Source organism: the organism of the source record quoted next, unplaced genomic scaffold (assembly GCF_019419815.1).
Source record: "Pyrus x bretschneideri cultivar Hongxiangsu unplaced genomic scaffold, Pyrus_bretschneideri_v1 Contig2, whole genome shotgun sequence".
In the NCBI taxonomy this organism is placed as follows: domain Eukaryota; kingdom Viridiplantae; phylum Streptophyta; class Magnoliopsida; order Rosales; family Rosaceae; genus Pyrus; species Pyrus x bretschneideri.
The window spans coordinates 8,226,271-8,285,664 of record NW_025999501.1 but is presented as its reverse complement, the minus strand read 5'-3'; the positions used below and the strand labels follow the sequence as shown (position 1 = coordinate 8,285,664).

The 59,394-nt window shown below is 37.0% G+C and overlaps 6 protein-coding genes across 6 annotated transcripts; 3 read left to right on the top strand and 3 right to left on the bottom strand.

Annotated features, from left to right (window-relative positions):
* Positions 1-437: 437 nt before the first annotated feature.
* Positions 438-17,781, bottom strand: LOC125476899 (separase-like). Its single transcript, XM_048583518.1, is given in 29 exon segments — positions 438-1,292; positions 1,465-1,552; positions 1,747-2,022; positions 2,689-3,097; positions 3,372-3,612; positions 3,711-3,940; positions 4,019-4,074; positions 4,506-4,703; positions 5,945-6,047; positions 7,089-7,326; positions 8,152-8,976; positions 9,099-9,222; positions 9,322-9,350; positions 9,353-9,428; positions 9,430-9,582; positions 9,743-9,832; positions 9,912-10,280; positions 10,393-10,539; positions 10,681-10,791; positions 10,913-11,134; positions 11,264-11,380; positions 11,542-11,835; positions 13,747-13,872; positions 14,016-14,124; positions 14,280-14,734; positions 14,839-14,973; positions 16,482-16,586; positions 16,672-16,849; positions 17,054-17,781. Coding segments are annotated over 29 exon segments (6,657 nt in total). The 5' UTR covers positions 17,695-17,781; the 3' UTR covers positions 438-780.
* Positions 17,782-20,099: 2,318 nt separating this feature from the next.
* LOC125476773 (mRNA turnover protein 4 homolog) lies at positions 20,100-23,574 on the top strand. Its single transcript, XM_048583283.1, has 8 exons — positions 20,100-20,257; positions 20,783-20,948; positions 21,780-21,870; positions 21,955-22,006; positions 22,606-22,673; positions 22,833-22,923; positions 23,009-23,085; positions 23,252-23,574. The coding sequence occupies exons 1-8, from the start codon at positions 20,230-20,232 to the stop codon at positions 23,366-23,368; spliced, it is 690 nt and encodes a 229-aa protein (XP_048439240.1). The 5' UTR covers positions 20,100-20,229; the 3' UTR covers positions 23,369-23,574.
* Positions 23,575-24,667: 1,093 nt separating this feature from the next.
* On the bottom strand, positions 24,668-28,948 carry LOC125476772 (partner of Y14 and mago-like). The gene is made up of 4 exons (XM_048583282.1): positions 28,519-28,948; positions 28,167-28,289; positions 25,427-25,657; positions 24,668-24,959 (listed from the first exon to the last, which is right to left on the bottom strand). Exons 1-4 carry the CDS (start codon positions 28,723-28,725, stop codon positions 24,813-24,815), a joined length of 708 nt encoding a protein of 235 aa, XP_048439239.1. The 5' UTR covers positions 28,726-28,948; the 3' UTR covers positions 24,668-24,812.
* Positions 28,949-33,036: 4,088 nt separating this feature from the next.
* LOC125476771 (probable dolichyl pyrophosphate Man9GlcNAc2 alpha-1,3-glucosyltransferase) lies at positions 33,037-36,786 on the top strand. The gene is made up of 5 exons (XM_048583281.1): positions 33,037-33,860; positions 33,979-34,086; positions 34,830-34,991; positions 35,654-35,906; positions 35,994-36,786. Exons 1-5 carry the CDS (start codon positions 33,258-33,260, stop codon positions 36,431-36,433), a joined length of 1,566 nt encoding a protein of 521 aa, XP_048439238.1. The 5' UTR covers positions 33,037-33,257; the 3' UTR covers positions 36,434-36,786.
* A 572-nt stretch (positions 36,787-37,358) lies between these two features.
* On the bottom strand, positions 37,359-42,778 carry LOC125476817 (transmembrane protein 87A-like). The gene is made up of 6 exons (XM_048583375.1): positions 42,739-42,778; positions 41,528-41,963; positions 39,792-40,728; positions 39,579-39,674; positions 38,386-38,522; positions 37,359-37,916 (listed from the first exon to the last, which is right to left on the bottom strand). Exons 1-6 carry the CDS (start codon positions 42,776-42,778, stop codon positions 37,754-37,756), a joined length of 1,809 nt encoding a protein of 602 aa, XP_048439332.1. The 3' UTR covers positions 37,359-37,753.
* Positions 42,779-56,962: 14,184 nt separating this feature from the next.
* LOC125476649 (basic blue protein-like) lies at positions 56,963-58,769 on the top strand. The gene is made up of 2 exons (XM_048582967.1): positions 56,963-57,254; positions 58,403-58,769. The coding sequence occupies exons 1-2, from the start codon at positions 57,080-57,082 to the stop codon at positions 58,600-58,602; spliced, it is 375 nt and encodes a 124-aa protein (XP_048438924.1). The 5' UTR covers positions 56,963-57,079; the 3' UTR covers positions 58,603-58,769.
* The last annotated feature ends 625 nt before the right edge of the window (positions 58,770-59,394 follow it).

Genomic DNA, 59,394 nt, shown 5'->3' with positions numbered 1-59,394 from the left:
TTCAAGGGCCGACAAAAAATTGGTGTGCTGATGTCCCGATCTCAAATTCGACTTACATGAATGAAGAGAACGATTTAATATTAGTTTGAAAGCTAATTTAGACCTATTGTGTGACTTATAAGGCGAAATTATCTCCAGGGCCGACAAACTCGGACAAGTTTAAGTTTGATACTTGAGAGAGGATACACAGCAACTCTCTTCGACCTTAAAATCCAAGAACTAAAACGCAACTCAACTCAGTGGGACTGTCTTTTGGGTCTTCTAAAACCCAAATTCAGATTCTTCTTCTTCGTTGTGAGGTTGAGAAGTCGGAATCAGAGGACTGCAAACAAATAAACTCCGTTATCAAAATCACTACCCGTCCTTCAAATTATATGGAAGGTTTCTATTCAACAAAGTGGAAATAGGAAAATTTTTCTCAGCTAAAACAGAAGAAAGGAAAATCATGTACAGATTGTCATTTCTCTACCAGCGTTCTAATAGTTCAACAGCACGGCATATGCCGCTAAAAAAAACCATGTCCGAATTCCAGCATTTCTGAACTGTGCTATAAATGGCGCAACGAAAAAAGAGGCCAAAATACATGTAATCAAATGTAGGGAAAAGAAGGAAATTAGTTCGTATTGACATGTATACTAGACAACATGTTTGTTGATTCTTGTTAGAACGCACACCTTAAGTTTCCAGCCTATAATTGGTTGCTAAAATCGGAGACTCGAAACTTAAAGCCCACAGCATTGATGAACTTGGAGAGCATGCCATTTTCCACATGATATGGTGCTACAAATCTTTTCTCCTTATGCCTGTAGGAACACCATAACATACTGGTGATGCTCCAATTAAGAAAGGAAGACTGCAAGCTTCACGTGCTTGACTCGTGAATGATCCAATCTTCGGCCTATGATCACAAGAAAACGTCATTGGATCACTTTCACAAGCTTCAGGCAATTTCTTCCTCGAGACTTTCTTCTTGGCAATACCTTGACGGCCCCTAATGCTCAATGCCTCAAATTCTTCTGCTACTTTGCATTCGGCACAACCCTCAGAGGAACTCGATCTTTCTTTTAGCCAACCATCAAGCATGGCCTTTGCAAATCGGTTGATGTCCTTGTCTGTCACTTCCCATAAATTTCCAATAATGACAGGAGAACCAGCCAGCAGATAAGATAGTGCGGGACCGTGTGGAACATAACAACCATTCAGTGTCAGAGAACCGCTACTACATCCCATCAAAAGCGTAGCAGCACAATTTTCCAGACTCTGAATCTGATGCATGGGAATATAGTTCACCCCTGTACCACAAGACATACAGACACAAATGTTCGGTTTGATGTTTTAAAAACTTTTTATGCCAAATATAAAAAAACCAGAATGATAAAGTATACTTATAATCATACGTACCACTTCCATGGCTGATATATACAAACAACGTAAATAATAAAGTATAATTATAATCAAACGTACCACTTCCGTGGCCGATATATATAAAGAGGTCATGGCTTTTCAAGGCTTCTGCCAATTCTTCAGCAGGGGGTGCACATCCTGCCTTCCCCTGTGCAGGGTATTTAAATGAAAGGTTACTTACGGAAACATATAGATTTGTGTTTATATTGATATATAAAATATGCCACATCCTCATGAATCTAATTTCAGACAGTGGTGAGGAATGTTTCAGAATTCCCCAATTATAGAACACAGACGTCTGTGCGATAGTAGGAAAGAGAAAAACAGAAACCAGGATATTACCTCCAAATTTTGATCTCTGAACCACTTCTCAAATTCGATTTGTGTGATACCTAGATCACCACCTGGGTTCAGGAGATAAAATGCATCCAATGGATCAATCGAAGGGAATGAAGCCTCCTGACAGAAGGCATGCGATAAGCCCCCTGGTTTCTTAGTACTACATGCAACTTTATCTTGATGGTAATTCTTCTCCAGCGTTGCAAAGATGCTCCCAACAGAAGGCATGCGATAAGCCTCCTGGTTTCTTAGTATCGGTATATTCTCCCAAGGAAGCATCTGTTAATCATCATTTAATCAGCTTATTCAAATGATGATAGGTGTATTGAGAAAAAGAAAGGTATCAGGTGTTATACAGAAAAGTGTATGCTGCTAATTGCCTATTTAGCAAAAAGAAAACCAAGAAAGTTGTCTTGAATTTCATATACTGCCTTGTGCAAAAAAGAAAGCAGCAAAAAAACAAGCTAATTTGTCTTGAATTGACCTTGGATTACAAAAGCATGAATAATCAACCAAGAGCAGTTTCATGAGATGACACACTATATGCTCCACACATACAATGATCCAGCACAAACTTTCAAGAGACACAAAATAGCTTAGGGGCTAACCTTTGTAATCCTAGCATGACTAACAAGTTAACGACAATTGGACCAAAATGGTTGATGACCATCTAGAGTTATGTAGGAAATTGAGGGAAAGACTAGGATAATCATAATATATAATGAATTATATTGATCAAAATGGTTGACAACTCTTTTTATACTTCTGAGTAATTTCATGGTGTTCCGACACCCCCTTATTTCATTATAGAAAACTACAGAATTTGTTGGCCATCCATGCTTTGCTCAATTTAAAAGATAATATTCAGAGAAGAAAAACATTTGGCTCATAACTTTGCAAAAACCTCTCTAAATAAGTAGAAAACAGAGGAACCAAGCACAATACCTGCACCTCGAAGTCCAGCACTAGAATGATGGGCTCTCTATTTACAGTATCTAGCCCTTCAAGCTCATTCACTGCTCCCTGTATTAGTTGGAAAGCCAATTCAGATAGTTTCTGATAACCATTAGATTCATTAGGTGATGCCAACCAATTGTTTTCCTCGGAACATCCAGCTTTACCAATATAGCAACCTTTCTTGAAACAAAGCTGTGAAACATATGCACCTCCTCCTTCAAAGGCATATTTGGAACCCCCAAGAATGACTCTCAGAAGACTCTCATCTATGTCCATTTTGCACTTAGATTTCAAATCCCGTGCCAGCTTCTTATGTACCAAGTCCAGCTGCTTGCAGTTTGACGATTCTCCCAGAAGCACATATTTCCAAGGACCAAACCATAAATCTTCTAAGTTCCTGGTGCATGAAGACATAACACCATGAGCGCCAAGTGATACACAGTTCTCCAAATTGAAAACTGATGTCTAATGTTAAAACATTAAACAAGGTACAGAATTTCGTTTTCATAAAAATTCTACTGCCATTAACAGAATATATAGATTGAAAACCCAAATCTAAACTCATTATCTCAACAAAATCCAATAAAAATAAAATAGGTTGGTGGACATTCATGAGTCGCACAATTAAGCCCACGAAAGTTTGCATACAAAGAGAGGAAAGAGGAACCTACTTCAACAATTTACAGAGGCGACGATCAAGCTTATTTCTCCACATCCACCATAACGCCCTATTCTCTTTTGTATCTTCTTCTTCTTCGATTGAAGAAGACAAATAACTCTCCTCCAATATCATTCTAAATTCTGGAGCTACCCTGTCAACCACAGTGGAACCCCATGGGCAGCACCAACGCTTTCCAACCTTTCCTTCAGAAACACTAACAGAACCAGAACTTGTATCATCAGAGGAGTCTCCTGTGGAAATTTAACATAAACAAATTACTGCAAGTGTTAATCAGTGCAAGACATGCTATGAACTTCTGAATTCATGCCTACCAACATTAAAAATTTACCTTCTAATACTGAATCCACAGGTAGAAGCATAATGAAAGGTTGACTCTTCAAGTTCAAGCGTGATACAAGAATCCATGCATGAACACAAGTATGAAAGGACAACAGCTCCTGTAGGAAACTAGCATAAGGGCTTCCGAGCAAACTTATACAGATAATTGTATTGCAAGGAAGGCCGGCAAAAAACAGTGTTACAAATCCTTCAAGTTCTTGAATAGACTCAGGTGCAAGCCTGCATCAGATATGAACAAATCGTGTTAGAATGGTTCAATGACAGACACCTACAATTTTGTAACGTGACAAACACAACCTGAGTAAATTCCTTTTTTCTGATCCCAAACAAGTTGAGCCAGGAACATGTGAACCCTGAAAATAGGATTTTTAACAACATTAACTTATTAGTATGTGTTAAATAAAGGAATTAAACATTGGGTTTGCTATGCAACTACAACAATCTGGAATGCTAATTAGCTGAACACAATATGAAGATTAGAGAGCCTTAAAAGCAAATTCCAACATGCATTCACAGCAGTAGGGAGGTAATGTCCAAATGATGGTTTATTTCAATACTAAACAATCCAAGTGGTGACAAAACTTGTTCATAATTACCCAAGAACAGAACGATGAGTGTGCAACCAGAAAATATACCATTTGCATTTATCTTGGGAGCTAAGACATTCAAATAATTGATGTAAGCCCCCAAGTTTAAAATCTCTCATATAGATTCATTAGTATGTATGTAGCTTGATTATTGCTTAAATAGACTAAATAAACAGAATCAAAGTGTGTAAACATACCTCAGTGTTTACAAGGTGCTGAACATTACATATCCCAGATATATTTGTGAAAAATTGGCAACTAAGATGAGTGCCAAGTGAAGCTTGATGGAAATAAGAAGCCCAATGGTTTTCACGGAGAGTTTTAGAAGAAGACGACAAAGAAAAAAGATCACTTGAGGCAGAAAGCACAAATATAGCTGCAAGCAATCTGGAAACCTGTTTAGCACCAAAAGTCAATCATCTTGAATAATGACAACATTATAGAAACCAAATAAAAGCAAAACGACAAAAAATATAGGAAGACACTTGGATTTGTAATAGAAGAAACTCAAATCCATAACATCCAAATTAAATGCGGTTATTATTTAAGTTTTACACAGATAAGGAACTAAAACTCCTTACAAAATAAGTCTGCTACCCTTACAACGCCGTGATCATCCACCCATATTCAAATTTTAACAAAACAAAAGAACACTAGTGAACTTAAATGATGTAGCAGTGACAATAAAAAACAATCTGAGCTCCTGTCATGTTTACAGAATCCAATAAATACAATTGAACTTACTCATAAAGCCATAGGAAATATTTTAAATGAAGAAAAGCATACCACAAGATCCTCTTAAATCTATATATTCTGTTACAAACACAGTATAGTATAAACCTAGGACAGATCTATCTTTCAAAGGCTCCATAGCATTCCTCTAAAAACCGTCAACCAACTTTTTGAACTGCATGACTCAATGCAGTAATACAATCCCATCATAAAATTGACCTCCCTTTTAAAAAACATGGAACGCAATGGATTGCGAGTTCAAAATAATTCCTGTAGAAATTATGGTTAACAGGATGTTCCAGATTACTTTTTAGGCATTTGAGTCACCATCCACCATTTGTAATGAGACTACACGCAGGACCAGAGGTTTGAATTCAAAGCCAAAAACACTCAACTGACCAAAATGCAAAGAAGCCACAGTTCAGGCTAAAGTTACTTAAAGCACTAAATGTTACAGAAGCAGCCAAGAAATTGTTTTCCTTTTCAATACATAAACATCCCCAACTATGTTAGACTATGTAATCCAATTTGACAAGAGTTGACCCTGTAACATTAAAATAAAACCAGGGTTACTTTCCGCCCAGTACGACAATGTTGCAACATGCCTTTCAAAAGAAGCTAGCTTTACTTGAGCCTAAAAAAAATGATTTCATTTTTCTTTTGGAAAAAAAGGAGTCATGAAACAAAAGAGATATAGTAGTTCATAAAGACAAAGGCTCAGGATTTGCTCCTTACTATAATAGTGTGACGTATGCACTTGACATCAGAATAAAGTCCATTAACAACTCACAAACACATGGAGAATGATATATCAATGAAAACACTACAGCCAATGCAATGAAAGGACTATGAAAGAATATAAATAGAAAATCAAAATAAAAGAAAAAAGAAAGGTAGAGTTGACCTTCTGGAAAAGTACAGGAACATCGCGGCAGAGAACAAAAGCTAGCATCAACCAAGACACTAGTTTTGGTAGCTGAATATGAGGCAGATCAGAGCACATACTCCTGGTGAAAGAAAATCAAGAGAGAGAAAAACAATTAGCATTATTACAAATCTGAACAATGCACTCATGTTAACATTTGCATCTGTCATTAGGTATTTGCCTTGGAATTGAAATTTTTTCTTAGGTCTTTACATTGGCATCCATTGTCAGTTAAAGCCAATATTCAACGGTAAAGGCAAAAAAAAAAAAAATTTCAAAGCTAGCTTTTAGGACAGTTTTCCAGCGCTAAAGCATCATATAAGAAACAAACAATATGCTCACCACGATTGCTCTTTTTCTAAATTATCAATCATTTACAGATGTCACTGTAGCACAAAGTGAATTTAGACAAATGATACTAATTCTGGAAAACCTAAAATTCTTATTAGACGAACATATACACATGGCTTTGCTTCTAAAAGCATTTGGGCCAGTTAAGAGAAGCAACCAAACAAGTTTTGTTCTTCAATTAGCCAAAATTAGGATGCCATCCTTAGTCACCCTGATTCTTTAAATAAAATTTTATACCCTTTTAAAGCTACTGGGACAAATTTTCAGCTGGCAACTCGGGATTTTCTATTACTTTTTTAGAAAAAGGGCTTTTGTGTTCCAAAGATGCCTTTCTTCTCCTATTAAAACTAAAATGTGACTGTTTGGCTCCAAACATAAAGCAACTGATTATCATTCCAAATTATTAACTCCTTTTAAATTTTAGAGAGAGGGAGAGAAAAAAACTTGCATGAAATTCTCTCTCACTGTCTCTGAAAAGGTTTTCTTGCAGGTCAAGGGCACTTCCAGCAGATTTATTTTCTCTGAAAGTGACACAATTTCAATTTTTAAACTTTTTCGACATTGTTTGCTGCAATTGCATGTACCCATAAGAGCATGGGTAAACTTTATAAATCCATTGCAGCTTATCCCAAAAAGAAAAAAAAATTGAAGGCATTACTCATCTCTTTTATACTAAGAAGGAAGTGACCAGTGATACTCCTGATTCTAAATTAAGGCATTTTTACGCAATAAGCATGCATAGACATACATAAGAACTTACTATTAAGATTACCTGGTTTCCTTAGAACAGTAACTCTTCAAAGACAACCAACTTATGTTCAACAGTACTTCTGCCCGTTCAACACAGAACACATCCCCGGGGATCTCCTTTGCCATTAAATCAAGCAAGGAAGTCAATGGAACAGTTGAGGTAATAGGACAAAATGGGTTTCGGCTGACCAAGACTGATACAGTTTGCACTATAATTTCATGTGTCTCATGAATTTGACCACGAGTCTCCAAGCATTTTCCTGAAAATTGCTAAATTTAATCAATAAATATTTTACGGAAACAAAAAAGTTTTAAAGCAAAACACAAAACAAAGTTCCATGTCCATTGGATCTCATACTTTAGCCATAACTTGCAAAACAAAATGCAAGAACACAACTATGTATGGAAATCATGACACGTTTGGCAATTCAAAAGCAAGAAACTATAGTGCTAAGAAAATTGTTAATAATACTAATGATAGCATTAAAAATGATAGGACAATTTTATGCAGATGAATCCACCCTTAAAAGTCTCTGAACTTTAGTTTCTTCCATGGTGCTATGTCTGACCTCTCAAAATCAAAATTAATCACACATAAAAGTAAAATGGTACTGATCATTTCTCATTTCACAAAGATCAGCTACATAAACCACCACAACCACATGATAAAAAAGAGTCCTAAAACAAGGAAGAGGTTAGAGACAAAACTCAAAGCATCTTTCATAGTTCCAAAAAACGCACACAATAAGCATTGTCCATCCTTTTCCAATAAGCATGACCACCATCATCACCACCTCGGCCCACACTACTGGTGCTGACACCATGCTCAGCCTCATCAGCGCTGGCCTTACCAAAGGGCAACACACATGAGCTGGCATTGGTGTTGGGAAATGAGGCAAGAGCCATGACTTGAATCTCTATCAATTTTTTAAATAATTTTCCTTTAGGCTAAAATAGTAACAAAATTTTCATTAAAAGATGGGTGTAATGAGAAACTATTACAGTGCAAACAGAAGTTCATTCAATAGACAAACATGCATGCAGATATAGAAAGTAAGAGATTATAACGTAGAGCTGCCCCCTACCTAATCCTGTGAGAAGCCTGAGTGATAAACGCCTGCGGACAAACTCCCATTTTAAATGTACTAAGTCTGTCACTAACCCAGATTCCATAACTTCCATAGGAAGACATTGCCAACACCTCATTTGGTTGCAAATGCAAGTTACATTGCACCCAAAAGCAACCTCACAGCTTTTTAAATCCAAAAGAAATTCCCTCTTGCTAAAAGTATCAGGGCTATCACGCTCACTTTTTCCTTGCAGATGTTTTGAAGGACCAAGTTGGACGATGCCATTTCCACTTATGCTTTGGTTCTGAGAAGATTGATATCTAGACCGAGTTACCCTCAAATTGTGCTCAGGTACTGAAACCTGATTCTTCACGACCGGTTTTGGTGCATTTTTGGTCTTTTTACATTTTTTAGCATCCATCTTGCTTTTCAGGCCCTCCTTAGTGGGTTTTCTATTATCCCGCTGTTTTTCTTCAGAAACAGTATATATACTGCTAACACAATATCCAACGTCTTTAAAACTAGCTTTTCCAGGCATTGTCCATTCAACACACTCTTCTTCTGGACAACTAACAGAATTTTTCCACTCAGAAAGATTTAGTATGGCAATGGCTGATTTGTACAGGTTTTCAGCATGCGACAACTTATCTGACGATGTACTTCTTGTATTTTCAAAAATGCTTTGATATAAATCACCAAGATTCTGATTAACAGTTGCTTCCAGCAACAATCTGCATTTCATGCAAGAAAGATCTGTGCTGCAAGCCCCAAAATATTGCTTGGCACTTTGCAGTTCCTTTTCCGCCAAATCCCAAAGTTGCTGCTTGTGGTAAAGCTTTCCTAAAGACACTCAAATTTGAACAGTGAATTAGCAAGTTATTACAATCCGCTTCTTTTGAAACCAGGGGCGAAGGAAGAAATAATTGTGAGACAACGGACAAGAAATAAGAGAGTTGTTATACCCAAGACAGTAGAAAAAACAATTGTAAATAGTGGCAAGCTCTGTGAGCAGGAAAAAGCTTTTCCAAATTGTAAAAAACCTTCAGCCTCAGCTCCTTTACCAATTATTTCAAGGATAACCCCTACCTGCAGGTTATATGGGAGATCCAAATTCAAATCCAATGTTAGTAAAAGATAGGTCCAGACTTGAACTTTGACAAGATTGACAGAAAGAGGAAGAAAAACCTGAAGAGTGCTCTCAAGATAACATTGAGTGCATTCCATGGACTCAGATAATAGCTTTCCAGGTCACATGAACTAGTATCAAAAAGCCAAACTTCACTAACAACCTGATCTTTGCATATGCATATCATGAATGCTATATGTTAACTCCTGACAAATACCCCCTTCATTGTACTTTTTGGGCTGTCGCTCAGAAGAGAACATAAATTTCCCTCCAAATAGTTTAGCACGTAAGTTGTGAGCTTCTTTTGCATATGAGAGAGCCTACAGAATATTAAGAAATATGAATACAAAATCATCATGCAGGAATCCCCTTGATTAAACCATGAAAGCATCTCAACATCTACTAATTAACAGTGCAAAATACTTTGTTAGCATTTAACGAACCAAAATAAATCAAGTTAAATAAACTAATGCAGACTACCTCAATTAACCGTCCATTTGAAACAAGTCTTTCCGATAAATCATAGTAGAGATATCCAGCCATGTAAGCAGACCAAGTCGATACAGGAGCCTAGAAGAAGAGTACCAAAATGTATTTATTGTGTCATTAAGGCATAAGAGTTCATGATGGCAACTTGAGAGAAACTTACCTGTGATATAAGTCCAAAAGCAGCTTCCTTAACTTCATCAATTGTGATATCTGATCGAAACAAGCTTTGACGATTCCATGGGCCCCGAGAAAAGTTTGGAAACAGAAATGAGAAACTATGTTGGAACACTAATAGTAATGGTGTGGAATCCTTTAGAGAATCTATCCAAAAAGCATTAGACTTTGAAAGTTCACCACAATGATCTGATAAGTTCATAATGAATGTCTCATTTACAGGTGAGGCACAAAGGGCATGGCTAATCCTCCTACATTCCCAAAATCTGGCCACGCACTTCTCTAATGGGACATTCCTCCATTTAAATAATATAATCATAAGCTTATGTATATCATTATGAAAGTCCATGCAACCCTGAAGATAATGAAGAAACAAAAGCATTGTCATTGTTAAGAATAAAATCATGTCCTAAAGAAATAATATTTTCAGGTGGATCCTACAGCACCAACAACATCAGAGGACAAACCTTGACAGATAACAAATCAATGACATTGTAAAGTAGCAACATAGTATTTTCAGACAACATGGAGCACTTGTCAGCCGGAGAGCAATTATCAGGAGTAGAAATGCCCAACCATAGATTAATGGCAGCACTGATATCTTCAAGCACTTGCTGCTCATGAGTCATAACAAACACAAATAAAATAGTTGGAAATATTGTAAATTCAATGACACTTAAGCATATAGAAACAGCATATAAAGCTTTTTAGCAGTAATTACTCAATCTTAGTAAGTAACTTTCATGATTTAGCACCTTTGAGTTGGGTTCAGCTTCCTGGGTAGAAAGTGCACGTAAGCAATATGCCACAGCTAATTGATGGCAAGGAGAAATTTCATGGGTACAGGTTTCATCATACATCTCACTCTGATACAGTAGCTTATTGATGTCAGCCAGAAACCCAAAAATCAAAGGGTTACCCGCTAAAGGCGAGTCATTAAGATTCGGAAAAACAACAAAAAATAAACTAATATCTAAATTGACTTACAAGTAAACATATTGCATCCGATAAACACTGAATACAGTCCTTCAGACCTTCGCTTCCAGAAAGCCTTAATGCCCTTCCCTTTTTCAACAAAATTCTTGATTTTTGTAACCAACTATTTGGTGTGACATACACATCTTTCAGCAGGAAATCTATAATTTTCATTTGCATTTTCTGACAAAACTTAGGGTTCACAGCAGTCATTCCCTCATAAGCAAGAAGTTCCTGATATTTCAAGATAGAAATGCAGACGTGAGAAAAGTTAGTACAAGTGCAACCTAAAGTCTAGGGATATATATATATATATATATATATAATGAACTCCAACTGCAAAGAAATACAAAATGTTCCAACCTGTTCCAAAACGGTTTCGTTAATCTTCTTTGGGACTTTCTTATAAGACAATAACAAACTGTATAAGGTTGGAGCATCATCTTCAACATTCACATCCTTGTAACGCTTACATTCCATCTAGATATGGCATAATAAAAGTAAGATACCAGATACAGCATATTAAGTGAACACAATAGATAATTATAACATGATTAGAATGAGATTTTGTGTCGACATTTGATGATTAGATGATGTTAAGTAAACACAACACGAAAAGTAAAGGAAGTTCCAGATGATACCTTAACCCACTGCTTCACCACAGCCATAGGACCTGGCAGCCTCCCAAACAAGTTTGCAGCAATGGACCAATTTTCAAGGCTCTCTAATAAAGTTCTTTTCGCATCATAACTCTGCAATTCATTAAGAACGTCCAAAAGAAAAGCACTTCTCGTACAGCACTCATTATAGAAATCTAAAATGGCATCTTCTGACAGATCAACCTCGGACGCCTCTTGTTTGTGTACAAACATCTCACAAAGACGTATAACACGAGTCCATGATGCCTTACAACATAAGTTCAAGGCCTGTGATGCCTGCAGAGGTACTTTACAAAGTCAAGCAAAAGAAAGGCCTCAACAAGGAATTGTAAAGTACAAAAATGCTTTTGGTATAAGGTGGTTTTATCTTTTCATAGGAAACTACATTTCATTAAAAGAAAAGAGAAATTATAGTAGACGACATATACACTAAGCTTAAATAATTAAAAACCTGCCTCCACCAATAAACGATCCACATACAACTACAAAATCTAACAGCAATTCACAGAACAATCATACAGCTACATCCCCATCCAATAAGATTGAAAAAGAGTATCTATCCTGTACAAAGGGACTACATGACCAAAAAGAAACATCAGAAAACAACAGAAAATTTCCTTGAATTTGGTTAAATTAGGTCAGGAGTGAAACATATTTAAACATAGCAAGAGCCTGGATTGTCTATAAGGGTCATGGCTAACTTCTAAACATAAAAGGTTCAGTTAATAAGAAATAAAGCAGTGCCTTATCTGGAACTCTCTCCAGTTCAAATGAAAGTGCAGATGCAAATATTCATCTAGAAGCTTAAACTATAGCACAAAGCGATCCTATTCTTAAGGTCTACCGCATCTTGTATGGGTATTAAATCCATCTAGCATCGAACTTTCAAAAAGGGTATGGAGAAAAATTGCTCACTTTTCGTTATTACCTTGTCAACTGCTTTTGAGTTATACCAAAGTGGCTACACTATATCATCTCCTTTAAGAAGCACTCATTTTTTAAGTTATTCAGTCTGACTGTATAACATGCCAAACCGTCTGACAAGATATCGTTTTCCCTTTTTCAGCCACAATGTGTGTTATGTACCCCCACACACAAATATATACATGACATTGTTTTATTTGAGGGGCTTTTCATCCTTGCAAAAAATGAACTTTGGTTGGAGAACTAAAGATAAACGTTTTGGATCTATCAAACTACAATGAGGAGTGGGGACAACAAAGCGTCCCTCAAATGGTCATATTTGAGGGATATACATATGTGAAACACATTGGACAGGGAGCAGATTAATACATTGACAACAGAGCAAACATCTTTAGATACTTGAGGTAAAACATTTGCAATGACAATACTGCTATGGTGCTACCCAAATCGAGTAGTGTAATATATGTATCTAACTCTAAAGGATTATCATGGCTCTTTACACATAAACAACTACAGAGGTGCCCCTCACATATTCGATAGTATTTAAATATTAAGCCCATAGTTCCAGTATTTCTGCATATAGACAACATAAATAAATGTGTCAATTTCCAGATATATTCTTTATCTTGATACATGGTGTTTTTGGATAAAGAAATTGAGAGAAAAAAAATACAGAGAATTTTTTGCATTTGAACAATAAAATTTGGAGCGGAATGGAGACAAAAGATGAGAGGTTTGCAAAGAAAATGAAATTTGTGTTGTGCTTGATTTTTGAAAAAATATCCTGAATTGAACATTTCTTTCTGTCTTTCTTCTACCTATCCAAACAAGAATAAGAGAAAGTAAATACCCCCTCTTCCCTCTCGAATCTACTACCTATAAATTTTAATAACTAAACGCAATATATACGAAAAAAAATACCAAATCTATCTAATATGGACCTCAAACCAAGCCTCGGGAATCATCTTTGGAACTTAAAACAAAATAGTTCTGATGAAATGTAGATCAAACTAAATTACTAAAGCTAATTGTATAAAATGGTTGTTAAGAGAACAAGAAACTTCAAACAAGATATAGTTCAATGTTTAGAATGGATGCATGGCAAGAATTTATTCAAGCCATAAAAGCACTTACAGAGCCAAGTACAATAAAGATAACAAGTAGAATATAATAGAAACCAACATTACTTTAGACTGAAAATGATGCTTCTCATACTACACCATATGCCATCCAGTCATAAATATTCATTCTGTAAAAGAATACCTCTTTTAGCTCCTTGTTCCGGTACAAATGTACCCCGATATTGTACAGAGAGACATACAGATGCTTTAGACCATGAGGTTGAATCCAAACACTGGTGATGACATTTTCAAGTATTTGCACACTCTTCTGAAATAAGAAAAAGGCAAGCCAGTTACCTAGTTTGCGCAGATAAAGATTGTGCTGTACAAGAGTCATAAGAAATAAACATTTCACTAATGAGAAAACAAATAACTGGGACCATTTCAGCATTATATCACAAGAATGACAACCTGAATGTTCAGCTTTGTTATGATGGAGAGGGTAAAAGCAGCCACAGCAACATCAAGGGTGCTGTTTCCATCAAATCCATCTCTATCCACCTCATATGTACATCTGTACCTAGGCACAAGCATATTTCAGATAAATCTTGCAATCTTGTAAGACAGTAGTTAGGGAAAAGACTGAAGAAATTGTGGATTAAAAGACCAAGCAACTTCATTCACGTGTTCATAGTACTCAAAGAAACGAAACACTGAACCTTATCATTGACTCACATTTTAAGAGAAAGAAAAACGTCACAAAACTGATGGAATGCACCCTGGATATGGCACACTTCAGTAGAAACAGAAGCAGCTTCATTATTAGTAATAATCTGTTTCCTTCCTGAATTTACAAACTCTGTAAGCGGCTGGCATAAGAATTTCAATGCATTAAAATAAGACAGAAGATAGTTCTTTCTATCCTTCTGCATTTGAATCAATGAGTCCCCACTGTCCGAACTCAATTGCGAATTGGATAACAAAGAGTCATCATTGCAGCCAATTTGGAAATAACTTCTCAATGAACCAAGCAAACCGGACAAGCGATTCACTGTGTCCCCATCATCAAGCAAAACTCTAATTGCACCTTCAAAGGATTGAAAATGACCAACTTTTGACTTCATACTACGATCAACAAAGTGCAATCCAGTGGCATAAACCCTCAGAATTAACTGAAAAGGTGTTCCAGCCTGCACAAAAAGGTAGTATTTTAATTGCAACATACAAATGCAAAAACTGCCAATGAGTACCAGTTTAGTGAAATTTATATGAGCAAACTACATAAATAAGATACCTGATGGAAATCACCTGCTAACTTATTTAAATGAGATCCAATAATACCGCAAAGGTTTGTGTTTGTAGTTTGACATTTCTTGGCACAATAAGCAATAAGTTCAACTAACTCTTTTCCTGTATTTTCCACTTCAGCCTGCCAAAGTTTACAGAAATGCAATCATTCTGACTAATTCAAGTTATAAATCCGTAAGTAATTATCTCCAAACAGTTCATATGAAGATAGCACCACCTCCAAAAGTAAAGAAATTGTATATAAGGTTCAAGGCAACATTTGTTTATGAGGTACAATTCAAATAAATAAAAAGTTGCCATCAAGATGTAACTCAGTAACAAGGGAAAGTACTAAAAGTCCACGCATATGAATTGGTGATCAACTGTATGTTGCAGCGTAATTCTCATAAGAAAGACAATAAAAAGTACTTAGTCCAAAGAAAATTGATGAAAATGAACAATAAACAAGTGGAAAATCTAGCTTAAGTTCTCCTCCACACAAGAACTTTAGTTAGAGACCCTGTCATATAATTTCTTCACCAAAATTAAGGTCCAAAGATAGCACGTTGTGTTCATTTATTAAGGGATAGTAACAAATTAAAACATACATTGCATGTGAATTTTAGTATACTAAAAATATGAAATAATTCAGATTAAATACCACACAGACTAGTCCAAGGTTTTACAAGGGTGGTGCTATCCAACACTCCTTTTTACCTTTCCCACACTCCTCTCAATTCCCGGCCGTCAAATTGAATGAATTGAAGAGGATCAAAGGGCAGAAATTAACAGAGGGAGTGTGGAAAGTAAAAAAGGGTGTGTGGATGGCACCACCCCTTTACAAAGGACCTATATGCTACTAATTAGAATGATTTTTTAATTAGGATATTCTCATGTACATTCACTTCTACCAAAAATTTGATACTTGTTTATTTTATGATCAAATAACAATTTTTTAATAAATATTAACTAAACTGTTACATTATTTGCAGAAACAACAATTAATATAAAAATCAATTCAATTAGACATAACATTCTTTTCTCTATTTTTTTGTCAAAGAGTCATATAATATTTGTGGTCTTCAATAATCACTGTGATATTTTTCCCTTTTCATTTCCTTGGATAAAAGTGAAGCGGAAAACCTACCCTAAATTAATTATCTAACTATACCATTGTAATGCGATTGTTGAGCCAAAAGAATAATACAATTAAGAAAACAATTATGATATGTCTTAAAAAAGAAAACAAAGGGAATCAAATCGAAGGTCTAAATCATACCAAGTAGATACAACGAAAAAAAAAAAATGTAACAAATAAAAAATCTGCATGATCTGATGTCTAATTCCCAAGCCATCATACATTTTCAAACGGGCCAAAGTACTTTGAACCCAGAAGATATGGAAACCTTTCTTTAGCTTAGTTATTATATGGTATCCCAAAGTTCAAGAATACAAATAAAAGCATGTGATCATATTTCTGCCATTTAGTTGAAATAGAGGTCAAAATGTCTAATACAAACTGGCTCAGCCTTCAAACGAATATCTGGAAACTAAACATTGACATGGGCACTGACCATTTAGGAGCATAAACATCTTGGTCAAATCACATTCCTCAGTCCTAAAATACACATTTAAAACCATCTGCATTACCTTACATTCGTGGACAAGGGAGTCCAACAAGCAAAATAAGATGCGAGTGAGTGTGAATGTATCCTCTTGAAACAAGAATAAAGATGAACATATTGTACGGGCAAACTGCATGAACAAAAGAAAAAGACTGATTAGATAAGTGCATCAAATTTTTTATACAATCCGTACTATAGAATCAAACATAGGCTACCTTGAACATTGTGTCTTTCATTGGCGACTTAGCATACTCGGTCATGGTTACAATGCAGAACTTTTGCACAAGATCCCCATTGAAGACCGATAGCTCCCCAACTAAAAATTGAGTACACCTACTCAGATAGGCAACCAGATTCCTGTGCAACTTCTCACATGTGCTTGCATCTAATACCCTAAGACATTTCATATCAGGTACACCAATCAGTAAACTACTTATCATTGCTGTAAAATCACAAATAATGTTAAGTGCTCGAAATGCCAGTGAAACTGTGCCTGCTTCAGATAAGTTCAGGGTTCTGCTTTTCAACTTGAAACATTTAATTCAAAATACTAACAGCAATATTGTACGGAAAGCGAAAATCGGATGACTCACTCACCGGAACCACGGCATGACCTCCTCAGCCAAACAAAGCACCCGCTCAAACACCTCACTGTCCTTACTCTGACTCATGGCCGCACATTTCACAAGCGTCACCACAATTTCACCCACCAAAGACCCAAAATCTTTATCTCCGCCCCCCTTCTCCACATCCGGCACAAATCTCCGATCCGATTTCACCGATTTCTTCGACCCACATTCAATCGCCTTAAGGCTCTCCAAAACCCTAAATCCCTCACTTTCCGCATCCTTGTACCGCCCACATGCCACGAGGCAACTCACCATCCTCACCCTCGGGTAGTGAAACGAGCACGGCGAAGCGGACAACACAGAGGACACGGCGGCCAGGCAGTCGAGGCAGAGCCGATAAATATCGAAGAGTTCGAGGGAAAATCTGTCATCTAACTTTGAGGGGTCGGCAAGGCGTTTGGGGAGAAGGGATAGCGTGCGGTTGAGGAAGGGGAGGAATTTCTTGGCGAGCGAGCGGAGGAGGGTTTGGTGGTCTTGGGATTTGGTTGATTTTTTTGTTTTTTTGGGGTTCTGGAGTTCAGTGAAGGGCTGAAGGTAGGCGGCGACTAGGGGATGAAGGCCGGCGGAGTTGGAGGCTTCAAGTTTTGAAATGATGGCGGTCTCCTCCATGGTCGGTGGAGAAAGAGAGAGAGTGTGAAATGTCTGGCTTTTTCTGGGCTTAGGGCGCGCCAAGACATCCCCTTTCGAGCTTATTTAAAAAAAGAAAGGAAAATGGAGCTGTAATTCCCATTTTACTTTCGAGGCTTTTTTTCTTATTTGAACAATAACGGTTAAATCACGTCAACATTTTATATAAAATATTTTTACAGAGACAATAAGATAAAAAATAATGTATGAAGAGGGAAGGGAAATGAATGAAAATAAAAGGGAAGATAATCCTACATCTTTTATTTTTCCTAGTTTGGTGCACTTTACTACTTTTATTTTTCTTATTCTAACTTTTATACTTAAAATTTGATTCTTTTGCCATTTTGATACCTCTATTAGTACTGGTTTGGTATTAATGTGTTTTTTTCAAAAGTGGGTATCAAAAAAAAAATCTGAGTTTTTTTATGTTTGGTAAACATTCAACTTTAGCTTTTTTTACAGTTTTATGTGAAAAAAAACTGAGAGTTCAAAGCAACAAAAGCTAGCTTTGAAAAATCGACTTTTTTTTGCTTCCACAACTTATGCTCAAACCTAATTTGCAAGAGGCGCTGAGCCCTTTAATGAAACTTTCAAACACCCAAAATTACCTTAAACAATTAAATAATTACACATAATACTAATTGGAAAACGTCGTTGACTTCAATTGGAAGGTCGTCTTCGTCGATCCCGCCACAACGTCGTTCATTCCTAGCTTCAGCAGTCACTGTTATTGACCTTGGATTCCATACCCTAGGATGTTGTTTTTGCCTCTGTCCTTCCTCCCATCTCTTGTCCATTCTCTCTCACTCCCATGCCGACAAAATCATGCCAAGAAATACCACCATCTTTTCCGACGAGGACCAGATTTGGTTTTGGTATCGTAGATTTGCCCAAATTGCACCGATTATAAGTGACTAATCTTCATTTTTCTGCAAATTAGGAGAGCCCAGATTGCCCAGATGGACACCAAAACTCAATCATTCCAAATACCCAAAATTAAATAAAGGAACTACTTCGTATGATCAAATTCACACTATACAGTTTCAAATAGAAAAAATGATTAGTCTCGAAAGAAGAAAGAAATCATAATCTTGGAGCGTTGGCCCTACCCAATGTATATAATGAACTCCTCTAGCAACTAGACCATGTATGTACTGCAAATCAAATGACAGGTGAGAAAGATTGAGGAACGGAGCAGAAAATAAAAAAGAAGAAGACGGAGCAAAAAAAAAAAAAAAAAAAGAGAAAATTGGGGTTGTGAGGGAGACTTCTAGAGAGATGTTTTTGGTTTTTGAAAGTCTGGTTTAGTAGTGGGGGTAGTGAGAGAGACTTCTTGATGCAAATGGAGAAAATAAAGGGGGAAGACTTAAGAAAATTAAATTAATGGCACATCTAGTATTATACATTTTTTAGTCATTTCACACAGTCACAACTGTTTTACATAAAAGTTTACCAAACACTATAATATTACTTTTTTTCTTTTTCGAAAGCACTTTTACAAAAAAGTTTATAAAACACTATGCTACTTTATTTCACAGCTGCTTATTTTTACACCACATCAGAAGCAATCACAGCAATACCAAACCAGCATTTAGCCTAGTCGTTAACTTTTTTGTTAACTAATGACGTGACAAGATCTTTGCCTGCTAATTCTCAAGTATCATGAAATTTGCACTTTTTTACTTTAGTTTTTTTCGTCTCACTTTCATTATCTAAAGTTACGTTTTGATCTCAAATTCATATTTCCATTAGCCTGGCCGTTAAAACATGACGTGGCATTTGACAAGTGATGCATAAACTTAGTATTGTGGGTCCCGCAAGGTGTGGAAGGTGGTTAAAGGAGATTTTGAAATAAGTTCCCGCCAAAATAAAAATTTTCAAAAACTTAAAAATAGCATATTCTGTCAGCCTGCCACATGCACACAGAAACCTAATTTTCGCAAAAGTTTTTGACTTTTTTAATTTTTTTTTGTTTGTTACTTTGCAAAAAAAAAAAAACATTTTAATTTTGTCCATGTAGTGCCATAATGTCACGTTTTTGCACAATCATCGTTTAATCATCATAACATAAATCTATAAATTTGTTATGTGATCTAAAATTGAGGTTGAGGTAGTAAAATGTAGTTTACAAACTACTTTTCAAAGCATGGGCTGTTTTCGAGTTTTGAGAAATTTAAGCATTGGATTGGACACATAATTTCTCAACACCCAAAGAATAGAATCAAAGTTTATGACGCGAGACTTGTGGGCAGGATAGCTTAAAATGCTTATGTGAGTATTTATAGCCTCAGAATAAAAGGATAATCGTGGTATGCCATCGGTTGTCTCATTTTTAAGAAAGAATCAAAGTTTATGACCCATCCAAACCGGGCCTAACCGACCCGCCATCAACTGGCAACTTAAAACCCTAGAAACAAAGAACGATAAAACCCTTTTGCCGCTCGTTGGGGTTTCTGCAGTCGCAGGGGGCAAAAAGCAGAGAGCTAACCAGAAGCCGCTCACTTCCAATCCTTCGCTATGCCTAAGTCTAAGCGCGATCGACAAGGTCTGCCGTCTCACTCCTTTCTGTTTGGTTGCCGAGAAAACTTGCAGAAAACCAAGAAATTCCAATCCTTTTATTCGTTTTTAATATTAATACATATATAAATATATTTATGTTTCGAAATGTCAGCTGAAATCTCTAATTAGGTTGTTTATCATGAATTAAGAGATTGTTTTATTTTGTTTTACATATAATTGGTTTGGGTTTGAATTGTTGAATTCTTTTTCTAATTTTTTTAATATTATGTTTGTGTGGTTTAAATTGGAAGCTAAAATTAAATTGGTTTGAATTTTGTTTCATATTATTTTCATTTGTTAAGAGTTTTTAGTTTGATGGTAACAGAAATTTAACTTGTAAAAAATGAAAATTTTGATAATTATTGAAATTTGATGCATATGATGAAAGTTTTAATTTGTTATCTCGTACATCTCGCGAGCATTGAGCGATTGGTCTTATGAATTGGAGAGTGGTATGAAATATGAATAATGTTATGGTCCGTTTTGTGATTGATTGAATTTATGGTTGCAGTTACGTTATCCAAGACAAAGAAGAAGGGAAGGGAACATAAAGAAACAATAGTAAATACAATTCGGCAGGCAGCGGAAGATTACAGTTCTGCTTATGTGTTCTCTTTTGAGAACATGCGGAATCACAAATTCAAGGAGTTCAGAGATCAGCTCAAATCAAACAGCAGGCAAGTTCATTTTCAAGATGCTCCATTGGTTTTAGTGGTAACTGGTAACTCAGTATGTATGCCGTGAAATTTAGAGAAAACAAACTCGCACGCTGATGTTTGGTACGTAAAAAAAAAAAAAAAAAAACTCCAGTTGACAGTGCAGTTTTAGGCTGATAATTGGTTGACTACGCAGAATACTTTCAATCAATGTTTGAACTCTTCTTAATTTGATTGCATCCTAAACATGGAGAGTATTGGTCATCTATAGTTTGTTTTGCAATGTAAGCTAAGAGAGGAGAGACTTTGCAGATAAAAAAGGAGAAGATAAATTCAACTTTTTTTGTGCTTTGATTGGTTGTCCTAGGAAGAAATTAATTATATTTTTTCATCGGTGGGGTGCTCTTTAATCTTAAACGATCCAAGGCTTCAAATTCTTTTTCCCATCTCTCAACTTTCAAAGAAAATTAAAATGTGGGCCAAGAAAAATTTGATGCTTCTTATGGCTTTGGGGATGGAAACTTTTTGAAGGCGTGAGAAAGCATCTTTTACAAAACCCAGGCGGCCTTTTCAAATCAACTTTAAAGCCTTAAAACGATTTAAGATCACTTTCCTGTGGACAACCAACCACAATTGAAAGCAAGTTGTTGGCCGAGAATTGATCTTTGAACTAGAAAAGGTTAGCTTTGAGAGAATAAATCCTGTATTGGAGTAAACTAACTGTGCTCATAATATGGTTATTTCAACTTGTACATGTAAGTATGTAATTGTTTTGTGGAAAGATAAGTTTCTTAGTCATGGATTCTACAATATGAGCAAGTGTATCATGAGGGATTTCATTGTTGTTCTCAGGTTTTTCCTTGGCTCAAACAAAGTCATGCAAATTGCCTTAGGTCGGTCTGAATCCGATGAGATTAGACCAGGCCTCCACAAAGTTTCTAAGGTACTCCTTTATTGCACCCAAGATTTCTACTATCTTTTATTAAGTTGAAATTATTGTCTTATACCTTTTGTTTATTTTTCTTAGGTTCTGCATGGAGATGCTGGTCTATGTTTTACCAATTTGCCTAAGGAAGAGGATTGAAAGGTAAAAGTACACATTTACTCATGTTTACACGCTTGGGAAATGTATGGAGTTTTGGATTATCTACTTATATAGGTGATGGGTGATATGAAGCTTTATAACTCAGTTCATAGAACTTCACAATTTTGTACCTTATTGGCATATAAGGGAGTCTATGATGGTCAATTATATGAGATCCATGCCTGCAGTGATTTTACTGAATGTGGATTACAAAACACATACGTCTTTATCTACATTATTAATACTTTATTAACGCACCTTACCCGTGGAAAAATAGTTGAAATGAAAAGAATATAGTACAGTTTGAAGGAAGAAACTAAAGTTTGCTAATAGTGAGATGTTCAACAATATAAATACTCTATTAACGCATCTTATCCCTGGTTAATTGAATGTTTCTGGTGAAGAGCTTTGGTGCTTACATTATTTTGCCACATATAATTGTTCTGATCTTGTGGTTGTAGGGTACCTCGAGAGTTTTATCCAAATATGTGCTCATTTTCTTTTTAAGTTTCAAATTTTGAAAATATCCTTTCTTCCAAGTACCTTGTACTTGTACTTGTTTTATTTTTATTATGTTTTCAAATCCTCTCTTTCTTTGCAGTTTATTCAATGAATATGAGGAGCATGACTTCGCAAGGACAGGAAGCGTTTCAACGGAAAAGGTTCTTGAGATTTTTTTTTTTTTGTGTGTAGTTAGTGTTATATTGTGAGGTTATATTTGAAACACTAGACTTATCTTCTGGGGTTATATTATTTGGTTTAGCTGTTAGCTTTCAACTATTCCAACCATTAACTCGTGAATCTTCTTTCAAATGTATTAGGTGGAACTTAAGGAGGGTCCTTTGGAGCAATTCAGTCATGAGATGGAGCCCTTTCTTAGAAAACAAGGGATGCCCGTCCGATTAAACAAAGGTACCTATTTGCTTTCTTGGTTTGCCAGTCTCTGCACTTGTAAGAGAAGACAATGTAAACGGTTTGGGTCTATTCATACTTGCAGGTGTTATCGAGCTTGTTTCAGACTTCCTTGTCTGTGATGAAGGAAAGCCTTTGTCACCTGAGTCAGCTCGGATACTGGTTCGTTTCATGCTCGTATTTTTACTTAGTTTGTATTTCAAGTACATCCCAACTGAGTTTTTATGCATGATGGTTACCCTCAATTTCTCGTATTATGAAATTTGTTGAAACAAATGAGTAATGATAATAATACGTGTGTGACCTAATTTACCTTTTTTGTATGCAGCGTTTGTTGGGAAACAAGATGGCTAGTTTCCGACTTCACTTGATTTGCAGATGGAGCCCTGGTGATTTTGAACAATATGCTCCAGGACCAGATGATTCAGGTGTCGAATCCTCGTAAATGCTAAATACGGGATCCATAGGCATTTTTGAATACAACACTAATGGGACTGGGTGTGGGGAAGTCTGATGTGTTTGTAGTATTATGAAATACAATAGGCTCTTGCAGACCCTCGGGCAATTTTTGAGTTCGTTCTGGTTTTTGGTCGTAGTCAGTAACCTCTGCACTTTTAAATTTTAATCCATATGTTTTGACCTGCTGCTGTATGCTCGGGTTTTGCAGTAACATTGCCATTTCTGCAAAATCCCAAATTACCAGTGCTGATTAGAGTCTTATTGGGCACAGATTTCCTAGTTATTACCTATCAGAAACAGAAATGTTGCTTGTAGGGGAGCCCTCTGCTTTTAGGGTTAGGTCTTTTGGAGGAACCCATGGGCCTTGCGGGGTGTCTTGGCCTACAATTGTCAAACTTCCGAGTCAAGCCATCTATGCCTACAATTTGACACAAGCAAACCAAATTCAGGCAGAAGGGAAACCATAGAGACTAAATCGATTGTATCCAGGGCCGAGTTTGATGGCTGCCGCTGTGCGCAGCTGACCACGCGGCTCAACTGCGCAACGCGATGTTGTTTTTCCGGGGAAGACTTTATTTTCTTCATCTTGTTATTAGGGTTGCGATGAAGACGAGTCCCCTTTCGCCTCTTCTCTTTCCATTTTCTGCGGCCAAACTAGTTCGCCTTGCCACATTTTTTGTCCGACCGTCCTTAGGATCATTAATCTGACGGTTGTATGTTAAAAAATAAAATAAAAACTGTCGTAAAATAGGGTTGCACTTCGGTGCTACATATCATTAAATGCTACGGGCATTGGATAGCTTAGATTCACACGACCATATAAAAGCAATAATTTAGGTCATCCAATACTCGTAGCATTCAATGCTATGTAGCATGTAGCGTGGAAGAATCCTGTCTTCTATTGAGCCAGCCCAATTGTTTGTGACTAATTAAGCATTTTGGGATGATCCTACGTACTATATATAACTTGCCAAATTGGAGTTGTCACAACTCGCACATCTTACTCAACGGAGTCCACAACCAAGCCACAAAATTCAAATTCACGTTACTCCTGCTCCTGGTGGCCTGCTCAAGTTGCTGTGAGACAACTGATTGAGCATCGCCGATGGAGAGATGCAAATCTGAGATGTAAAAACATATTTGCGTCTCATTTTGCTTCTCCGGGAGATGCGAATGTGGAACCATGAATGAAGAGACCAACAAAATGAGCTCGACGGAGACGGAGAGACATGGTATGTACGGTCCCCGTTGGGGGTGGATCAGGTACCATATTGTACCCGTACGATCATATAAAGCACATATAAATTAAGCTAATGAGAACAAAGTACGAAGAGATGAACCTCTTTCTAAATCAGCATTCATGTCTTCATGAGAAAAAACATAAATGAAAAAAAGAAAAATGGTTTCTTGATTCTGACACAAACCCTTGTTTACAGTGCAACCGATTCCGCCTCCTTTTTATCCTCCAAAAGCTTTAGCTCCTTACGCCAACCTTCCAGTTTCGTCAACTTGTCCAACTGTTCTGACTTAACATCTTGCTGATTAGCTTTCTGCTGTTGAGCTTCTGCAAGTCGAATCTGCAAAGGTGAACCATAACGTATGAGAAAACGCACTGCATAGTTTTTCAAATCATGTCAAAATTTTTGCGGATCCTGGACGTTTCTGCACCAAATGTAGACTTAAACCGGAGAGAAAACTTAATAATTCACTTTGCAGTACAAGGAGTAATCACCTTACATATAACTGACTATAGCATCTGCTTCTTTTCTTTCAAGTATTTAGTAAATTAATCCATTTTTGTTTTAGAAAAAAACCTTTTGATGTAATGCGTACCCCAAAGTTCTCAATCAAAACCGATTTGTATAAATTTTAACTGAATTTGACATCAAAAGGAGAAAATTATCTTGACAAATCCATGACACGCAAAAAGGATAGGGCTACATATTCCTAAACTGCCGAACAATTTCCATAGTCATACTGGAGCAAGGAAAACAGATGGTCTTATATCATTTAAAGGCAAGCTAAAAGGGTTAATAAACTATACCTTCTTTTTAAGAGCTCGAATTTTTTTATCTATATCTTGAGCTGGACCTGCTGGACTCGAATCCTCACTTGAGTCAGGGGGAGGGGTAACTAAAGAAGGACTAGAAGAAACACCTAGCTCGTTCATCTGAGATGCCAATGACTTGACAGCTTCTGATACATGACCCAAATTTTCAACTTCTTCTTCCTTTGTTTCCCCACTTTCCGAGGTTTTCTCCTTCTCAAGAGCAGCCTGCAGATCACACATTAACAGAAGAAATCAAGCAGCTTGAAAACCGCAATATCAAATTACAGATTAACACTGATTCCAGAAACCTGTAATTTTACACAACAGTAATTACATTAGTTCAGAAGATTAAAAGCATTTCTATATTGAAAACTGTCTCTTGCTAAACTTAAAAGCAAAGCTACAAGTTCAAAATCACAAATTCCCATATCTGTGCTTTGTATATCTTTTGCGTTCGTAGCAAACAAGAACAAAGACAATTCCTCTTACTTCGTAACTAAGCTATTCCAATACATGGACAAACCTCAACATAAACATAAAGATGAAAAAGGGATTATTGCCTATTATTTTCGCTCCTTTATAACAGCATTACATCATAATTTCTACCTTGGAAGGCAATATCGTTAGGGCAACACATTGAGTATGTGAGATGACAATGTATAACATATGACTTTGAGCAGCACAAAGTGGATCTAGAATGGGAGCAATAGATCACGGAGCCACCCCCATCAAATTTTCAAAACTTTTACACCTCAAATATTTAAAGTTTTTGAAAGTTCTGAATTCTTTAGAATGACGAAATAAAATAGTAAAAGACATCAATATTAACTTTGACCAGTTTTAGCATTCAATTGAACACTGATGTAAGCACTGAAACAGCTCCTATGAACATAGATTTGAATATGGTGATGGCAAAGCTGGTCTTGAAGTGGATCGGATGGTCTCTAGATCATATCATGGTTTATATGGGCTACTGTTGTTGTCTTAAACTGGATGTCCTCATGAGGCACTGAATCCGTTTATACCTATGTATTAGAATGCGGCTTCACAATCTTGTCTGTTCTGTGGACCTGTTTGTGCTGAGCTGTTAGCCTAAAGGCAGTAGTAAAAGTGGGAGAGAAACCTTGCAGTCAAATCCAATATGATTCACAAGAACAAACCAAAGGGATCTATCTTTCCCATTGTTAGCTCTAAAACCCAACTTCACTGCCACTTAAGAAATCGTAAAACCAGTTTTAACAAGATCAGCACCCTATTTTCCTCTAATTCTGTTTTATTCACACCCCAGTGACCCCACATATGCTACAAAGTCTACACTCCTCTCTCTGTCTCTCGTGGTCGGCACCACTGTAACCCTTACGTCCCTAAAGCTTGCATCAATAACCTAGGTAGTTAATGTTTATATGCTAATGCAACGGAGACCCTTCATCACCAATCATTAGTGAAACAAATAGTAGCACTCCTAAGAAATCACATCAATTGCAATTTCTATTATATTTCTTGTTTAATTAACCTTTTATAAGCACCAAAAGTATAACTTACAACCATAAAGCTTTTGAACAAAATAAAAACAGAAAAAAAAAAAAAAAAAAAAAGAAGCAAAAAAAAGAGAGGGAAAATCTATTAAAAACATAAGTAAAAGACTTACTTAATCGTTGGAGTAAAAATACCAGAAAATCCCCCAAGATGTTCAGCTGGTGAAATAGAAAAAGCTCCATTATTTCAAAGCTTCTATTAGGATATTAACATACATGGCCTTGTTTGTGCATCCTTCACAGAGCTATTAAGATAGCTTGGCAGAAGAAAGAAGTATGCAATTCAAAATTGTTTACCTATACATATTGGTTTTGTTTACCTATACATATTGGTTTCGCAAGAGTGAAGAAACAAAAATTTGCCCCACAAGTGCCGAATGAAAAGAAACTGCAGCATGTGTGAGTCTCCTTTACACAGCTATACAAACACCAACTAATAACCAGATCTAGCTTTAAGATCATTCTCAAATTATAGAAAATGACACACGGGGAGGTGCGTAGGTGCCCTGATTTGCATTCCAAGGGGAAGAGCACAGACACGCCTCGACAACGCCGTAGAAAAAGATTTAAACCCTCTAAGTAGTCTTCTTTTATAGAGTTGAACAGTGGACAACGTCATCTTACGAAGTGTCCCGTTTCTAATGACGTGCTACTTATAAGACTAACCTAAGAGAGCATCCATTCATCCATACAGCATTACACTTCAGATGCGTAGCCTTGGTTTTTGTCATAGCCAGACATTGAGTATATAACTAAGAAATGTCAAGAGAACAAAATGTTGTGCCATTGCTTTCATTTGACACCTATTTAGGGGAGAAAGAATAATCAAATATTAAAAGGGTTTTAGTCAGCTAGGGATGCATCAAAGGGAGAGTCTTATATTTTTTCCTTATTACCATCTTGTGTTGATGTTTTCAGCTCACGCTGGTGCAAATATCATTTGTTATCTTGATGAAACATGTGGTCCACAATCAGATAAAGCCGTTTTGCTTGTGATTCTAGCTCCCAAGTGACTCAAATTTCTGGCCCTTGGGCAAACATGATGGCTAAACTACACTATCAAATCGCCCCTCATGAGTAGGTTCCCGAACTTTGCACTTGAAAACCAAAGCGCATAGGAATTTAGCTAAAATCTACTCTACAAATTCCATATGGCAATAAACAATGATCAACAAAGGAAAAAAGAAATGAAGACAAACCTGTATCCGCTTCTCCTTTTTTCTTTCGTTCCTCTTTACAGACTTAGTCTTGGGTTTCGTTGTATCAACGGAAGTATCATCATAACCCGGAGGTCCAGCCGCTGAGGCCATCTCCTTTTTCCACTGCATTACAAATGTAAAAATCCCAGTCTGAGCTTCCATTCACTAAATTCAAACTAACTTGTAACCTTCCCAATTTCCACAAACAATCAAACCGAGAAGAAAAAAACACGGGTTTATCAAAAGATTCAAACTTTTTCACTTTTCTTTTGATTTCTAATCACCAAACATTCCAACTGACAGTTTTGTGGCGAAAGGCAAAAGGGTACAAAGAGAGAAAATGATAACATACCAAAGCACCTTTGGATTGGTAAATGGCGACTTCCTCTTGGGGGACATATCCAGCCCGAATGCGGATTGGTTTACGGAGCGTACCGTCGGGTCGTCGGGTTGGCCCCAGAAGCCTCTCCCCTTCTTTTAGGGTTTTGCCAAGCTCCGCCAATTGCTTAAGCGGCGGATCTCCTCCTTCTCCTCCGCTTCCATTGTTACTGCTCGCCATGGCTGATTGATCACCAAATCAACTTTGTACTCCTAGAGAGAGAGAGAGAGAGAAATAGCTGGTACTTTCGCTTAGTTGGCTACTTCGCTGGTTTCTTTAGTTCCAACATCCAACGAAGCAAAAGTAGAGATTTCCACCAGGGCGAATCAATAGGAACATCCGGCCCCTTTCCCGTTGGGTAAAAGCATTTTCCATTTAATCCTTAGGGTTTGGGCGTGTAATTGACAGGGTGGTGATTAAAAATAGAAAAATGACGGTTAAAGGTGAGATTTTTTTTATGAATTTTTTGCCACTCCTATTTTTAAGATAATATTTTATAATATCAGTATAAAAATTGACGTTAAACTATTGGTTTGTAGAGAGGACATGAAGAATCTTATTTTTCAAAGAGTCCACTTGACAATTCTCTTAAAAATATTTTCACAAAAAGAGTGTAGTTTTACTCAACATCTCCAAAGAGAGCGTCAAATTCAAAACATCAAATTTCATTTTGATAGCTAACTTGGTAACAGAGTCGGCCCTAAGATTTCAGAGACCATGTGCCAAAGTGAATTGGAGGCTCCAAAAAGTACTAAGAATTTAATGATGGGTTTTGAACCATTCCCCTAGGATGATGTAAAGAAGCAATAATTCCACTTGCGTTATGACTCAAGTTTGTAATATTCTACACTTACTACTATTATATGCATGCAAAATTGAAAAATTAGGGGCCCTTCCGAGATGAGGGCCCTGTGCGATAGCACCACTTGCACCCCCTCAGCGCGGGCCTTGCTTGGTAATTTGACATATTTTCAATATTTTCCTTTCATCCAATATGCCAAAATTTATTGCTCCCATTTATGTTTTATTAAACAAAAATAATAAAAGATTAGAGGTGAAATTTTTTGTCAAATTACCATACCAACCGAATTACCAACAACATCATTACAAAGTTGTGCCAAAATTTTTGTACCATTAGTAATGGTACGGTATTTGTACCATACCATACATTTTTGGTACGGTAATGGTATTCAAAACCATTACCAGTGGTATATAGTACCGTACCACTACTATTAATATTATATCATTTATTTATTCATTTATATATAATTAGGTATTATTAACATTATATATGCACTTTATATTTTTTTTCCTAGTCATTTATTCAATCATCTCACCCTTTAACCTCTACTTTCCTAATAAAAAAAAACCTAAGCCTTCTTGCACTGCGACTTTTCGTCTTTTCACTCATCTAGCCACCGACTTCATCTATGACATCCCACATCGCCCAGGGGAGTGATCCTTAAATGTATATTCCCATCCCTACCTAGCACAAGGCCTTTTGGGAGCTCACTGGTTTCGGGTTCCGTAGGAACTCCAAAGTTAAGTGAGAAAGGGGGCTAGAGCAATCCCATGATGGATGACCCACTAGGAAGTTGCTCGTGAGTTCCCAAAAACAAAACCGTGAGGGAATGGTAAGCCCAAAGCGGACAATATCGTGCTACGGTGGTGGAGCGGGCCCAAGAAGTGATCCGCCCCGGGCGGGGATGTGACATCCACATCGCCCAGGGGAGTGATCCTTAAATGTATATTCTCATCCCTACCTAGCACAAGGCCTTTTGGGAGCTCACTGGCTTCGGGTTCCGTAGGAACTCCGAAGTTAAGTGAGAAAGAGGGCTAGAGCAATCCCATGATAGGTGACTCACTAGGAAGTTGCTCGTGAGTTTCCAAAAACAAAACTGTGAGGGAATGGTAAGCCCAAAGCGGACAATATTGTGCTACGGTGGTGGAGCGGGCCTGGGAAGTGATCCGCCCCGGGCCGGGATGTGACAATTTGGTATCAGAGCCTAACCCTGGTCGTGGTGTGCCGACGAGGACGTTGGGCCCCTAAGGGGGGTGGATTGTGACATCCCACATCGCCCAAGGGAGTGATCCTTAAATGTATATTCTCATCCCTACCTAGCACAAGGCCTTTTGGGAGCTTACTGGCTTCGGGTTCCGTAGGAACTTCGAAGTTAAGTGAGAAAGGGGGCTAGAGCAATCCCATGATGGGTGACCCACTAGGAAGTTGCTCGTGAGTTCCCAAAAGGCCTTGTGCTAGTAGGTATGAGAATATACATTTAAGGATCACTCCCCTGGGCGATGTGAGATGTCACATCATCTTTGTTGCTTCAGTTCCGGCAACTCTCTCTCCGGAGTCCATATCATATTCTCCTTCATCAAATTGGGATGTCTTTTCCCTGACTTTGTTTATCAAGTTAATTTTTGTACAATTTTAAAGAATGTAGAGATGGAATTTATGAATCTTTGGACTACTTTTTTTTAGGGATATTGGGTTCTTTCAGTAATTCTTCCATCTATTTATTTCTTAAATGAATCTCTATAAAATTCTCATAATTAAACAAAAAAGTTTTAGGTACCCAAAAGGAGTGGCCCAAACACGTTTAGGCCTTGAATTGGGTTAGAAAAAAAAATTCAAACTTTGGCCCAAAACAAAGGAGTAATTATCATTACCATACCATGCTAACCGAACTATTTGGCATGCCAAAATTTGAAATACGAAAAGTTTGGCACGGTAATGGTAATAGATGTTGTTATACCAAAAGTTTGGTATGGTAATTGGTACATGGGTTTTAGTACGATAATCATACCAATACCATCCCTATAAAAGATGAGTTGTTGTTGGTTTAAAAATAATAAAATAATAGTTAAATATGATATCATTTAAAGTAAAGCAAGTGGAATGACTTTGGAAATAACAAAAACCAAATTTGAAGGCAATAGTACATCATTTATTTCTATTATATATACTAGCATATAGGCACACACAAAGGGTGTGAGAAATTTTTTTATTTTTGTTTTTGAAATATAATGAGAGAGGAAGAAAATGATAGAGAATGTGGGAGTGATTTTTTTTTTAATTAAAAATATATTACGATTACATGTATGTGGGGTTTTGAAAAAAAAAAAACAGCAAAATTTAGTTGTGTGAAATTACATTTCTACCTTATATTTCTTATTCATGTTCTGTTTTAATTAGAGGGTTAAATTGGTAATTTCATAGATTTTGGTTGACAATGAGTGTTTTATTAATTAATAGAGATTATATAGTAACATTTTTACATCTCCCCTGGAGCTGGTCTAAAACGCCACCAATTTTTTTTTTTTTTGTTGAGCAAATGATATTATTTACATTAAGGGGGCGTTTGTTTGCCCTCACTAAGTTGGACTGGACTGGACTGGACTAGCTATTAGTCCAATACTGTGTTTGTTTCATGCTGGGACTAACATTAATGAGACTAAAGGGGATTAGTATGGACAAAACCCTTCACTAAGAGGTCTTAGCGAGACCCCCCAATAACCATGGGACTAGCTAAGACTATCCTCTCTTTCTCATCCTCGTCATGCTCAACGACCACTCTCGACAGACTCCTCGTCATCTCTGGTCACCTAGATCAATCATTAACTTTCCGACTCTCTTTCAGATCCATTTCACAACCAACTTTCATACAAAATATACCAAATTGAAGCTGGGAGTGACAAGATTACGATTTGACCTGAATTGAGGCCAAAATGTGGTCGATTGTGGCTGGAAAATGGCTTGGAAGTCTCGGCCTGTTTGGGCTTCTTCAAATCCATGACAGATTCGAGCATTCAAAGCTAAGATCTCGGTCCAGGGATGGTGATGAATTTTTTGGCGGTGCTAACTTCATTCAATTTAACGAGGAAATGGTAGGAAAAAATGAAGAAAAAGATAAGATCATAATAAAATATTAATAATTTATATATTAAATAATATAATATTATAATTTGTTATTATCCAGCTTCTTAGTCCAATACTGTACCAAACGCTTCACTAAGTTAGTCCAGTTTAGTCTAGTCTAAGCCAGTCCAGCTTAGTCCTTGAAGCTAATCCAGTCCGAGATAGTCCGGCGCAACAAACGAGAGAATAGGATGAGCTTAGCCTCATAATAGATTAGCAATAATATGGTTCAAATTTATCTTTAATAAGAATCGAATATAAGATATCTCACTTATAATTTGAGTTAAGAGGAATCACTAGTTTAAGTGGCAGTTACTGTTAAACTTTTAAATATTAATTATCATTAAATTAGATCAAATTAGTTTAAGAATCAAAGGGTGCGTTTACCAATTGGAGCCAAACGGAGTCCCGCAAATTCCCCGCCCATCAGATCGGAGATAAATGGAGGTGATGATGGCGCTTCAGGTGATTAGCAGCTGGTAGTGCTACTGGTGATTAGCAGCTGATTGGGTCCCAATTCGGAGGGATTGGGCTGCGTACAGTTTAGGAGGAAGAGCAGGTGATACAGCGGGTCTCATCCTCGTCGTTGTTGTCGTTTGGGTGGCGGCCCTGGCGGATCAGGTGGTGGTGTGGCTGGGGTCTATGGCCATGGTGATCTCTCCGGGCAGTGGGCGTGGGTGTTCTTTGACTGTCAGTTGATTGAATTGATTGGCGTTCCTTGTTCTCTATTGGGTTGCAGGCCAAGTGTTTGCTTTTTGTCCCAAAAGAAAGAAAGAAAGAAATAGAGAAAATGGACAAGACCTCCAAAAAGAAGGGTAATTTTAGAAAGGGCAAGGATGAAAAGCTGATTGTTGAATCTGATGGTTGGTGGTGGTTGATCCACAGGGGAATCACAGCTTCCTTCTTGTCCATTGCATTGTTCTCCTTGTTGGTTCGAGCCGCGGTCTCGCTGCATCCTTACTCTGGTGCTGGAAATCCTCCCAAGTTTGGGGACTTTGAAGCACAGAGGCATTGGATGGAGATCACTATCAATCTGCCAATCAACCAATGGTATCGAAACAGTACTGTCAATGATCTCGGTTACTGGGGTCTTGACTACCCTCCTCTCACTGCCTATCAGAGTTATGTTCATGGCCTTTTCCTCAGACATTTCAGTCCTGAGTCAGTTGCGCTTTTCGCTTCCCGTGGCCATGAGTCCTATTTGGGAAAACTACTCATGAGGTGGACGGTGTTGTCTTCTGATGCCTTGGTGTTCTTTCCTGCTGTTTTATACTTTGTTCTTGTTTACTATGCTGGTCAAAATCCAAGTCGACGAAGGAGTGACATAGCGTGGCATATCGCGATTATTTTACTTAATCCTTGTCTCATCCTAATTGATCATGGTCACTTCCAGGTTACATATGATTTTTCTATTGCATTCTGCACATTTTTGTTGGCATCCATGCAATATTTGTAGTTCTAACTCGGAACTGTTTATATTTACGATCTTTTTCTTTTTGGTTTTTGTTCAGTACAATTGCATCAGCTTGGGTCTGACTGTGGGAGCTATTGCCTCTGTTCTTTCGGATAAAGATCTTGTAGCCTGTGTCCTATACAGTCTTGCTCTCAACCACAAACAGGTATCTTGTGATTTGGTTTTAAACGTGCCTCATGGTTGTTTAAGTTTCATTCTTTATTCTTGGTGACATTTATATTTCCTCCCTTAACTGTGGCATGAAAACTAAATTGTTGTATTGAAATTGTCAAGAGACATTTCTAATTTTGCCTCGAAAGTTAGCGTATAATATTGGCAAATGGATTTCTGAAAATGAACACATAAGTGGCTGGCTCTTGCATATTAATGTGAGAACTAATGCAACGTCTTTTTTCACTAATCAAAATACGGGTGGTAGGTGACTTGATCTAATGAAAGAGAGGCTATGGTGGTTACCATGAATCACATGATGACGTGATCTACCTGGACCACTGGTAGTTACTTTTTTGTCATAATCATCTTGTTCTTATTAGATGATTTGGAACTTTGCTGCAGTTGTCACAAATCACAACGTTGATTTCTCATTCTTTGTTTTAAATGGAAACCTAAGGCCTGAGGAGGGTGGATGGTGAGAGCCCAATTCTCATCATAGAGGCACGCTGTCCGTAGAGCTCCCCTAGGACCCGCCACCACAACCTTGTATACCATAAAAATATTGAAATGATTTCATGATTCAAGTTCAGAATATTTGGAATAACAAATGAATTGTCCATTTTGGAAACTCACTCAGTCTCATTACAATAAATATGAGTGGAACCCACTTATTTACCAAAGATTCTACAGGAGAGAATAATACCCATTTGCTGAACGTAATATGTTTTTCTGCAGATGAGTGCGTATTTTGCTCCTGCATTTTTCAGTCATCTCCTGGGTAAATGCCTAAGGCGCCGGTATCCTGTTCTAGAAGTGTTAAAACTTGGCCTTGTGGTCCTGGGAACATTTGTTGTTGTATGGTGGCCATATGTTCATTCAACGGAAGCCTTTTTTGGGGTAAGCACTAGTTAATTTTGGCAGTTTGTGAATTTTCAGCCTCAGTTTGTTTTTTTTAATAAAAATCTATAACTTAAACTCAATCTTCTCTGTGGTTCTACTTCCGAGGTCTAGTAAACCATGACAAAGTTATGCTGTGCGCTTTAGCTCATGCCCAAACTACAAATGTATACACTGGTTCAGATTTTGCTTCAGAATGATTTTAGCCAACTAAAAGAATGCAGTTATGTGGATCATATGTCTCAAGCATTGAAACTCGTGACTCACTTGTATATGGTGCTGGATTTTACACAGTTATGTGGATCATAAGTCGCAGGCATTGAAACACTTTACTCATTTTTAATTTGCCCCAATGTAGATGTCAAATTATTGATGGCACTGTCGTGTGGGTTTAATTTAAAACTAACAACAAGGTCAACTTAGAGAATCATTGAAGATGTTAGACATAATAAATATTAGTTAATAGTTAATGACACTTGATTTATGTGTTTATTTCTTATTCTTATGAAGAAAGAAAATTTAATAGGATACGGGTATTTAGAAAGTAAGGAAGATATATATATATATATATGTTGTAAAAAGAATCAAGATATGCTTGGTTTCTCTTGTTTACAACACACAACAGGTGTTCGTTTTCTTATTAGTTTTGGTCAATTGTGCAGGTTCTCTCTCGTCTTGCTCCTTTTGAGAGAGGGATATTTGAGGATTATGTGGCTAACTTTTGGTGCACCACTTCGGTTCTTGTAAAATGGAAGAGATTATTTCCAACACAGTCCCTGAAGCTCATCAGCTTGGGTGCAACTGTTTCTACTTTCCTGCCTTCAATGATTCAGCAGATATGGGCTCCGAGCAAGCCGGGTTTCCTTTATGGGTTGCTGAATAGTGCTTTCTCGTTTTATCTCTTCTCATTCCAAGGTTAGTGAAGATTTCCCATCAGTCTCAACTTCTGTTCGTGATTTCATGATACTATGGTGCATAATGCTTCTTGTTCTTAACTTGCAGTGCACGAGAAGTCTATTTTACTACCTCTCCTGCCAGCAAGTCTTTTGGCAATGGAAGAACCATTTCTTTTTACCTGGATGACACTTTACGCCTTGTTCTCAATGTTCCCTCTTCTACACCGTGACAAACTGCTTCTTCCCTATCTTGCACTATCTGCTCTCTTTATCCTTTTAAACCATGCGCCGAATGGAAGACAGACCACAAGGGACACAAGCGCCTTGAGATCATTTGTGATCGCAGTCTCTGTCTTGTGCTCAGTCGTTCTTCATGTTGTTTATTTAAGCATGCATCCCCCCGCCCGGTATCCTTTCCTTTTTGAAGCTTTGATAATGCTCGTTTGCTTCTCCCAGTTCGTCTTTCTTACCGTTTACACCAATGCAAAACAATGGATGTTGCTTAAACACTCCAACTTGGTGGATAAAGAAAAGAAGCTCCTTTGAAACCTCTGTATTCAGGCAGCAAGTTTTGTGAAAGCACTTGATTCGTAGCATCAGAGGCCCCCGAGATTGAATGCGACTGTTTGTACTTTTCGTAACCCGCATTCTCTAAAGCTTACGACGAGCAAAATTCAACTTAATTTGACTGTTGAATTTTTACAGATTGGTTCATTTGGATTCCGGCCGGAACAAACAGCTTCGATCCTTCGTCTTGAAGAATGCTATGACATGAAATTTGTATTCCGGCCAAATTCAACTTGCATTTTTGTTTGTAGACGTGTGATATTTACAAATTGGTTCATTTGGATTCCGGCCGAAACAAACAGCTTCAAATATGCAATTACTGGTCTAATGTCCATGCCTTGTCCAATTAAAAATTGAGTTTTCAAATTTAAAACACCCCATGTAAGTTTATCCACCGGACTAAAAATTCGTGAGCACTGGTTCCTTAACTTGTAATACCGAGCCAATGGTCCTTTCGACCAAGTTGGTTAGAACTTCCATCTGTTTTTGCTGTTTAAACACTTATTTTGGATAGATTTTCTAACAGGGTTATCAAAAAAGGCTGTTGCTCCATATTATAACAAATTGACGACCAATAGTGAGATTTTAGTTAAGGGACCAAAGCTCCAGATGGGACAAAGTCCGGAGACAATTTCTCTAATTTTCTTTAATTTTAAATTGTGTGAAAAGACAAAAGAGGACATTAGTTGAAACACCACCTCCTTCGCCCTCCCCATCCTCCCGTAAACTGCCTCAGGCCTCGGCTTTGGCCTGTCGTCCTCCCCAACTCCACCTTGCCGCCAATGCCCTCGCCAAGCAATACTCGGCCTCCTCGCAAACACCATTGTCTCGTTCGTCGCCTCATTCACCGTCAGGTTCGACATGAATCAAAACCCAGAATTCAACGACCCAGGTAGAAATCATATCAGAAGCAACCTCAACAATATGGAAATACATCCTTTAGAGCACAAATACAAAACATGATACATGTCACAACCAATCAAGATTACAATTGCTGAACGTGCTTTTCACAACACACAACTTTTTCTTTCTTTTCACGATTCCATCTACTCTTGTAAACCTTTGTTGACAACCTAAGGTTTTACATACACAACCAAATGAAATTAGCTTTCAGAACAAGGGAAAGAAACCTGGATCCTTTTGACTCGACCGAGTTGAAAGTAGCAAAAATTTACACCACCTGTTTGCATGCCAAGTTGAAGGGGCCAACGGGACATTACTTAAGTTAGTTGAGGGGCAAGTCGGCCTCCATGAGCTTGAACGAAGCGAAAGGTTAAAAATGGGGTTCCTGTTGAATGATCATTCCCTTTTGTCTTCTTCTGTATCATCTTCATCAAAATCTTTGGCACTTTCAATCCTCTCTTGCTTGGTTAAGCTGATATCACCCTCTGGCTTGCCCCTCGTAAGAGATTGAGATTCTTCATCGTCAGATTCTTCTCCCACTTCATCTGAGTAAGCATACCTATGGACATTTGGCAGTACAAGTCAGCTCAGTCAGGAAAAAGGGAATCCTAAGAATTATAACGAGCGATAATGTTAGTTACAGATGAGTCCCTTAAGTCAAAAATGAGGGAAACATTCCATCAATGGCATTAAAAATTAAAGAATAATGTGGGATATTGCTCCATAAAACCCAAGCAATGTGGCATCCTTTACTCTTTTACATCATCACCATACTTCCTCTCCACCACATTCTCGAGAGACTAGATCTCTCAACTGCACACCTCCAAAGACATTTCCCATCTAGAGCCCTACCAAAAGTACTGATCATTCAGAATATGGTGATTCTGATTGAATATGAAAGTACGGAATATTGAGCCCACTTTAGTCAACCACCATCGGAGACTTTTCCATTTTGAAAATTTCAATAACCAAGAAAAGAATAAAACATCATTATATCAACTACATAAGATTAGAAAGATATAACGCACCGTTGAGAACTCTGGGATGGAGCCCAAAGATAGCAGATAACACACAGCAATGCAAATGCAAGAATATCCCAGAAAGCAGTGATGACCCAAGCACTTTGCCACTTCTCATTGAATGGATCTGTTGCTTTAAAGTACACCTGCAAGTACAAGCTTATCAAATGTATAGTAGATCTTCAAACCCAAGAAAAATATAAAAAATTGAAAGGACACAAACATACAAAGAACCGAAGTTCAAAACAAAACAAAAAAAGGCGATAAATTCTAATAAAGTAGCTTTAGTTGTATTTATTCTATTCTCTTGTAACTGAACCCTTAAATATACTGATTCTTGGTGCAACAATCCCAACACGACTTAATAGTGCACAATCAACCTAATTTTCGATCACTTTAAGGTAATTAACTATAAAGAAACACAACTTAGTAGAGCAAGCCGTATGCATAATATCAGTTCAGATACTCAGTATCTAGAAGTTACACAAAAAAAGAGTATCATTTACTCTGTCTGCCAGCAAAATATACTAGTCTGCTAATCATAATGCCTTCCCTTACATTAGGCAGACAAAAGGCGATGATACTTTTTCTACTGCAAGATTTCTAGTGTAACTCAGTAACCTCATAATCTCTTTATGCTATTTGTTCAATAAACTGTGGTTCTGTTTATCACAAGTACAGTGCAGGATACATTTGTTGTTACTGCACATAAGCAGCAATGTAAAGCACCACCAGTCCAAAATAATACAGAACAACATATGAAAACTCTTCGGGCCAGGGATTCAAAACCAATAGTAAAATCAAGCCTGAGTATGGCTGTACCACAATATAGCAAATTCTACACCATTAAAGGCTGAAATTCTACAACTGCACAGTAGGATCGTCAAACTGAAAACGGCACAGGTAGGGTTGTGATCTTCCCAAAGGAATTATATCTTTTTAAGTTTTAACACCAATGGCTCTTACTCTATGACCAGGGGGGATCTCAGTGCATATTCAGAAGCCACAAAGGAATAGTGGTGAGTACATAATCATATGCAATCCTATTTAATTTCATAAGGTGAATTGCTAGGATTCCAATTTGGCTTCAATTGAGACCTTGATAAGAGTATATTATTAGACAAAACACACTCAGAATCCTCAGTGTTTGCTGTGCAGGTTGAAGATATGAAACATTTGTATACTGGCCAATAAAACCATACCTCATACACTATCCATGCAACTGAGGCAATGACTGCGACTGCTAATGCATTTGAGAACTTCCTATACATATCCAGTTTGACAGAGCTTCTCTTTGCCTGAGAAGAACATATAGTTTAACATTTAAAATGCCATGTTATGGAGATAATAAAATAATGAGATCACGAAACAACACTGCCGTTGTAACTTAAATAGACGAATTTAAATTATTATACCTGTAGCTGCTCTAGTGTTTTAGAGAGAGAGGTAAAAATCCATAATATCAAAAATGCGTCCAAGAAAGCATCAGGAAGAACTAGAAATAATCTTGCTCTTCCAGATACATCATTGATTGTCCCCACATACTCTGTAATATTAAGCAACTCTGTGGCCAGAAAAAATGTTATTCCAAGGAGAATCACCTTTGAGGTAAGACCCCCAAGAGTGGGCCGCACCACACCATAACCCATGGAAACAATGAGGATAAGAAGACGGGAAACTGTTTTTCTCACAGCTCCAACCGTCACAACCAATGTTGTAACAACAATTGGCCTCATCCCTGTACTATTAAAATTATCATAATCACAATACCAAAGAATCATCTCAAACAACCCAAGAGCAATAACAGCTGTGATGCAGTGCTGAAGTTGCAGAATATCCTTCCAGAACCTCACATACTGAGTGAACCAAATTATTCCAAGCAACACATAAGCAAGTGACATAAACACATAAAACTTCATTAGTGGAGCCATTCGACCTGGTAGGTAACCATCAGGATTTTTCCACAAAGTCTTCCCGCTCATAGTTACTCCCTTCAGTTTTGGATCACATGCTACAAAAAACAAGTTATACATCCCAGTTTTTGGGATTAAAATCTCTTGATAATCCATGTTTGTGTGCAGGAAGTTCCCACTGAACCGTACATTTAAAACAATAGGCCATTTATTATCTGTTGCAGAAGGTCTCCTAATGACTTCACCTTGCTTACAACCTTCCATCTTAGCGAGATCAGGAGAGCAACATATATCTCTTTGTCCACCATAAGCAGAACCACCAATATTATTACGATCAGCTGCCTCAAATATTATAACTTGTATCAACCCAGTACTATGCTCCATGTCTGAAAGCTTCTTAGCAGCATCCTTGCTCCTCCAAAAGGTGATTTTGTCGAATCTGTTCCATTCGGAAATGTCAGAAACAAATGTGATAAAATATTTATTTAGTGAGGAGAGGCAGGAATGAAGGAGCAACGTGCACATACAACATGACTATGTTGCTATCAAGTATCAAGTAAATCGTACCATGCAAATGTAACGGACTATGAGTTCAGTCACACTGTCTGCACAATATAATGAAGCGGTGTCCCTAAGACTTAATCAGATACAAGAATGATTATGAACTTGGTGAATGGAGATGTGAGGACCCTCTGAGACTTAGAAATGATACTTACAATAAATAAAACTAGAAGATCTACTTGACCTTCTTCAAGAAACTTTTGTGAATTTAGTTTGCACACTGTACTATTCACGAAACAATTTCGAGAAATCCTTTTTTTCTCCTTCCTGTTCATGGATTCTACAGGATCATAGTTCCACCGTATTTTGAATCATCATCTATTAATTTGCATCGAAAATGTAGTTGGACGCTTCGAACTAAAACTCAATTTTATACTAAACCCTTCATCATTGAGATATTACTATGTTTGTGCTTAATTTCCCCACTTCTGGTCCATCCCACATTCAGATAAATTCAATAAATCTTTTACCTTTTCAACATACAACACATTTTCTTGGCTACCCAATTAAAAAAAGAAATCCCCAAATCGATCACCCACTTCAAAATTCAAAAATCTAAAATCTTGCAAAAACCCAAATGTTCAATATTCAAAAAACCCAAAAATTGAATGAAGCAATTGTACACAGATGGCAGATCTCGCAATAAGCTGAAAGAGATGCAAACGCGAAAGCATTACCGAATGTAAGATGGGCGGAGAGAGTGGCGGCGATGCCTTCGCTGCCGCCGGGTAGAAGGTAAGCATTGCCGACTTCTCTGAAGGTTTGGTTGTCGTAGATGTGGATCGAGGCGTTTGTGGGATTTGGAAGGAATGACAGTAGGAGAAGCAGAGAGAGCTTCATGAAAATGCCATGGAGAATGCCGTTGCTTCTTCTTCTTCTTCTTCTCGCCGCTCGAATCTGGGTTGTGAAATCCATACTCTTTGGAGATTGGACTTGTGGAGCTCTGGTGCTTGAGGTTAGAGAGAGAGAGACAGAGAGAGAGCGAGGAGAGAGAAAGGAGAGTTGGTGAAGTGTGAAGGGTCAGTGAGACCGAAGCAATGCGTCGACGATGATGTCGGTGAGGCTGGAGGTGGATTAACGCGCCATATTGGCACGTAGCCCCGGAATCGACGGCTTACCTGAATTTTATTTTTCTGAACTACTTTAATGTTTTAAATAAACTTAAAATTTAGAGCATCTTTAAAAAAAATATAATAAAATATGAATGTGCTTATTTGATATCAAATTTTTTTTTAAATAGAAGTGTTATTTGCTGATTAGGTTTGAAAGCTTAATGATTTGGTGTCAAATTTGACATCAATGTCAATTTTATTTTTAATTCATTTTAATGATGAGTCTCTTATTTCACTAACATCTTAACCAATAAAAATTTTATTTCAACATTTTTTTTAATAATTACAACCATCTAAAGTTTTATTTAAATAATAAAATAATATTTGACAGTTTAGTTGGAGAAGTATAAAATTTGACATAAGACTTCAAATTACCACATCAATAAACTTAAATAAACTTAAAAGAGATTAAAACGGGTTGGTTCTACTAGTTGAATTTTATTTTTTCATAGTTGTAAATGATTAGATTATTAGTTAATTGTCGATTAATATGCTTGTTTTTTTTTCGTGATCGATAATGTTAGAGAGATCAAAATTTTAACCTAAATTTGCAAACTAAATTACGTCACTAGTTAGAAATAAGCACATTAATCAATAATTAAGTAATAATCCAATCATCAAGAACCACATAATTTGTTTTGCAAATTTTGTTTAAAATTTTTGATCTTCTTAGCATTATCTATTAATGACACATTATTGTTCTGCGAACTTAATTTAAAAATTTGGTCTCTCTAGCATTATCCATTAAATAAAATTAAAACTTAGACAATACTAACCTCTTTGGCAGATCCCCTCCACTCCCGTCCCTTTCTGCATCTATTACTTTCAATTTTTTTTTATAACAAATGATATTATATATACTAAGAGCAGTTTCAACATGAGAAGAACACTCTAGGGGATAGTTGATTTATCCCCCCTCCCACCCCCCTCTTAAAAAAAAGCTACTCGAGCCATTTCAATCCATTGGGCTTCGAGGAGCCCAGTTGCTTACCCAATCCATAATTGATTGGCCAGCCCCAAAGGCAGTGATGCAAGGGTGACGTTACACTATTAAAAAACTAATAAAAATATAAAAAAGTAATTTAAAAAAAATTATAAAAAATACAAAAAATATAAAAGTTATAATTTTTTTTTCTATAAATACCTAATCATGTTCTTCTACCTTACACCACATTTTAATATTTTCAAATATTTTTAACTAATCTTTTATTATTATCTAAGATTAAAAATAAAATTATTTTTTAAAATTTGATAAAAATAATAATATTTTAATACGAATTGCCTAGGCTATTCAGTTTAAGGATGGAGATCTACTTGGGCAATTATTGTTCACTTGGGGAGATTGTATTACCTCTTGCCCATGGGGCTTTTTAGGGGTGAAAGTGCTCGAAGAGGGAGGAGGTGGGCTTATCCTCACAATAGACTAACAATAATGTGGTTCAAATTCGCATTTTGCGAGAATCGAACCTAAAACCTCTCACTTACCAGTAAAGAGGAATACCACTAAACTGTAGTATTAAGTGGCCTCTCACTTTCATTTTGTAATTCTATTTAAAAAAAATAAAGTTAACACAAAATGTTGATATGATTTAATCGTAATTGTTCAAATAGAAAGAAACTTAGAAATTATGGTAGATCAAGTACCTGATCGACAGTTATGACTTGGTCAATAACTATTAATGGTGTCACGATATGGAATTATTAATTTCCTGTTTTGGTAATTTGGTTTCACTCATTGTGGGAAAGAGTAACATTGACTTTGCAAAAATTTCATGGCGTGAAAGAGTAACTCTAGTCTAGTTTGAACTTATTTACGTAGTTTAGATGAATATAATGTAATTATATTGTCATAATAAAAAGTAAAGTTGTTGCCAAAATTTCATGAAAAAAGGCGTGAAAGTTAAGCAGAAACTTTTGTTAATGATGTTAGTGTCTAAATTTAAAGAGTTGAGTTTATGATGTAAGATTGTATTTTTCAATGGAGGAGGAAGATTGTATTTTCAATGGAGGATGATTCTCTACCCTCCTATTTCCATCCCCTTCCATCCCCTCCTCTCATACATTATTTTTTATCTTATTATCTCTATAAAAAAATCAATATAAGATGTGGACGTGGCTTAACCGTGACCGTTCAAATAAGAGGGCATGTAAGGGTAGAGAGATTAGGAGGGTAGAGAATCCTCTTCCTTTTTCAATATTGTAAGAACCATTCAATATAAATTGTACTTTATTCTATGAATTTTCTAATGTGAGATTGCATTGTTCAACAGCGAGACACTCTTCTCTCTTTAAGTTGTAACGGAAAACTCACCTACGCGCATATATGTATAATATTGTACAATACTATATTGATATACTCAATACACGTATTGTAACACATGATGGACAACAAAATTTATACTTTGTAATTGTTGACCCTAAAAACATATTGTACAATACTATATTGATATACTCAATACACGTATTGTAATACATGATGGACAACAAAAAGTATACTTTATAATTGTTGACCCTAAAAACTACCTAACCTACGTGGCGCACAGGTTGTGTAATTAATAAGCTAACTATGTCATTCGATTGTGTGCAGGGCGTGCCAACTCGTTGGCTGAGCTTAGCCGGGGAGTAAAATATGCTGATGCCGCATTGAGCGCGTTGCTGACTTCGCGATTGTGGCCGAGGAAGGAACACGTCTCAGCCTTCGGGTTCTAGAGCCTTAAGATAAGGTTGCTAGTTTTGCAAAGTTCAATATCAAATTCGACTTTCAATGTGACGAATGTAGTAACTTGGTAACACCTCACTTCGCCGAGAAGGTTGATGAGATGACCTCTACCAACAAGAACTCGAAAATTCTTGTCGACCGAGACTTGGATAAATAACCAGTCGGTCTCGAAGCTGTGCTGTTTATTCAAACTGAAGGTGCTCCTTGATCGGCTGATTCTACGGCTTCAGTGTTGTTTATCCAAACTAAAGATGTCGCTAGTTGCCTTCACAGTGCTGTTTATCCAAACTGAAGATGTGTTGGCGAGAGAAAAAGGAGAAGGATAAAATCTCAAAGGGTGTTAAGAAGCTTTGTGCAGGGCAATTTGTGTGTTGAATTGAAGAGACTTTTTTCGATGCACAAAGTCTTGTATTTATAAGGTTGGATATCTGCTTGGCACGGCCTGATGGTGTTCAACTGCAACTCAAACTCTAAGAAGAAAGATTGATCTGTATCTATCCTTCCTATTTGTGACTTTTCAAACAAAATAAAAACTTATCTAGGCTTATCACATCATATCAGAAGCCTAGCCCACCTAGGCTTCTTATCTCATCATCAAAACTTCATCAGTAGCGTTTAAACTCATCTGACAACATCCTTCACCATGTAAAAAGGCCTAGCCTACCTAGGTTTCTTATTTCATCATTATCCAAGACCCTCAAATCCTAGGCTATGCCACGTGATAAGAGTCCTTGGCTGAGCTGCTCTAATCCACACGATACACTGCTAACAAATCCAAATTAAATTGGACTCTTGTGCTTGCTTCTAAGTTGGGGCTATGATTTGTATCCCATCTATTTTGTACAAGAAAATCGAGATAATTTATTAAAAGATAATTATTATGATTAAAAACTATAATATTATCACTTTCTTATCTGATGGTCAATGACACACTCCGACCGAGATCAGGGCGTGCTGGCCATCAAACGGAGGTGACGTAACCATGTGCACAGTGCGGAAGCTAAAAAAACAATAATAGAAGAAGTACGAATAAATAAAAACTAGCATAAATAAGGTAATAGAAATAAGTGCTAGCGTAAGTGAGACACAAGTTCAGAGCATAAAGCCTAAAGCAGTCCAAAATAAAATGACGCGGCAACAGTACACCCGAAGGTGGCCCTACACTGGTGATCGTCTGTCAGAAATGCCGGGAAAGCTCTCTGGGAAACCACCAAACCTGCTAGATAGCTAGAACCTGGAGGGGCACAAAACAAAAGCATGAGTGGGCAAAAACAAAGCTTTTCGAAAACCATTTAACAAATAAATTCTAACCCCTCGCCGTAAAACCTGTATACTTTCCAGAAAATAAACATATGTACATATATATATATATATATACCAATCATGCTTAAGAATATGCCATGACGGAACCCCAGAATGAAATGCAAGTGCTCGGGTATAAATCATAACCATAACCTATAGTCTGGCAGCCGGAGTCACCTAACATGACCTGTACGACTGCATCTAGAGCTCAAATCTCAATCTTAATAACTAAACTTGCCCACGAGTCGGAACCACCTAAAGTGGTCTGTACGATAGGCCTGGGTGTAATACATATAAACGTTCTAGTGCTACGATCACGTGAAGGCTGTGCGAATGATTGCGGGTCACCTACGAGTCGGAACCACCGAATGTGGTCTGTACGACAGGACTGTGCACCTAACTTGGATCCAAGTTGAGCGTGTGGTGCGGGAGGTGAACAACACGTAAAGGACTGTGCCCTACTCTGGGCGGGAGCACTAACACCGGGGGTGCAGGTTATGAGCTCTCTAAGCATCTCGAATCCCTACTAAATGTAAACATGAATAACACTTACCTGACACTTACCTGTGCGTCCGCAGCACCCAATATGCATATGTATATATATACGACTAATAATGCAACTAACGATGCATAAATAACGATAATCTAATGCATGGCATATGGCAAATGACAATTCAAATCAATTTCTAGGAAAATATAAGTATATAGGTATATATGGAAAACCAAAAGCCCACTCACTGGTAAGTGGAAGGGTCGTAACCCCCCTGCCTCGAGTGACCACGCTCGTCCTCGGGATACGTCTCACCTATATGCGAAACAACTATAAAAACATTAATTTTAAAGCACATAACCAACCTTTATAAATAACTTCTCATACAATGCTCAAATGGGGTGTATGAATACACCAACGTGATCTACTCAACCTCAGGAACATCCCCATATTTTTAAAATAATTTTTCACCGCCGCACGCGCCCCCACGCGCCGGCCAAGGCACGGCCACACGCGTCGGCCACGCGCAGGCATGTGCCTGGCACGCTAACGGCATCAACTGACGTCGTGAGGGAATATTCCATTATCCCTAACGGTTTCCGTCAACGGCGTTAGAAATATTCCGTCGTCTTCTCCGGCGAGCCTCCGGCGCCGTCGCCAGCGCCGGAAAATCGGGAATTTTTCAAACGTTGATATCTTCTTCGTTTTTCATCCAAATTTCACAAAATTGGTACCAAAATGAAGCTTAGAACTAGAGGAACACAATAATACCACTTTCAAGGGCTAAAATCCACAAAATCTCACCTGAAAAATCAACCCAACTCCGGCCAACTTCGAAACTAGTGATCCCGACGTCCAAAACCATCAAACGAACCACCTCGAGCCTCCTGGGGACCTCACCAAACTACCTACAAGCTTGAAATTCCCTAAAACGTGAGAAATCACGTGTGTATGAACAATACCTCAAATCGGACATCGTGTATTCGACGTGAAAACGAAGGTGTTCTTACCTAAAATGGGCATGGTTGGACTCCCACAAGCCTCACGAGTCTGAAAATGTGCTTGGATTCCACGATCTGTGAAGGTTCGATGGGTGTGTGGGTGTGTCCGTATGTTTCAAAGGAAATGGGAAGGGAATGGGGCTCGGGACAGGCGCAGGGAAAGGGAGAAAACAGTGAGGGAAATGTGTGGTCCACCATTAGCCAGCAACCAACCAAAAATAACCACAAAACGTAAAGAAAACGAACTAAGGGCAATCTTGTCTTTTCACACGTACGTTTTAATATTTTGGGACGGGCTGTCACAGTCAAGAATCATGCTCACTCAACGAACTCGATTACTCAAACCGACAATGTAAAATCGGGTCTAAACTGTAATATAACGCGTGTTTGTTTAGTTACGATAAGTTTCACTGAACTTGATTGCTTAGCTAGAATTAATAGTTCATATTTAGTGCAAGCAAAGATTGAATTTAATAATGCAACTAAGTCAGACTATCTTTGTCACTGTGGTAACAATTGCCCTGCCTCTAACTTGGTGGGTGGCCATTTTAAATTATTTCTGATCGAACAAAGAAGAGAAGACAAAAAGAAGAATTTTTACAGTAAATTGGACAAGTTTGCATGCAATTACATGGAACCTATGTGGTGGTTCACTTATAGAACTCATGAGTTCTATGAAAATATGGTTAACTTTTACTCTAAATCATATTTTAAAATATATTTTTTATTTTCTAAGGAATTAGGAATAAACTTTTGTTGATAAATAATAAAAGAAAATATATTTTCATAAAAAATTAAAAAAAGGTAAAACTTTAAATAGTTTTTACCAACAAAAATAAAAGGTGACATCGAATTTGGACCAACCACTCAAGAGGATTTAGAATAAGAACATGGTGCATTTTACCTTGTTTAATTCTAGTTTAGGCCACTTAGTTTTATAGTCTAGTGGTATTCTTCTTTACTTGTAAGTAAGAGATCTTATATTCGATTATCGCCAAAGGCGAATTTAAACCATATTATTGCTAGCCCATTGTGCAGCTAAGCCCACCCCTTCCCTCTTAGTATAAATAATATCATTTATTAAAAAAAAAATCCTAGTTTAATTCAATGTTTTGGCATCCGTTCATGTGTTGTAGTAATGAGGTTCTTACATTGTTTTTTACCTTGGTCATATATCATAATTTTTGGCTTACATTCATGTGTAAGTAATTGAATTCATACATTGTTTTTACCTTGGTTCATGGAGGGTTAGTTCATGACAATTTTGTTACATGTATGCCCTGAAAACCAATTATAGGATGAAGTTTCTTAGGATAATGCACAAGAGATTAATGAATCTAATAATCAGAGGATAAAATTATCGTTAAGACTGTCACATTAATCATTATACGCCTAAATGGTGAGTCCATGAATAATGGCATACTAGAAGAAGAAGAAGTCTAAAGAAGTTAGATTACAGAGACCTTCTACCAATCAACCGTCGAATATCCTAAATTGTTCCTAATCGTAGAGTTATCAAATGGACACTAATAATACGGATAGGCCAATACACACTATGTTATTGACTAGCATAAGAAGGGTAGTATGGTCAAGGTCAAAATGTGTAAAAATGATATAAAAGACAATTAGTTAGTTAGAGTTGGGGAGGTTTTGAAGCTTAGGAGATAAGATAACACTTGGGTGTATAAGTGTGAAAGATCTTGTAAGCAAGTAATCAATTGTAATACACGAAAATATCATATCTCTCTATCTCTCTTCTCTATCATTCTTTCTTTCTATATTTCTAGGTATTTTCTGGTTTTCTTGATGAACATTGTTATCATGGTATCAATCGCTCGGACGATTCTTGGTGCGGTTTCTTTCGTTGAAGATTAAAGAACTGCGAGTGAAGGTTAATGATGGCTGCAAGGTCACAGTGTTTTCTGTCAAAAAGGGTCAAGGGGTTCGTTCATATCAGGTTCTTGGTTTCTGTTTTCGCATTGCACACCATCTGTTTGTGATATGTTTTAGGTGAAGAGTGTGTGTTCTTTTTCTATGAATTTGAAGGCCGATAGCCATTGTTAGCAAGTTCAAAGGCCGATAGCCATTATTTGAGTTCGTAAGAGGTCGATAGCCATTGTTTGATTGTGAAACGTGTTTTTTGTCGAAGAAAGAAAAAGGCCGATAGCCATTAGCAAAGAAGGGTAGCATATTTAGGGTTCAAGAGCATATTTTGTTTAGTTGTTTGGTATTCAAATGACGGCGTCTAATGTCAAGATTGAAGGGTTGCTTGGGATGCTTAAGGTAAAGCTTCAGGATGACAATTTTGTTAAATGGAGTTTCCAGTTTCAGTCTGTTCTTAGGGGATATGATCTTTTTGATCATTTCACGGGTGAAGATCCATGTTCTCCGAGATTTGTTATTGATACAAAGTCAGGAGTTACTACTGAAGTTACTATGGCATATAAAGATTGGGTGAAAAAGGATCTAGCCTTACTCAGTCTTCTCATTGCTACACTATTTGATGATGTTATGGAACACATTATTGGTAGTAAGACTGCGTGTGAGGCCTGGACTTGTTTACAAGAAAGATTTGCGTCTGTCTCTATGGTTAGAATCAATCAACTGAAAAGTGAGTTCTACACTATCCAAAAAGGTGGGGAATCTGTGGATAGGTTTCTTTTAAGGGTTAAAGCCATTAAGGATCAACTAGTGTCTGTTGGAGAAAGGATCACTAAGAATGATTTTCTTATAGCTGTGCTATCTGGCTTACCTCCTGAGTTTGAAATGATAAAAACTGTGATATTGGCTCGGGATTCTCCTATATCATATAAAGATTTGAGGGCTCAACTTCTTGGTGCAGAGGCTAATATTGAATCACGAATGAAGTCTTTGAGTACATCCATGGCAGCAATGTATGTTTATGGAGATGGATCTGGCTCCAGTGCTTTTCATAATAATCATAACGGTTTCGAAGTTGGGGAAAGTTCCAACTCTCACAAATTTCAAGGGGAGTATGATGGTGAACATTCCAATGCGTTTCATGGTGGTTCTGGCTTTGTGGGGAATGGTGACAGGTTTGTCCAGAAGAGCAATTTTTCAGGGGGCAATATGAGGTATAATGGCAATTATAACAATGGTCATTTTGATCATAGAAGTACTAATGGTTCAAGAAACTTCTCTGGTAATGGAAATCCATCTGGTCACAGAGGTAACAATGGCAGTTTTAATGGCAATTTTTCTGGCAATGGTAAAAGTGTTCAGTCACAGAATGGAAGTAGTTTCTCCGGTAATGGTTTTCAAAAGAGTAATACCTGGAATGGCAATACATCTTACATATCTGGCGTTTCACCTGAGTGTCAAATATGTTCTAGGATGGGACATACAACAGCTAATTGCTAACATAGAGCTGCCACTGGAAATTCAGGGTTCTTTGCTTGTTAGATTTGTGGGAAAAGAGGACATATTGCACTGGAGTGTTATCATCGCAATAATTTTGCTTATCAGGGTACTCCACCACCTTCTTCCTTGACTGCAATGATTGCACAGGCTCATATTGGACAGAATACACCACAGAACAATGGACATGGGTTATCCAATGGGGATACTTGGATTCTAGACACCGGAGCTACACATCACATAACTTCCAATGTTCATGCACTCTCTCAAGTCAATTCTTACAATGGAGATGAGAAGATAACAATTGGAAATGGTGAAGGTTTGGCAGTCAAGAACATTGGTTCTTCTACAATTACAACTCCAAATAATGCTTTAATTCTGCATAATGTGTTGCATGTGCCTCAAATTACTGCCAATCTTCTTTTTGTTAAGATGTTATACCAAGATAACGGATGTTGGTTTATTTGTGATGATGTGGATTTCTTTATACAGGACAAAGCAACGATGGTGATTTTGTACCACGGAAGGAGTGATGATGGGGAACTTTTCAAGATTCCAGTAACTGTTTTTGACAACTCATTTGCTACAAGGTTGAGTCGATGTGCTGCATTCTTGGGACAGAAAGTAAGGACTGCAATTTGGCATCAACGGCTAGGACATCCATCAGGGGATATTTTAGCTAGAATGTTGAAGACTGCTGACATTAGTACTAGTAAAGATACTTGTCCAACTTTGTGTTCTTCTTGTGTACAAGGGAAAATGTGTAGACAAGTATTTCCAGTAAGACAAAATAAAGCTAAGACAAGTATTTCCAGTAAGACAAAATAAAGCTAAGTGTTTGTTTGAGAAAGTTCACTCCGATGTATGGGGACCATCTACAATCCAATCTATAGAAGGATATAAGTACTACATTACTTTTGTACATGAATTTTCTAGATTTATGTGGATTTTTCCTATGATCAATAAATCAGAAGCTTGTTCATTTTTTGTGAAGTTAACAACTTTTGTGCTTAATCAGTTTCATGCTTCAATTAAATGTTTTCAGTCTGATGGGGGAGGTGAATATATGAGTAAACCATTTAAGGAGTTTCTAGCAAGTAAAGGTATTTCCCACATGATTTCCTGTCCTTATACTCCTCAGCAGAATGGTATTGCTGAAAGGAGACATCGTCATGTAGTAGAAACTGCCATTACTTTAATGGCAGAAGCAAGTTTGCCTCAAATGTTCTGGTATCATGCCTGTGCTCATACAGTTATCTTAATTAACAGAATGCCATCTCAAGTCTTAGAGTTTCAGTCTCCTTATCAAATTTTGTTTGGACAAACACCAGATATTCATAACTTTAGAGTCTTTGGCACTGCCATTTATCCCTTACTGCGCCCATATACCAGTAATAAGTTTCAACCTAGATCTTCATTATGTGTTTTTCTTGGTTATGCTTTGGGATACAAATGAGCAATCTGCTATGATATGAACACTGGTAAATTGATCCTGTCCAGGCATGTCATATACAATAAGGAAGTGTTTCCCTATAAAACAGTCCTATCTCGAGGGTGTATTCATTCTGAATAGTCTAAGCACATATCAAGAGATGTGGTTGTGGTTCAAATGCCTATTCCTGCAGTTCATAGTACAGTATCTGTATCAAGTGCAGCTTCAATGTTAGATCCAGTCTTTCAGCAGCAAGTGTCAAGTGTGCAATCCAATTCTGAAATGGAAGCATCTCATGAATCTGCTAATTGTTCCAACTACTCACAACCATCACCTTCCCATCATCACTCCAATGCAGAAGTCAATGCATTACCCTTGTTGCCTGTCCATCATAGTTCCCAACTAGAGGTATTGATTCCTATCTCTCCTCAATTCAGTGAACATTCTGACAATCATTCCATGTCCCTGGATGCAGTGTCTATTTATCCCATGGTTACACGATTGAAAAGTGGGACTATACAACGACAAAATTATGCTGCCTATTTGACATCTTTTCCAGAATTACAGTCTTTACATGTTACAGAAGATGAAGTGTTCTCTGGTGGTTATTCTTTTGTGACAGAGATCATTGATACTAAAGAACCTTCTAATTTTCGAAAAGCTGCAAGTCTCCCACATTGGCAGCAAGCTATGCAGGAAGAATATGACTCTTTCAGGGCTCAGGGGACCTGGCAGCTAGTTCCATATCCTAGTAACAGATATGTGGTTGGTAGTAAATGGGTTTACAAGGTCAAAAAGAAGTCTGATGGTAGTGTATCGAGATACAAAGCTCGATTGGTGGCTCAAGGGTTTTCACAGGAGCATGGAATTGATTATTCTGAGACATTTAGTCATGTGTGTTCGACATACAACAGTGAGAATCATTCTTGCTATAGCTGCGATGAATCACTGGGAGTTGAAACAATTGGACATTAAAAATGCATTCTTGCATGGGGATTTACAAGAAGAGGTTTATATGCACCAACCTCAAGGTTTTGTTGATCCCACATGTCCCACTTATGTCTGTAAACTAGTTAAATCACTGTATGGCATTAAACAGGCACCAAGGGCCTGGAATTCTAAGTTTACCACCTATCTATGTGCTATGGGGTTTCATGCTTCATTGTCTGACACAAGTCTGTTTGTAAAGAACACTGGTGCTGATCTTATCATCCTCCTTCTCTATGTGGATGATATAATTTTGACAGGTTCTAATTCTGTCCAAATTCAACAGATCATTCATGAATTATCAGAGGTGTTTGAATTGAAAGATTTGGGCAGACTCAGCTATTTCTTGGGCCTACAGATTTCATATCCTTCAAATGGGGATATATTTGTCAACCTGTCGAAATATATCAAAGATTTGCTTCATAAAGCTGGAATGGATTCTTGTAAACCATCCACAACACCATGTAAGCCACACAACTCATTGCTTCTCACTGTAGGAATGCCATTGCCTGATCCTACATTTTACAGGAGCATTGTAGGTTCTCTCCAATACCTGACATTTACTAGGCCGGATATTGCTTTTGCGGTTAATTCAGTGTGCCAATTTATGAAAGCACCAACTGATGTTCATTTTGGAGATGTGAAGAGAATCTTGAGGTATCTTAAGGGTACAATACATTATGGTCTTGTATATTCCGCAGCTACAACACCGAGTCTCGAGGCTTTTTCAGACTCTGATTGGGCTGCATATTTGAACACTCGGAGGTCTGTGATTGGTTATCTTGTTTTTCTTGGCAATAATCCAATTTCATGGCAGTCTAAGAAACAAGGTTCTGTCTCTCGAAGCTCTACTGAAGCAGAATACAAAGCCTTGGCTCACACTGCAGCTGATCTAGCGTGGATAAGGGCAGTCTTGAAGGATTTGGATGTGTTTCTGCCCACATCACATGTTATACACTGTGATAATTTGTCTGCGATTGCATTAAGTGCAAATCCAGTGTTTCACTCTCGAATCAAGCACTTGGATACAGATTATCATTTTGTTAGAGAGAAGGTGCAACAAGGTGATTTAGAAGTTTCCTATATTCCCACTGAAGATCAATCTGCCGATATTCTTACAAAGGGGTTACATGGGCCATTATTTGTCAAACATTGTTACAATCTTAAGCTTGGTTCCCCAAGTTAAGATTGCAGGGGGATATTGACTAGCATAAGAAGGGTAGTATGGTCAAGGTCAAAATGTGTAAAAATGATATAAAAGACAGTTAGTTAGTTAGAGTTGGGAGGTTTTGAAGCTTAGGAGATAAGATAACACTTGGGTATATAAGTGTGAAAGATCTTGTAAGCAAGTAATCAATTGTAATACACGAAAATATCATATCTCTCTATCTCTCTTCTCTATCATTCTTTCTCTTTATATTTCTAGGTATTTTCTGGTTTTCTTGATGAACACTGTTATCATATGTATGATTCACTACGAGGATGACTAGTCTCAAGCTATTCGTATATAAAAACTAAAAAAAATGTGCAGATGCTTAATATAAAATTAGATCACTGGACATAATCATTCAAGAGTACTTGCATGAAGTTCTACATACATATCAAACCACACTCTAATATACAAGATAAAGCTCATATTGCACAAACAATGAGATATGACATATCAAACCACTCACTAAAGACTAACAACTCCAATAGATCAAATAATCGTTTTAGCAGGAGTGCCAAAATCAGGACCCCATTGGAAATAAATGCTCTAGAACAATTGAGATAAAAGACGAAAACGAGAATATATAGGCAGATTCCAACAAACAATAACAAAAATCAAGTCTTATCCTATTAAAGTGGAGTCAGTTATATAAATCTAGAACGTCATTGCTCTCGGTTTTGTGCCAAGTCTTACATTAGCTCCAAGTACTCCATATTTTTTTTCTTAAAGTTTCTTTCAAATTCTTCCTAGGTCTTTCTTTAATTATTTTGACCCGATCCTCCGTCTTATAATTGCATCTTCTAACTAGACACCTGTAGGCAAATCCGAACACAAATGATTAATTCTGAAAATTTGACATTACCCCTTGAAACTATATTTTCTTTAACTAAAACCCATCTCCTTTTGTTTTCTTAACTAAAGTCCATTGACTAGGCTCAAACTAAGCAAATTCTTTAATTAAGTTTGGCTTTTCAAATTGTGTATTTTCCGAATGCCTAAACTACCACTATTAATACTTGGATTGGGTTTTTGGATCAGTACTTGTTATATCCATTTAATTAATTATATTTATTTTACAAAATATTTCATGCCATTCATTCAATGTATTAACTTTCAAATTGTTATAAGGTGCCAATTGAAAAATAATAATACTAATTTCATGATTTTGTGCATTAAATATACAAGTTAATTTACCTACTGACACAACAATAAACCTAAAACAACTTCAACTATTGCATATATACTCCAATCCCTAATGCACAAAATAAAAGCTATATGTTCCGCGCAATTTTTACCTACAAAATAGTCTAATGTACATATTCCATCAAACCAAAATTTAAATGGTCTAATTTACTTCCAAAATGGTATAATTTACCTGCATGATTTATGGGCATTAGATTACAAGTTTATTTAATTGCCTACAACAAACCCACAACATTCAAACATTATCTAATATCACTAATTTTTATTGGAATAGGTAAATTAATTTATATGCAGGTAAATTAGTATAAATATTTTATAAGTAGGTAAATTAATTTATATGTAGGTAAATACATGATTCAAACAATTTTTTTTGTACGAGATAAGTCTATTTTTTTAATATGGTAAATTAATTTATATATGTTACTAATATTTATGATACAAGAAAGGTAAAATATCCATATGGATTTAATTGCTCATCATAATTAGGATGAGTAATAACATTTTTTATTAACCAAATTAGAATTTTGTGGCATAAGTTGTAAATGTGTTGTAATAGTTAGTTATATATTTGTCGACATGACAGTCTACTTGAAATTTAAGTTTTATTTGAATGTTTAAAACTAGATAGATTTTTAAGAAAACTAATTAAAAGGACTTGAAAACTTTGAGTTCTAACGATAAGGACAAAATAAAGGATAAAATAAATAGTAACAGGTTTGACCTTTTAGTGTAAAAATATGATTTTTCATTTAAATGAACAGCATCGTAAACTTTTCGTTAAAACTCTTTAGATTTTTATGTGAAAAATAAGAATTTCAAGAATTTATATACATAAAAAAACCCTTACTAATTTTGGATGACTTCAATGCCCCTCTCAATAGTCAGGAAAAGTGTGGGAGTCAAGGGGAATAGCTTGGCTGCATCCACAAATTTTCATGCGCATATCATGGCTTTTGTACCCACTCCCTGACACCCATCAACCCCATCCCTTTCGTTGTGGAGGAAGATTGTCTGCCTCCTGTTTGAATGTTTTTATTATTTTCTTCTATTTGTGCGATTATGGTTAAATCAAGTTAACATTTTATATTTTTATTATTTTTTATCTTATTATCTTTATAAAAAAATTAATATAAAATATTGACGTGATTTGATTGTACAAAATAAAAAAAATAGAAATGACATCTAAACAAGAAGATAGACAATCTGCCGCATTCGGTTGTTGTGTTGGGACAAAAAAGGGGTCCTACGTCTCCACTACCACTTCATTAAATGGGAGGAGATGAGACCCAACTCCTCACCCATCACCCATCACCCATCACCCATCTCTGTCTAGTTAGACCTTTGTCTGTCTTTCTCTCTACTGTGTCCGTGTGTTGTTGGGAGAGAAGAGAAATCATGGCTAAGGGAAGAGACAGTGCAGTGGTTGCTACGGCGGTGCTCCTCCTCGCTTTGCTGCTCCACTGTGAGTGGGCGGATGCAAAAACCTACACCGTTGGGGATGGAGGTGGTTGGACCTTTAATGTTGCTGGGTGGCCTAGTGGAAAGACTTTTAGAGCCGGTGACATACTCGGTTAGTAAATTTTGATATATCCTTGCCCTAGCTCAGAGCATGCGATGATCATTTCTTTATCATTTTACTTCGATGTAAGTTGTCATCAGTATTCTAAAATGTCATTACATATTCGACTTCGATATGAAATCATGAAGAATTTGTAATTTTTAGAGTCTTAAAATGTATCATTTTCAAATTGGTTCGTACTACGTACTAGGAAGATATAGATAGTAGATCTTGAAAAAACATGCATGATGAGTTTGACTGGATTTGGTTGTGCTTGTATAGGAGAAGAATAGACATCTTGTTGTAATTTGCAGGCTCGTTGAAATGTTTTTAAAATAGTTGAAAGCAGTATAATGAAAATGTTTTAAAAACTAATAATTAATGAAAAGAGTAAACTGTCGATTTGCCCCTGAACTATCACCTAACTTTCAAATTTTTCCCTAAATTTTTAATTGAAAAATTAAGGACTTAAACTAATTTTTTTTGCCGATTTGCCCCCTATTGTTAATTTTTCATTCATTCCATCCAAATTTTTGTTAAATGGAAGCATGTGCACAACATGTGTGAGTAGTTCGGTCGCTTTATTCTTTAAAATACTTGAAAACTTTAGATTTCTAAAATATAAACATGTGCAAATATGTGTGATTCTATAGCTTTTGTGTCTGAAGGTCTAGTGAACTGACGTTTTTGTCCACAAATGAGAGTTACGTAGTTTGCACATGATAAAAGTTAATGTTAATTTGGATGAAATCTATGAAAAACTAACGGTATGGGGGAAATCGGCCAAAAAAAGATAGTTTTAGTCCTTAATTTTCCAATTAAAAAGTTCAGTAAGGAAATCGAAAGTTGGGTGATAGTTCAGGGGGCAAATTAGTAATTTACTCTTAATAAAAATGTAAATGAATCTTGAAAAAACACTTGAAGTGCTTTCTACAAAAAGCACATCATTGATGGTTCTTGCAAACTACTCTTGAAACCAAAAATATTTTCACTTAAAGCATTTTTAGTCATTTTGAAAGCACTTCCAAAAGAGCTTGCATTCTTCAATAATAATAGTTAGTGATATATATATATATATATATATATGCTGATTAGAAAAGTTAACTAATATTGTGTTGCATGGATTAACATATGATTAATTAACAAGTATGTATATATAGTTTTCAACTACGGGGCAGCTGCGCACAACGTGGTGGCTGTGGACAAGGCCGGGTACCAGACATGCAGCACTCCAAGAGCTGCAAAGGTCTATCAAACTGGAAGAGACCAGATCAGACTTGCCAAAGGACAGAACTTCTTCATCTGCAATTTCCCCGGTCACTGCCAATCTGCAATGAAAATTGCCATTACTGCTGCCTAGTGTAGTGTTCCTACCGTCCTACGTTCCTAATAATAAAGTCTGCCTAACTAGAGGTTGACTTGCTTATATATATATCCACATATCACGCCTCTTTTTTTGGACACTCTTGTCTGTCTTTTGTGTTTACTTATTTAATAGCTAAAATAAAAAAAAATTTTGTGTGTGAAGTCATTTTCTAAAGCAAAGCCCTATCCCGCCATGCCTATGCCGCAAGTAAATAAAAAAGGGCCTTCTCCCCAGCCCTGGAAGCGCACGTAATAACTTATTGAGTCGGTCCAAATCATGTGTTTATGAGGGGTGCCAACTCCAATTACCGTTTGTGTACGATCAATACTAAATGTGACAAACTATCCATATTACCTCCTCTACATTTATTCTTTTTTTTTTTGGTCGAGCGAGCAAACTACTTTTCATAACCCTCATGATCCACTATGAGAGCACTATATATGCTAGCAAAATATATGTTGTTGGATACGCTGTTTGTAACTTTTTCACTACTACTTTGTGGGTGAAGAAATAATAGTTTGAGAGTCTTGGTGCTAGCTTTAGGGCCACATTGGACCATTCAATGGTGCCATTGGGAAAGATCACTTTGTGTAAGCCACGATAAGGTGGCCTCTCTCTCTGCTCTATCCTTCTTCTCTCACCCGCCAAGACCTTTACTCGCAAACTCTGGTTCCTAGCCATTGGCCCCTTTCCTTGATTGGGGTCGGTGGCAAGCCTTAAATTTACTTTTCATGTGGCTCTCTTCTTTACTTATTTTTCTTGCTTTGCTTTTGATCCTTATGGGCT

Coding starts and splice junctions, on each gene's coding strand:
- LOC125476773 (XM_048583283.1), top strand. CDS start 20,230: ATGCCTAAGTCTAAGCGCGATCGACAAG. Junction 21,871..21,954: donor GCCTCCACAAAGTTTCTAAG/GTACTCCTTTAT, acceptor TATTTTTCTTAG/GTTCTGCATGGAGATGCTGG. Junction 22,674..22,832: donor GAAGCGTTTCAACGGAAAAG/GTTCTTGAGATT, acceptor CAAATGTATTAG/GTGGAACTTAAGGAGGGTCC.
- LOC125476772 (XM_048583282.1), bottom strand. CDS start 28,725: ATGGCGAGCAGTAACAATGGAAGCGGAGGAGAAGGAGGAGATCCGCCG. Junction 28,290..28,518: donor ACCAATCCAAAGGTGCTTTG/GTATGTTATCAT, acceptor TTTGTAATGCAG/TGGAAAAAGGAGATGGCCTC. Junction 24,960..25,426: donor TTCGAGCTCTTAAAAAGAAG/GTATAGTTTATT, acceptor TCACCTTTGCAG/ATTCGACTTGCAGAAGCTCA.
- LOC125476771 (XM_048583281.1), top strand. CDS start 33,258: ATGGACAAGACCTCCAAAAAGAAGGGTAATTTTAGAAAGGGCAAGGAT. Junction 33,861..33,978: donor TTGATCATGGTCACTTCCAG/GTTACATATGAT, acceptor GTTTTTGTTCAG/TACAATTGCATCAGCTTGGG. Junction 34,087..34,829: donor TTGCTCTCAACCACAAACAG/GTATCTTGTGAT, acceptor GTTTTTCTGCAG/ATGAGTGCGTATTTTGCTCC.
- LOC125476817 (XM_048583375.1), bottom strand. CDS start 42,778: ATGCAGAAAGGGACGGGAGTGGAGGGGATCTGCCAAAGAG. Junction 40,729..41,527: donor CTCCGCCCATCTTACATTCG/GTAATGCTTTCG, acceptor CGAATGGAACAG/ATTCGACAAAATCACCTTTT. Junction 38,523..39,578: donor TTGCATGGATAGTGTATGAG/GTATGGTTTTAT, acceptor TTGTACTTGCAG/GTGTACTTTAAAGCAACAGA.
- LOC125476649 (XM_048582967.1), top strand. CDS start 57,080: ATGGCTAAGGGAAGAGACAGTGCAGTGGTTGCTACGGCGGTGCTCCTC. Junction 57,255..58,402: donor TAGAGCCGGTGACATACTCG/GTTAGTAAATTT, acceptor ATGTATATATAG/TTTTCAACTACGGGGCAGCT.